This window comes from Silene latifolia, chromosome 3 (genome assembly GCF_048544455.1).
Source record: "Silene latifolia isolate original U9 population chromosome 3, ASM4854445v1, whole genome shotgun sequence".
In the NCBI taxonomy this organism is placed as follows: Eukaryota; Viridiplantae; Streptophyta; class Magnoliopsida; order Caryophyllales; family Caryophyllaceae; genus Silene; species Silene latifolia.
In genome coordinates this window covers 43,151,644-43,223,732 of record NC_133528.1, presented here as the reverse complement: position 1 = coordinate 43,223,732, position 72,089 = coordinate 43,151,644, and the positions used below count along the sequence as shown (strand labels likewise).

The 72,089-nt window shown below is 38.1% G+C and overlaps 3 protein-coding genes and 1 non-coding gene across 10 annotated transcripts; 2 read left to right on the top strand and 2 right to left on the bottom strand.

Annotated features, from left to right (window-relative positions):
* Window positions 1–15,282: 15,282 nt before the first annotated feature.
* LOC141647592 (protein RETICULATA-RELATED 3, chloroplastic-like) lies at window positions 15,283–17,037 on the top strand. Its single transcript, XM_074455847.1, has one exon. The coding sequence runs from the start codon at window positions 15,484–15,486 to the stop codon at window positions 16,525–16,527; it is 1,044 nt and encodes a 347-aa protein (XP_074311948.1). The 5' UTR covers window positions 15,283–15,483; the 3' UTR covers window positions 16,528–17,037.
* A 15,914-nt stretch (window positions 17,038–32,951) lies between these two features.
* LOC141647590 (putative LRR receptor-like serine/threonine-protein kinase At1g06840) lies at window positions 32,952–42,700 on the bottom strand. Of its 6 annotated transcripts, none has more exons than XM_074455843.1 (20): window positions 42,587–42,700; window positions 41,760–41,910; window positions 41,275–41,346; window positions 41,129–41,175; window positions 40,503–40,646; window positions 40,356–40,427; window positions 40,111–40,182; window positions 39,412–39,486; window positions 39,246–39,314; window positions 39,058–39,126; window positions 38,889–38,960; window positions 38,300–38,386; window positions 38,035–38,103; window positions 36,555–37,063; window positions 35,759–35,908; window positions 35,394–35,677; window positions 34,629–34,680; window positions 34,139–34,389; window positions 33,729–33,863; window positions 32,952–33,481 (listed from the first exon to the last, which is right to left on the bottom strand). In XM_074455843.1, exons 5-20 carry the CDS (start codon window positions 40,583–40,585, stop codon window positions 33,143–33,145), a joined length of 2,388 nt encoding a protein of 795 aa, XP_074311944.1. In that variant the 5' UTR covers window positions 40,586–40,646; window positions 41,129–41,175; window positions 41,275–41,346; window positions 41,760–41,910; window positions 42,587–42,700; the 3' UTR covers window positions 32,952–33,142. The 6 variants fall into 6 exon arrangements, with proteins under 6 accessions (XP_074311944.1, XP_074311941.1, XP_074311942.1 ...); XM_074455840.1 differs by having other exon boundaries at window positions 41,104–41,175; window positions 42,587–42,699; XM_074455841.1 differs by having other exon boundaries at window positions 41,104–41,175; window positions 42,574–42,663.
* A 212-nt stretch (window positions 42,701–42,912) lies between these two features.
* LOC141647591 (transcription factor GTE1-like) lies at window positions 42,913–49,726 on the bottom strand. Of its 2 annotated transcripts, XM_074455845.1 has the most exons (12): window positions 49,456–49,699; window positions 49,159–49,241; window positions 48,280–48,372; window positions 47,338–47,526; window positions 47,041–47,079; window positions 46,370–46,444; window positions 46,062–46,286; window positions 45,844–45,918; window positions 45,392–45,450; window positions 45,064–45,214; window positions 44,599–44,813; window positions 42,913–43,400 (listed from the first exon to the last, which is right to left on the bottom strand). In XM_074455845.1, exons 2-11 carry the CDS (start codon window positions 49,225–49,227, stop codon window positions 44,604–44,606), a joined length of 1,185 nt encoding a protein of 394 aa, XP_074311946.1. In that variant the 5' UTR covers window positions 49,228–49,241; window positions 49,456–49,699; the 3' UTR covers window positions 42,913–43,400; window positions 44,599–44,603. The 2 variants fall into 2 exon arrangements, with proteins under 2 accessions (XP_074311946.1, XP_074311947.1); XM_074455846.1 differs by lacking the exon at window positions 47,041–47,079 and having other exon boundaries at window positions 49,456–49,726.
* A 21,144-nt stretch (window positions 49,727–70,870) lies between these two features.
* Window positions 70,871–70,978, top strand: LOC141650748 (small nucleolar RNA R71). Its single transcript, XR_012546765.1, has one exon. It is a non-coding gene; the product is annotated as a small nucleolar RNA R71 (small nucleolar RNA).
* The last annotated feature ends 1,111 nt before the right edge of the window (window positions 70,979–72,089 follow it).

Below are 72,089 nucleotides of genomic sequence, written 5' to 3'. Positions count from 1 at the left end.
CGGGAATACAAGGGGCGAATCAAAGGCGTGAAGCCACTCCCTCAAGTGACTCCACTTAGCCGAGGACGCACCTCACCAATATAGCGAATCCACTACAATTCCAACAATCAATCAAGAAAGACAAGCCAACAACGATACTAATCATGCCAATACAATCATAATCATCTTAAATCAATTAAACAGACAACTGAGTAGGAAAATCCTACCTTAGCACAGATCTGAATACGAGTCTACAGCGGAAGCTAGAAACGCTCTTCTACAAAGCCTTCACCTAACAATAACCACAACAATCCAATCACAACATGTGATACGTGCCTAATGTATAGTCTTTTTAGCCTATTTCAGCACGTATTTCCATGCATTTTTATACTGTTTATATAGTATTTTGCCCCGAATTGGCTACTTTGGTTCGTTTTGTCCATTTTGTAGAAATGAACGCGAAAGTAGTGGAATCGTACCCTTTTTCGTCCTTTTTGCATGCATTTAGAGGAGATGGGATTTTCCAGAGTGGATACTGCATTGGAATGCGCGAAGGCACGGATTACGGGGCAGTCGGGCGTGGACTTGAGCTGATTTGAAGACAAAATGCTCGATCGAGTAGTTTTACCACTCGATCGAGTGGTTTTCATGACCCCAGTTGTTCGATCGAGTAGTTTTCTACTCGATCCAAAGGTGCTGAAAGAGAGGTTACTAGACCGAGTAACTAATCTACTCGAACGAGTAGATTATGCTGAGTTTTGCTCGATCGAGTGGTTTTATTCCACTCGATCAAGTGGTTTCTGCTGTCATGGGCTTTAATTAGCCCGTGAGTTGTTTTATTTCGTGAAACTTATTTATTTTCCTATTGAAGCACGCATTTACTAGGTTATTAGGATCGATTCATAATCTAATTTTCTACTATCAACTTTACTGCGTTACTTTTGCTCTTCACTGTAACTTTACTTTGGGATTTATTTTGCTCGGATTCGATTCTTCTTTACGCCGGATTCGCACGATTGTAATTCCTTTCTCTTCTCTTAATAATAATCAATCGTTTGTTTGCTTTAATTCCTTGTTTACTTTATTTATTCCCTTGCCCTAATTTACTTTTATGCATTTTATTTGTTATTTCATAATGTTTATTGTTAATTCGTCATTTGTTATTAGTTTTGATATTAATAGCGATATGAGTAGGTAAATTTAATTCATGTTGGGATTAGGGAATCTGCGGTAGGAATGTGACGATGTAGTAAATAGTTTAGATGAATTAATCGCGAGATTCTGTCACCATAGCAATTTAATTGTATTTTGCCGACTTAGTTGAGTGCACGCTTCTGAGTCATCCCTTTAATCTGGCTAAAATTAATCCTAGATCGAAAGATTGGACTAAATAGGCCTGCTATGAACAATAGATTACCCTGACGAGAATGAAAGTTAAGTTAGTGGTATTTTAGGATAGAAAGTGGACCGAAAGGACCTTTCCGTATCCGTCTCGCAATAATCTGTCTAAGCTGTTTACAGTTGAGTCACTGGACTACCGTAGTGAACCGAAATCCTGACATGACCCTTCTCTATCTGATAGTTTAATCCTATTTCTCTGCCTTTATTGCTCTTATCTCTGTTTCTCTTCCTTTAAACCTTTTAGTTTAGAAAACAATTCAAACAACCCCCCCCCCCCCATTTGTGACCAAATAGACGGACTTCTACAGATATCTTGCCTCCCTGAGGAGATCGACTTGACTTCCCTAGCTATAAAGTTAGTTTAGTTAGTTTATTTTTGATAGGTACACGACAGACGTATCAAATTTTGGCGCCGTTGCCGGGGAGGCAATTGCCCTATCTGTCTTTGTTTCTTTTATTCTCCGTCTCAGGGAATTTTTATTCCTTGAGGCAGTTCTTATTTATTTTCTTTCAGTGTTGTTTATGCCCAGGTCAGACAGGTTTGAGTTAGTTGCAGCTGATTCAGAGCCAGAGAGATCATTCCGGCATACACTCCGTCTGCAAAGAGAATCATGAAAGGAAGACTTGAGTACTTTGAAACCAGAGCTACATCATTTTCTTTTCGCAGAAGACCAGTCTTTAGTAGAAGACATTCCTATTTCTGCCGATCAACAAGTAAAGATGCCAAAACTTTCTAGTCATTTGGTGCCTAAAGCAGCCTCGATTCCAAAAGGTTTCAATCTCCAGACTGAGGATGGGAATACATTCGACATCCGTCCTTCCTACATCAATCTGGTAGAGAGAAATATTTATAGAGGTGTGGCAGGTGAAGACCCGAGGAAGCATATGGAGGTCTTTACAGACTATTGTTCTACTATCCCCGCCACAAAGGGGGTAACTCAAGACAAGATTAAGGAAGTTCTATTTCCTTTCTCTTTGGCTGACTCAGCCAGGGAGTGGCTGACTGATTTGGACCGCACAGCTGCAGGGGTTACAGATTGGGAGTCTCTTGCTCTTGCCTTTTACAAGAGATATTTCCCTCCACAGCGCACCAATCTGCTGAGGGCCAAGATTACCAGTTTCAGGCAGGCTCCCGATGAGACTTTATATGAGGCATGGTCCCGATTTAAGAAATTGGTGAGGTCTATTCCTCACCATGGTTTTGACCCATGGTTTATATTTAACCAGTTCTACAATGGGCTGTACGATGACCACATAGCCATACTTAATGCGTCATCTAATGGGAGATTCCAGGAGAATACCGACGATGATAAGGGATGGGCCCTTATTAGGGTTGTAGAGATTCGATTCTTTCATATTGAGTTTCTGGAATTCGCTCCTTTGATATATTTCCATCTGTCTATTGTCATATTCGTCATTAATTTGTCATTAATTCGTCATGTTTAGCCTATTTTGTTCACCCATGTCACTAATCAATCATTTATCCATGTAATTAATTCGTCTAAATTCCGTCTCGTCCATGTTTGTTGCTTTTATGACCATCAATCACATGTAAATAACCTGATAATCACTTCCATCCGAGTAAATATATTAATCAATCCTTTAAATTCACCAACGAACATTAACGATTTGCAGTTCCGGCTTCACAGCCAGAACTCACCCTTGGAACAGACGCAGAGTCCTTGCCTTTCAACAATATAGGCAAAGAGGGGGTTCCTATTACAACAACCAAGGGGCAGTCCATCCCAATTTGAGGTGGACTAGTCAAAATGTGCTCAATCCTACTCCTCCTCCGCACCAGCAGCAGCCATATGTCCCTCCACATAAGAATCAACAAGGCTTTCAGAAGCCTCCTTCTTTCGCTCCTCCCAATCACGGTGCATCATCTTCCGGTGGGGTGAGTAAAATAGGTGAGCTTAAGTCTATGTTGCAGGCTTTTACAAAGCAGTGGTAGCTGAGTGATCAACAGAAAGATGCGTCAATCAAGGCACTTGAAACTCAAGTTGCCCAATTAGCCACGAACCAGTCTACAAGGAAGCAGGGTCAATTACCGACTCAAAATGAGAAAAATCCACATGAGACGGTAAATTTAATTAATTTGCGAAGCGGTCGTTCATATGAGGGACCGGAAGTGTTGAAATCAGACCCGAGGAAGGTTATAACTGTCGATGAACAGTGTTCTGGTGAAGAAAATGAGCTGACGGCTAAGAAAGTGCTCGATCGACTAGTTTCTGGAGGTCGATCGAGCAGATTTGATGATGAAAGTACTCGATCGAGTAGAAATTCCACTCGATCGAGTGAACAGGAAATAACAACTGCTCGATCGAGTGATTTTTCTACTCGATCGAGTGAAGCTGAAGAGGAAACTACTCGATCGAATGGGAATTTTGGTCGATCGAGTAGTATTGATGACGGACAGTTTGATCGAGAGCCTGCTAGTGCTCGATTAAGCGAGAAATCACCTGAAAGACCTTGTTCGAGAGGTAAGAAGCGTCCAAAGGATACAGAGCTTGCTCCGGCTGATACATTGGAAGAGAGAAACAAGGGACTCGAGATACCCATCACGGTTCCCTTCCCGAGGCGTCTGCAGAGTACTAAAGCTAATCAACAATACAGCAAATTTGTCGAACTTCTGAGAAGCTTAGAAGTCACTGTGCCATTCACCGAATTGCTGACAAAGGTACCCTCTTACCTTAAATTTATGAAAGAAATTTTAACGCGTAAGAGCCACATTAGTGATAATGAGACAGTAGCTTTGACTGAGGTGGGGACGGCCCTATTTCAAAATAAGTTACCTCCAAAACAGTCAGATCCGGGTAGTTTTTCAATTCCGTGTCATATCGGTACCCATTTAATTGATAACGCGTTATGCGATCTTGGCGCTAGCGTGAGTGTCTTACCGCTGTCTCTGGCTAAGAGACTTGGTTTGACAAAATTGAGTTGCACAAATATGACTGTTCAGATGGCCGACCATAGCATATCACGGCCACTAGGTATAATAGAAGACATACCTGTTCAGATCGGGAGGTTCTTTATTCCCGTTGACTTCGTTGTTTTAGACATCCCCGAAGATGCACATACCCCTATTATTTTAGGGAGACCATTTTTGTCTACTGCCCGTGCAGTAATAGACGTCGGGGGTAAGACGTTGACTTTTCAGGTAGGGGATGAGGAGCTAATTTTCCATCAGTCTAAGTTCCGGAGGGCTCCCATGCAAGCTCAGCCTTGCAATGCCCTCTCTTCTATTGAACCTATTATTGACACTCCAGATGAAAATTGTAGCATTGTGCTGCTATTGTTACCCCTCCGCCTCAGATTGAGAACAAAAAGGAGGAAAGTTCGTCTGTTTTCCTTGCTGCAGGTACAGATGAAGACAATGAAGGAACTGTCAAAGGGTGTTGTGCAATTAAACACAGTCAGATTGGGAACGATGACGCTACAGCTGGTGAGAAAGGATCAAGGGTGAGAAAAGTTCGCGCATATGTGGATGTGAACTACTCTCCTCCGAATGAATTGAGTTCAAGCTCATGGAAGCTGAAGAGGACAATCAACGTTGCTGAGATGACGTCCTCCAGTCAGGAGCCCACCGAGGGGCTACTGAAGTGTTTTGGGAAGTGAGCGGGGAAATGCCCCGTGTAACACCTTGTAAAAACAATTTTTAAAATTTCCGTTGAATTTCTTTTATTGCTTTTAATTAGGACAATTAGATTTTAAACAGTTTTTAGCGTAGATTTAAGACTATAGACTGTTCCTATGCGTATTTGGTATTTCGGGATATTTTTGGACGTGTTTTTATGCAGGTTTTGGTAATTTTTACGCAAGTTCAAAGGAAGAATGACGAAATTAAAGAGCTTACGCGAGAAAAGAGCTCGATCGAGTACTTTTTGTACTCGATCGAGTGAATTGTGGTTGATCGTGTGCTTCTTTTTCAGTCGATCGAGTAAAGCACATATGGGGAGTTCTAGATCGAGTAGAATTCTACTCGATCGAGTAGATGGATCATCAAAGTCCTCGATCGAGTAGTTCTAAACCACTCGATCGAGTGAATTCGCAAAGGACACAGGGAGTTTTTTCCTTAAACTCACTTGTTTTTGTTTCTAATTTTATTTTCCCCCAATTATTTCGCCTCTCTTCCCTAATTGCGATTAAAACATCCCCAAATCCCCATTTTCCTTGCTCTAATACCAAATCCGTCACCTACAAATTGTTACTTGTTAATTAATCATTCAAAACCCCTTATTTCCCCCTTGATTTGTGCTAGTTTACACGGTTTAATAGCGGGTTTAGGGTTCGCGGTTTTTGATCAAAAAATCGCCACTTTTGCTTGTTAATTGAAGATTAATTGCAATTTGTAGGTTTATTCTCATCAAGTAAGTGATTTCTTCACCTCATTGCATTTCAATTTAATTAATTTTAAATTTTTATGAGGTAATTTGAAATTAGGGTTTCGAAATTGTTGGTTTAGTCGAGTTTTTCGACTTATACTGTCATTGATTGCCTTTCTTTGCCTTACTTGATGATCAATCCCCATTCCTCATTGTTTGTTGCATGATTATTTCGAATTTTGCACGATTTTCGCAATTAGGGGTTCTTCCAGTCGAAATTTTCGACTGAAAATTGTTCTTTGCTTCTGTCAAATGCTTAGTTAACTTCGTTTGTTGCTTAAATGCTGCTATTGTTGACTGCTATACCGCCCCTATCGATGCTTAAATGCTGTAATTCGAAATGTTTTTGAGGAATTTTGGGAATTTTTGGGCTGAAGTCGAATTTTTTTGACTGTTTGGGGACTGTCATGCCGTTACCATGCTGGTTTTCTTGCTGTTAGCCGCTGTTATCTTATCATGTCCCCTGCCCCTTTGTATACAGGATGGATTCTAGCTCTCTGCCCTCCGCTAGCTCGTCTTCTAGTCCATCCCTGTCTGAGATGGTGGTCCCTGCTGTCACCACCGCCTCCACTTTAGTTAGTACCGCAGCACCCGTGTTCTTGGTTTCAGCTGCCGGTACGGTTTTCACCCCAGCTAGCTCAGCTGCTAGCTCTGTTTCGGCTGCCACTTCCGTTATGGCCACCACCACTGCTAGCACTGCTGCTAGTCTTTCTTCAGTGGTGGCCACAAAGCTGACCCACAACCTCTACTCCAAATTGGCCCATTTTTTTCACACTTGTGGCGGACTCACTGCACTGCAGCGTACTTCGAGCGCTCTGGTTCCTCACACCGTCACTGCACGGTCTTCTAGTTTGGGTTCCAGAGGCCGGGGCCGAGGTCGTGGACGTTCCCGTTCAGCACCAGCTCCTGCCACCTCTACTTCTGCTGCTCCTTCTACTGCTGCTGCACCTTCTACTTCTGGCACTGTCACTGTCCGAGGGGATACTTCCATCGACTCTCACCCAGACTACCCACAGGTAATTTTTATTAACACTTTACATCGTACGAAGTTTTATAACCTACTAGGCTGTGAGTTTATACCTTCCCGATTTTTAGATAAATCGGCACTTGAGAGACTCGGTATCTACGAGTCGGTTTGTGAGCTTCTACGGGGCACGGGGATGGCCGGACTCATCGGTATGAGTGGCCGTACTTTTCTGGAGCTGAGCCTTGAGTTCCTCAGCTCCTTCACCTTCTCCTCCGGGGCACACGATGCTGTCCCTTCTAGTTATTCAGTGTCTTTCCGGTTGTTCAACCGGACCTTTCCGATGACTTTGGAGGAGTTTGGTAGGAGACTTGGCCTCTCTTCTACGGGCGAGACTACACCCCCTAGGAGGGTCTTTCGTCAGCTTTGGCGGACCCTGGCCCAGACCACCTTTACCGAGCGAAAGCTCGCACAGGTCCACCTCCCCCCTGCCCGTTGTTTTCTTAGATTGATGGGGAGCACCATTTTCGGCCGAAATGAGCCAAACAACATCACAAACACCGAGCTCTCCATCCTGGGCGGTTACCTGAACGTTGACTGTGAGGGTCCTTTTACCCTCAACATTGCATACTTGACCGCCCAGTACTTTCAGGCCCAGGGGTTGAAGGAGACGGGATCTATTGCCTGCAGTGGCATAGCCACCCTTTTCAAAGCGAAGAGCCAAACTCCGTTGACCCATCTGCATATCCTCTGCGTACCGTGACAACTCTATAAACTGATGATAGTACTCCATAACGGTCATATCATCAGCCATGATGAAGGAATCGAACTTAGCCCTCAGCTTGTGACGGATGTGCTCCGGCACAAAGTGTTCCCTCATCGCACTCTTGAAACCTACCCAGGGAGTATCATCCTGCCCCAGATCTCTGTAGTGTGCCCTAGCATCCTCCCTCACATTTTGCTACCATACTCCAGCCTCATCCCTCAGGTACAAGACAGCCTGCTCTACCATCATATCTGTCGGACACTTCAAAACCTTTAGCAAACTCTCCATCTTACGGTGCCAATTATCAAGCAACTTTGGCTCACTGGTGCTCTCATAAGTAGAGGGGTGGAAGCGAGAAATGATGGCACTCAGATGAGATCCATCAATAGGCTTCTCACTCTTACCCACGTTCTTGAGTGCCTCCATGAGCGCATCTTGCTGCTCAATCATTCTGGCAACCTCATCCAGAGTCATCTCAGTAGCTTGAACGTATGCAGCTGACCTCTTTGGCGGCATTTTGAGCTGATATAACCAAGAAAATATAAGCACATAGCCTACGACTCAAATTAAACAAACCATCCGCCAAAGAAGTACTCGGCCGAGTACTGTGAAATACCCGGTCGAGTAAGGACTACTCGATCGAGTACCGAGACTACTCGGTCGAGTACACATGGTACTCGGTCGAGTATGCCTCACTCGGTCGAGTACCCCTCTTACTCGGCCGAGTGATCACAACCAGTAGCCACTACCTGGTACACACAAACTCACACTCGGTCGAGTGCTTGGTTACTCAGCCGAGTATCCCCTACTCGGTCGAGTACCCGCCTTGCTCGGCCGAATCATGCCATAAACGAGCTAACTACTACGAAAAACTTACTTAAACATGCATATACTATATCCAAACATGTTACTACCCTTCAAAAGACAAGTAATAACATATATCATGCTCAAGTACTCCATGCTTAAGATACGCAATCACTTTCTTATTTCATCCAACAACTTCACAAGAAACACATATATAGATACAACACACTTTACTTCAACACACAATGATTCCCAAGACATTCCCATGTTGACCGGCTCAAAGTTGTAAGGGCCTAAATGCGACTTCGGGACGTCTCCCAAGCCTTTGCGGTAGCTCCAAACAACTCTTACCCGGGTTCATTTTAATAAGACTCCCTATGTTCATTTGGTTCATTAGTTTTAGGTTCTAAAATCATCGCTCGGATACCACTTTGTAACACCCCCACATACCAAGGTGCCTTACCAAAGACCACCCTATCATGAGAAGTTGTTACTCGGTTGCCCGAGGTTAGTATATCAAAAGTAACCATTCAGAAACATTTATTAAAGTATAACATTTAACGATTACACCGTCTCAAAGAAATACCAAAACGAAAGTGTATAAATCTCAATACATTGAAATACAAAACATCTAAACTCGTAACAGCGGAAGCTAGACTCGAAGTGATGACATCCCATCCTCATCGCGCAGCTAAAGACAACCATCACCTGTCACAATCTGCTCATCATCCCCGAATGGATCACCACAGTTTTACAAAACAACAACGAGGTCAGATCACTGCATAATCAAGATAAGCAATATACAAGAAATAGCCATGACAACTACTTTACAATCATCCTCCAATTCCAATAACGCCTCATATCTGACTACACACTCAAGTGTGTAATCCTGCCAGATTACCTGCCGTAACAGATAATCCACACCGCTAGTGGGGGACCGCAGCCTTGCCCACCTAAACCCCGCTCATCGCAACGAGCAACAACCCATGTTCATTAATGTGCACATTCCCCTTGTGACGGGAATACAAGGGGCGAATCAAAGGCGTGAAGCCACTCCCTCAAGTGACTCCACTTAGCCGAGGACGCACGTCACCAATATAGCCAATCCACTACAATTCCAACAATCAATCAAGAAAGACAAGCCAACAATGATACTAATCATGCCAATACAATCATAATCATCTTAACTCAATTAAACAGACAACTGAGTAGGAAAATCCTACCTTAGCACAGATCTGAATACGAGTCTACAGCGGAAGCTAGAAACGCTCTTCTACAAAGCCTTCACCTAACAATAACCACAACAATCCAATCACAACATGTGATACGTGCCTAATGTATAGTCTTTTTAGCCTATTTCAGCACGTATTTCCATGCATTTTTATACTGTTTATATAGTATTTTGCCCCGAATTGGCTACTTTGGTTCGTTTTGTCCATTTTGTAGAAATGAACGCGAAAGTAGTGGAATCGTACCCTTTTTCGTCCTTTTTGCATGCATTTAGAGGAGATGGGATTTTCCAGAGTGAGATACTGCATTGGAATGCGCGAAGGCACGGATTACGAGGTAGTCGGGCGTGGACTTGAGCTGATTTGAAGACAAAATGCTCGATCGAGTAGTTTTACCACTCGATCGAGTGGTTTTCATGGCCCCAGTTGTTCGATCGAGTAGTTTTCTACTCGATCCAAAGGTGCTGAAAGAGAGGTTACTCGATCGAGTAACTAATCTACTCGATCGAGTAGATTATGCTGAGTTTTGCTCGATCGAGTGGTTTTATTCCACTCGATCGAGTTGTTTCTGCTGTCATGGGCTTTAATTAGCCCGTGAGTTGTTTTATTTCGTGAAACTTATTTATCTTCCTATTTAAGCACGCATTTACTAGGTTATTAGGATCGATTCATAATCTAATTTTCTACTATCAACTTTACTGCGTTACTTTTGCTCTTCACTGTAACTTTACTTTGGGATTTATTTTGCTCGGATTCGATTCTTCTTTACGCCGGATTCGCACGATTGTAATTCCTTTCTCTTCTCTTAATAATAATCAATCGTTTGTTTGCTTTAATTCCTTGTTTACTTTATTTATTCCCTTGCCCTAATTTACTTTTATGCATTTTATTTGTTATTTCATAATGTTTATTGTTAATTCGTCATTTGTTATTAGTTTTGATATTAATAGCGATATGAGTAGCTAAATTTAATTCATGTTGGGATTAGGGAATCTGCGGTAGGAATGTGACGATGTAGTAAATAGTTTAGATGAATTAATCGCGAGATTCTGTCACCATAGCAATTTAATTGTATTTTACCGACTTAGTTGAGAGCACGCTTCTGAGTCATCCTTTTAATCTGGCTAAAATTAATCCTAGATCGAAAGATTTGACTAAATAGGCCTGTTATGAACAATAGATTACCCTGACGAGAATGAAAGTTAAGTTAGTGGTATTTTAGGATAGAAAGTGGACCGAAAGGACCTTTCCGTATCCGTCTCGCATTAATCTGTCCAAGCTGTTTACAGTTGAGTCACTGGACTACCGTAGTGAACCGAAATCCTGACATGACCCTTCTCTATCTGATAGTTTAATCCTCTTTCTCTGCCTTTATTGCTCTTATCTCTGTTTCTCTTCTTTTTAACCTTTTAGTTTAGAAAACAATTCAAACAACCCCCCCCCCCCCCATTTGTGACCAAATAGACGGACTTCTACAGATATCTTGCCTCCCTGAGGAGATCGACTTGACTTCCCTAGCTATATAGTTAGTTTAGTTAGTTTATTTTTGATAGGTACACGACAGACGTATCAACATGCAATCACCCCTTTCCCCAATTCCAATACTAGGGTAAAACCCTAAAAGATAACTCTAAACAAAAGATGTGGAACTAGTGACTTACCGTCGCAACTGGCGCGAGAGAGATGAACAAAGACTCACGAACGATCAAAGGTCTTGGGAGTGATTAAGGATGATTAGAGGATGTAGAACGTAATTAGGTTTTTAGTAAAAATGAAAAGTAAAATCGTTAAACACGATTTATAACTTTAATCATCCTTAATCAAACCGCGGAAATAATTCCCGTCAGACCGGATACTCGGTCGAGTACTGAGAGTACTCGGCCGAGTATTACACTACTCAGCCAAGTGTTCCTGGACAGTAGCCTGACCAGAAAACACACGGCACATTACTCAGCCGAATTAGCCCTATTCGGCCGAGTAACAGGACTCAGAAAACCGTGGTATTACAGATGTGACTGATTCAGTGGTTTAGGGACCTCAGGTGATTCAGGAGATGGTGGAGCAGGTGCAAGTTATTCGTCATAAAATGAGAGATGCACAAGATCGTCAGAAAAATTATGCTGATTTGAAAAGAAGTGACATAGAGTTTGTAGTTGGGGACAAAGTTTTGCTGAAAGTGTCTCCTACGAGAGGTGTTATACGATTTAGAAAAAAGAGGTAAGATGAGCTAGAAGTATATAGGACCGTATGAGATTCTAGACAAAATTAGAGAGGTAGCATATCACTTAGCTCTACCTACAGCTCGTATAGAGTCCATAAAATATTTCATGTATCGTAATTGAGGAAGTATGTGAGCAATCCTTCTCACATACTTGTTGTTTGAAAAATCCCTACACTTCAATTGGTATTTTTTCACGAAAAGCAGACATGAAATAACAAATTCAATGCTTCACTAAGATTTCGAAAAGTTGTCCCGAATTCAAATTAATTATGTTTCGCCTCCTCCTTAAAGAAAGACGATCAAACAATTCTCAATAATGGTCCGTGGGGATTGGATCATCCATATAATATACAAAGAGAAACTCCAGATATTTGATATCTATCTCTTTGAATGAGATCTCAATTCCAACGATCGTTGGTTTCATTATATATATCTTACAACTAGAATCCCTCTTTTCTCCGATCCAGTTCGTCCACCAATACTATCCTCGGTTAGTGTAATACTAGGCTTTTCTGGTCCTTGCGTACTCGGTCGAGTGGGTTGTACTCGACCGAGCAAGTGTCTTGTACGTTTAAAGAAAGCTATCACCTCCAATTGGAATCACGTCAATACCATGTCTACATCTCAAGTTATGACGGTTTTAAGACGACCCTTCTATAGGCGGACATTATAACAACTCCACTAAGTCTAGTATAGGTTATACTCGGTCCACTTTATAGTTTTACTTCACTCCTGAGTAGGCTCATCAAACCCGAGGGTCCTCTCACGCATCCCAAGGTTTCTTTGGGGGTCCCAAAATATGCGAGTGTTACAATCTTCTCCCCTTAAAATGAATTTCGTCCCCGAATTTTGCCGCACTCTCTTTTTTCACAACTATTCTTTAAGATTCCGTTAAGTCTTATTACCGGGTCTCAAGTACTCTCTCGCCATTACTGTTGTCCTTTACTCTATCGTAAATTCTGTCAAGATTCTTATTGTCATTATCACTCTTATTAACCACACATGTTTATCGTACTCATCCCAAAGTTCTTTGCTAAACTCTCATTACTTTCTCTCATTCCGTACTTTCTCTTTCCTTAATTTCCGAATTATTACAAGTAGTCGTGTCCGAGCTGCGGTTCGGGCACTTGTTTTTGGAGTTCGGAAATGGATGCTTGATTGTTGGGTGTGATTACTTTGCATGAGATTATGATGTTGGAATATCTGCTGAAGTGTGTTTGGTTGTGTGTTTTTGTCTTATGTGCTCTGCTGTGATCCATTTGATATTGTCGGCAAATAGTGAACAGTGAGTTGACAGGTGTTGATATTAGAGCTAGTATGCCGGTTTGGATGGGACACCGATGATTCGTCAGTTATCATAGCTTCCGCTGAGTTTGGACAGTTTTACTTTTAGATTAGTTGTAAACGTTTTGGGTTTTTGGAGACTTCTAATTAGATTAAACTTATTTATCTATTTAAATGTTTCATTATTGTCTCTTTTTATATGTACTGCCTCAGGCAACCGAGATGGTAATGCCTTCATATGCTAAGGTAGCCTTTGGTAAGGTACTTTGGTAGATTTGGGTGTTACAGTTAGATTGAGACATGATATACTTTTTAGTTTTTGTAAGAAACCAAGTATTAATTAATACTCTTTTTCGGATCCAGGAAACTATTTGTCGAAGTCTTTTTTTTTCCTTTTGAAAGATATATGAGCGAGACAATCAACCTATTGATATTAGAAGACAAAAAGGGTTTTCTCAGTGTATCATTTCGGGGTCTAATGGAAGTCATATGTATAGGAAGAAGCCCTATCAAATAGAGATTTTTTCTTTCGACCTTATTTCGATTGTTAACACTACCTCCTATTTGACATAACCTTCCCTATTTCCTTTTTCGTCAATTCACATAATCCCTATTTCTATTTTTGGGGGAAGTTTTGCGTAGTCCAAATTTAATTGTATGTGGGGTAGTGTGATTGTGTGGTCTAAATATAATTATATGTGGGTTAGTGTGTTTCCCTTAATTCTTGTGCCAAAAGAAAATGAGAAGGTTAGGTAGAATATAAGGGAGTATGATAAAGAAGGATCACTACTACAGAAGTACAAAGAGTAGTACACTCTTGATCGTGAAATATCAATTTCTGTGAATTGCGTGAAAGTAGGATACTCCAACTTCGGGGGTCAAAGAGTTGTATAAAACGTTCTTGGTGGAGAAAAAAGTGAATGAAAGATCCCATTGAATTGAATTGATTCCATTAGTAGTGAGAATTTTCAATATCTCTTAATTCAAAAATTCAGGATTTGAATTAATGTCCTTTCGTTGGTTCCTCCTAAATTGCATTAAATGTCATTGATTTATCCTAAAGAATTCATTTCAATTGGAATTTGGTTATTCACCATGTATGAGGATCCCTGCTAAGCATACATGGCTGAATGGTTAAAGCGTCCAACTCATAATTGGCGGCGAATTTGTAGGTTCAAAACTGAGTGCACACCAATAAACCTGGCTCTGTATCAATGGAATCTCATCATACATACATAAGGAATTGGAGTAGTATATCATATCGTAACATATTCGCTATAAAAACAAGCATTCTTACTTAGACGAACTCATTGGGAAGAAATCCTAGTTACACCTAACGGTCCACGTATTTACACATAAAAATAAAAGAACAAATGTAATAAAAAGAAGGGATAATTTCCATGTTACCTCCGAGATTTGCACTTTTTCCCCAAATACCGTTACTTTTGAAAAAAAAATGTTTGACTCGTCATATCTCTTAGTTATGAGATCGAAAAGCCGCGATTTGTTTTCCTAAGTGGATCGTCTTTACGAGATATCCAATTTGGAAAAAAAATCGTGGTTTTCTGACATCTTAGGACGGAGTTATGACTTTCAAAGTTTATTCGTTCAATAAACTTTGACCGACTTTTATCTTCGATCACATATGCAGAAAATGAAGATTTTTTTTTCAAAATGATTGTCTTTCCGAGATCTATTCTTTTAAAAAAAGAATCGTGGCTTACAAACTCGTGACTAAGAGATATGAATAGTTAAAGTAACTTTTTAGAAAAGTAGGGGCATTTGGGGAAAAAAATGCAAAGTTTAGGGGTACCATGAGATTATGGGAATTATCCCTAAAAAGAAAAATGTAATATTTTTATTATCTTGTAAGAGGGAAGTGAACCCTTCATTTCTTTTAGAAAATAGAGAGGATGTAAACACAAATTATAGGTAATGTATAGATCTGGCAAATAAGTCAACTAGGCCAGCTAAGTTTGCTAATTTTGGGTTTGCAAGAGTTCAGGTCGGGTCGGGCCAGGTCATTTGGGGTTCATATCAACTATTATCAGGTCATTCATAAACAGTAACAAGTGTGTAAAATAAACATTTGGGTTAGATAATATTGAATCGAGCCGGTTATAGCCAATTTCGGGTGTTGACAGTTAGGACGGGTTATCGGAGGCGGGTGTAGTCGTCTCTTTCGGGCGATCGGGTTGATGTCATGTGATCATGTGCATGTCTCATGCGGTAGATTTGTTAAACGTTTTCAAAAAAAGAAGTGTCCACTTCTCCCCTCCAACTCACTCACCTACCATCTCCTTTCTTACTCCTTTCCCCAGATTCACATTTCCACTTAAATTCTTCACCCACCATCTCCATTATTATTCCCTCACCTCCCTTTTCCATTAAATTATTCCCTCTACTATTCTTCCACATTTTCATCTTCGATCTCACCGCCGCCGTTAATCATGACGCCGGCGATCACTCACCTCCTCTACGCCCCTCTCTCCTCCACACCCCACATCAAACACGACCACCGTCTCAACCACCGTCCCTTCTCCCCAACTAATCTCACTCTCCGATCCAACCCCTCTCCCACCTTCCCCATCCATCTCTCCGTGGCGTACGGGGGCGGAATCGGAAACTCCGGCGGTAACAACATCAACAACGGCGGAGGTGGAGGTGGACACGGCGGAGATTCCAACTCCAACCCCAACTCCGACGACACATCACCGCCATGGTACGAGAATCTAGGATTGATCGGAATGTTCCTCAAGGGATGGCAAGAACGAGTAGCAGCGGACCCACAATTCCCGTTCAAAGTCCTGATGGAAGAGATCGTAGGCGTGACATCATGCGTCATCGGCGACATGGCGTCACGTCCTAATTTCGGTCTCAACGAACTCGACTTCGTCTTCTCTACTCTCATTGTGGGGTCCATTCTCAACTTCACCCTCATGTACCTTCTAGCACCTTCCATTTCCGCCACCTCATCCGGTCTCCTCCCTGGGATCTTCGCCGCGTGCCCCCCCAGTCACATGTTCGAACCCGGTAACTTCGGGTTGATCCCCCGGATTGGGACGTTTGTCTACAAAGGAACGCTTTTTGCTGCGGTTGGGTTCGCGGCGGGGTTGGTGGGGACTGCTATATCAAATGGATTGATTGCAGTTAGGAAGAAGATGGAGCCGGGTTTTGAGACGCCGAATAAGCCGCCTCCCACTTTGCTTAATGCTGTTACTTGGGCGCTGCATATGGGGTTGAGTAGTAATTTGAGGTATCAGACTTTGAATGGAGTTGAGGGGGTGTTGGCCAAGGCGGCGAGTCCCGGGTTGTTTAAGGCAGCTGTTGTTGGGTTGAGGTGTGCTAATAATGTGCTTGGGGGAGTATCCTTTGTTGTGTTGGCTAGGTTGACCGGATCGCAAAGTGTTAGCAGTGGCGTCGAGGAGGCTGATGAGAAGGAGAAACTGGTGGCGGATGTTACAGAAGGGCTGCATAGTAATCAGTCGACTTAAAACTAAGAAGGATATAGATTTAGAATAAGAATGTTACTTACTCCATTAATGAAAAGTTGTTACTCCGTACTTGTTATTTTGTTAGTTGCATCTGGCAAAAGGCGTACGCAGTAAGTAGTATATCATCGAGTGTACTTTAGAATTTTTCATTAATTGAATCAATAGTCTTGTTTTTGAGTACGATAGGGGTTGATGAATCATGATTGTGGAATTTCACGGTCGAGTCGAGTGAGGATCGTTTGTCGCATTTTGTGGTTGGCACTTGGCAGCTTGTTGAGGATGGGACATATGAGATCTTGAGTTGGGTTGAGTCGAGTTTGTCATTATCGGCTACCAAATATTTAGATGTTTGGACTAACAACAGTGATGTTCAAAGTACACAAATCTATAATTGGAGCCGGCGTTCCATATTTGACCTGTAAAAATGTCAGCCAAAGTGTCCTATACTCCTCTATGTATTTCCGCAACATAATTTTCAACGTTTTTCCTGTATACATGTGTTCTTTCGTGTACAATTTCGATTGATAAAAGTGGAGTGCAGAATGCGTGATATTTCTTTTTGTTTTGGCTTGCCATAGTGCCAGATGCCGGATTGAATGAGTTAGGATTATGGATCGTAATTGATCGGTTGACATTATTTATTGTCCATTTAAATCTTCATCTAAAAAGTGTCAAGAACTTAATTTAAAATGCCTCATTTTCAATTTAGCAAAGTGAAATAAAGATTTGAGTTTATTTTAGCCTTATGTGGATTTGGTAGGAATTTAGAAATTCAAATCTAATAAATTTGTCAAACATGCAAGTTGGTCCAAATCTGAATTTGAGAATACAATCTTTGTTCTCAAACACACCACTAATTCATTTGGGAACATGCTAAATCGCACGACATTTTACTAAGTCACGCACATTTTTTCGCTTTATTCCAAATTTATCCCTCTCATTTTTCACCTCAATCAAAGAAAGACAAGTTAAAAACCAAAAAGAAAATAAAGAAATTCCAGAACCAATGAACCACCAGACGTAAACGCCTGTGTATTTGCAGAATTCAAAATCATCAAGCATGTTTGTAATTATGAAAACAATCATAAATCATGTTGTAATTATGAAAATCAATTAGGCTTGTGTCTTTTCAATTAGGTTTGTATCTGTCAAAGGTAATGCAATGAATTCGACAACCACGAATTCGAGAGCCACCCTCCCCTACGCCATCCGACCCCCTACCCGACCGCCTACTCGACAACCCCACAACCACCTCTTCAACAGCCCAACATTATTTGTAATCCAACATCTATCCAAATTCCAAACCCTAATTATAAAAAAATCCTCTTTATTAAAAAAAAAAAGACAATTAAATCGATTAAAAGATGGGTGTTAATAAAATTGTTGATAAAACGGAGAGATTGCGTGTGATATGTGCGAATTACAATCGATAATTGTCTAACTATTAACAAATTTGTTAGGTTTTGAGAGAGAGAGAGAGGAGGGAGAGAACTCATTTTAGTTTTTTTTATAAGACGAAGGGTAGTTATGGAATATATGAGAAAAGTGTGTGGGATATAGTAAACTCGTTTGCGGGATTTAGCAATTACGTTCATTTGTCACCCCGTCATATGTACACTATCTCTGTTTTTTTTTCTTCTCTTACTACCTAACTTTTTGGTCAAGATTTTAATATTTTGACCTTAAATATCTTAGAAACTATGATAAATTGTCATTAAGATATTTATGTTTACCAATTGAAAATCTTTCGCAAAAAATATTTTCCACAATAAAATTAACATATAAATGCACTAAAAAAGTGGAAAAGGTAATGAAAGAATATGATAATGAAATAAAGCCCAAAACCTTTTCGGTAGTGCATCACGAAGTAACGAAAAAAAACCCTTTTAGAAAGAGAAACCCTTTTTATTAAAACTTACTCACCTAGATCGTCTGCTTCTCGGCTCGCCGGCCGATCCTCTTATGCTATCACCCATTCCGTCGCCGGCGAGCCGAACTATTTAATCGTTGTTCGCCAGAGTTTGCTCGTAGTTTAAATAAGAAGGGTTTTTGATCAATCATTCAGTCCGTTTGTCTGCTATCAAGGAGGATTGTTTTTCGATCGATTGTCGTGAATACCATCATCTGGTGCGATTTCCTTGGAGCGTTTTTCTCTGCTGGGATCTGCGTTCGTGCAACACAGCCCGTGATTTCGTCTCCCCTTCCTTGTGGTTTTTGGTTGTTTATAATCTTTATCTAGTTTAAATAAGTTTCTGTTTTTTTTTAAATGTCACTTGGTTGGGGTGTTATTTGATTACCAGCTTCTTCGTCTTTGGTTTTTGTTTGGCGGTGGTTTTGTGCAAGCTTCCATCTGGTAGTTGTTGGTATAAGGTCCCCCTTTTTTTGCTGCATATTGTCTTTTCCGTTCTGATCAACTTTCTCCTATGTTGTTCGAGGTGCTAATTTTTTTTCATTTGTGTCTTTGCTGAGACTTTGGTTAGTGTTGAGGGAGTATTGCTAGCTTTTCATTGATTTCTGTTAAAATCGGGGTTAAGGTGTACTTGTATCCACTTCTTCGGTATTATAATTATGTCTTCTTCTACCGTTCATCATAAATTTCTTGAGGCTTTTGCTTGTGCCCATGTTAGCGATGATTTTATAGAGAATGATGGAGATAGGATGTTAGGCTATTTTATGAAAATGCAGGGGTCAACTCGATTAGTCTTGGCTGAGGTGAGGGAGCTTAAAGATAAGGGAAACGGTTTTTTTAGGCAAAATGACTTTGATGTGACCGCAGCGTGTTACGATGAAGCTTGTAAACTGCTTAGATTGAGTCTGGGGAATATTGGAGGTGAAGATACTTAATCATTATCTGACCTTGTTGTTTCCCTTATTTCTAATATGGCTGCTTGAGGAATACAAAGCTGCTGCGGGTATGTGCTCTATGATTTTGTGCACATTTCCTCGTAATGTTAAGGCAATTTTTCGAAGGGTGGTTGCTTATATGAAGTTGAAAAGGTTCCCGTTAGCTGAATTGGATTTGGTTGAGGCCTTAGCTGTTGAACTGAGTACTAAGGATGTGTTAAGGGAATTAGATGTGGTAAAAGGTCACCTTCTCATCAAGGAAAATGGTAAAAGATTGTTGGAGGTTGCTACTAAAGATGGCGTGGATGGGAACAATAAGAAGCTTGTTCATATCTTGGCATCTGACGTGGGTATAAACGATAGTGAAAGCGTGATCACGGAGGTGATGGAAAATCATATTGAGGCAAGTATTAAGGAAAATGAGAGTGTGAATATGGAGGTGACGGAGGCTCAAACTATTTGTGCTAAGAAGTCAGTTCTTGAGTTCTCCAAAAAGGGAAATGGTAGTTCCCGTCTAAGGATCCCCGCACAATCTTATAAAAAGTTGTTGGATGGTAAAAAGGTGAGCTTATACCGTAAGTGTGATTTGTCAACTTTAACAATTTGGATTCTTAAGGGTGAGATTACTAAGGAGAGAGACAATATAAGAGAACGATGTAAGAAGAAGAAGAGGATGAGGAGGAGAAGGCCTAAAAAGTGAAAATCTAAGATAAGGGGGGCAATGAAAGACATGACTCCTTCTAATATTATCAATGTGAAATCTGCCTTTCCTAGCGGAAGGTTGAACGCGTCCTCTGAGGTCGTGACTTCAAGTGCGTCTTCAGTCTGTGACAATTTTTCTCCTTCGGGTACTCTTATCCCCCCAAGATAACCTTAGGGGTGTTGATAATGATCCAAGCATCCCTGTCTCTCTGGTGAATGATAAGGCTACTGATTCTAATGACCATCAGCCTTTTATTTTTTCAGCTCGTCCTAAGAAGTGTAAGAATTACTCGTTTGAGAAACCATCATGCGCCGATTTTACACCCATGCTTTGCAGGTATCCCTCTGCTCATCATGTGCATGAGAAATGGAGAATGACCATTTCCAAGAAGAATCATAGCCAAGAAGAATCATTTCCAAGACACAATTTATCTACTTTCTCCAAAAGTAGATCTCTCTCCCATAAATTTCTACGTCCTCGTGGCGTAAGTGTGTCTTGTTGTAGGTACTCTCCTAAAGCTCAAATAGTGAAGAAAAAAAAAGGATATGGCATCCGCAGCGTTCTACTCCAACAACTCTTTGAAGAAACCCCGTTTTTTAAGAACCCTCGCCCCTAGTTTAAGTTTTTGTAATAATAATATAGTGTTTGCACCTGACTTAGAGATGCAGGTGTAACAGCAAATTTTGTATTGCGAAAAACTGAAATACAAAATAAGGAAACAAAGAAATTTTATTAATAAATATCAAAAGTACTTGTACAATCTCTAATGTATCCTGTGATTCTATTATGCCGTAACCCGTAAGGGGTATGTGTACGAGGTACACGTGAGGAGAACGCGTGTAGGCAACTTTAGTTGCTCTACGCGCGATGTAGATTTGATTTCTTGAGAGGGTCGCGATGACTTGAATCTCTCTTGAAGGTTTGAATTTGTGATTGAATCTTCAACGCAGGCGGCACGATTTGATATGCTTGTTGACTGCTTGCAATGATTTTGGTAGAGAGAATTTGTAGGAATTTGTACCTTGTTCTCTCTAACTCCTTTGAAATTATGAATCTTTAACCCCTCAAATGAATGAGGAGAGCTCTATTTATAGAGTTTCAATTCCCCTTGTTGGACTTTGGTGGTCACAGTCCCATTTGTGGGTTTATTTGTGAACTTGGCTCAAGTTTGATTCTTTCTGGGTTTAGTGATACGAATAACTTCTTTTATAATCCGAATTGACCCATATTTTATTTAATCGGGACAAAATAATTAAATCGAGCTAAAATTTGGTATTAACTCAAAATAATTAATTTATTTTATTTATTCGGCACATTAATAAATTTTCCGTGCCTACAACAGGTATGCTTTGTATAAGGAACCTATTTTTATGGCTGCAAAAAAAATGGTTAAGTATCTCACTGAAGACCGTGCATTCAAACAAGAAGAAAATAAAATAGTACGCTTGAATGCAGGAGAGGAAAAATCAAAACAAAGAAAGAGGATAAAGAGACGCCCCCTTGTCTCTCTCCCCAATTTTATTAAGCTTTTTCCAGATCTATACTCTTATGAGTATGATTTTTTTGTTCCCCATCTCATTTATTTAGGTGTTTGGGGCAAAAATTGTACCATTACTAAGTATAATCTACATTTAACCATTACTCCATGCTCCTTGTTTGTGTCTCACAAATTCAGTCCAATCTTTTGCTCAACTATTTGGAGATCGTCTCTGGCAGGCGTCGATAGCGGTTTCGTTATTTCTGATGCCTATGTAGTCACTGTTGCAGAATCTCTGTTGCCATTTGAAGATGGGGCGAGATACCGCTCCTGGAAGACAAACCTTTCTGTGTGCTTGGATTCCAGATCTTCAAATACGTCGCAACCGTCTGAAGTAAGTTGTCTTTATCCTATTGAACCAACCGATTTTGAGGGTTTCATTTCATTGAAATCTCTCCTTTTGTCTAATTCTTCAGTTTCTTTTTGTGTGGACATTGATTTGCTATCCAAATTAGACCCGGAGAGCTGTTATCAGCATTTTGTCTGCATTAAAGAAACTTTGGCTTTAGACTCCCCCCAAATCAGATTTTTTTGTCAGTATGGTTTCATTTCAGAACTCAGTATTTGTTGCAGTACTACTTTCAACTTCGTGTTGTAAATCGCTAGCTTTTTTGTATCTAGTCATCTTCTATAATCATTCTAGTTTAAGTCGGGTGATTATTGTTAGAAATGCTTTTGCTGACTCTTTTGCTCTAGTCCTAGAATATTCTTTGAACAATTACGGAGTTTATTTCCGCAACTGTAACGATCTACTAATAGCTTGTTTATCAAGAGTGTCTCTTGGTATTTTGTTTATGCTGGACAAACAACATCCTCGTAGTGATTGTGGTGTGGTTTTTATCGCTGCAGCAAGATCAAAATTTATTGTTCTGTGTTTAATTTGCTTCGTGGTCTATACTCAAGAATTTGTTTCGACAAATGTTTGTTTGTTGGACAAAAAAAATGTCATATTGATTAGAACTAAACATAGTCTTGAATCTTATATGATTGTTATTACAATCCTTTGTACGTGTAATAAAGCACACGAATTTTATCGGTTATGGTTGCTATTAACTTTAATTAGTTTAGCGCCTTGCGACATTATAAAGTCACTTATGCGTCAGTTTATTTTCATGTATTTTCCATGAATATTGCCTTTTTGAATGTTAGGGGTACTAAAAGAAAGAATTTTGCCGAAGAACTTAATTTCTTTTGCTCGTCAAATGGAATTAAAATTTTAGCTATTTGTGACACTAAATCGGAGTCTAAGCCTGATTCTCATCTGATATCTAGTTTTAGATTTAATAATTGCGATTTTATCCCTAGTTCAGGTTTATCAGGCGGTATTTGGTTATTATGGAAAGAGTCTATCTCCATGACTTTTTCGATAAATGTCATTTTTAAGTCAAGAAGATTCATTGCTTGTGAAATGTGTGATTTAACGATTAATGTGAAATTTTGCCTTGTTTTTATTTATGCTCCGGCTTAACCGGCTGATAAATCAGATTTTTGGAATGAATTTCAAATTTTTGTCCTTAATCTTGATTTGCCTTTCTTATTACTAGGGGATCTTAACGAGATTAAGAGTCCTAGTGAAAAAGATGGGGGCGCAAAGGTTACCAATGCGCGTTGCGTGAGATTAACTAAGTTTTTAATTAAGTAATACAAATTGTATAGATCTCCCTTTTTCCGGTAATTTTTTTACTTGGAGAAAAAAGAAAAGTGGTTCGGAAAATGTTTTTGAAATACTTGATAGAGTTTTAGCGTCTCCGAATTGGATAAGTAGATATCCAAATATGTAGTTTGTGCATCATGCTTTCACTAGCTCCGATCATTGTCCTATCTCTGTGAAGTTTCACGACCGAGTTCATAAGAAAGCCCCTCCTTTTCGATTTGAACTCATGTGGACCCTCCGGAATGATTTCAGTAAAATGGTTAAAAGTTGTTGGCAATACCAGTTTCAGGGATCTTATATGTTCTGTCTCTCCCAAAAATGCAAATTGCTAAAACAAAAAGCTAAGAAATGGAATCAGTACCAATTTAGAAGTCGCGCAATTGAGATGGTTGAAAAAGCGCGATGCACTCCTTGACTATAGACGTGTTTACTGGCAACAAAAAGCTCGTATAAACAAAGCTAATTGTGGAGATAATAATACCAAGTTTTTTCAAACTCATGCCACGATTAGACGTAGTAGAAATGGTATTAAACAGTTTATAAATAAGAATGGTGCTTGTATTACTGATCAAAACCTCATTAAGCAAGAAATATCCGAGGAGTTTAAGCTTAGGTTTGCGAAAAATCATCTTTGTAATTTCGACAAGAATGAGGATTTTAAGTCTATTTGTGGATTAATTACAGACGAAGATAACAGATTTCTTACAGGTAATATTAGTAGGGAAGAAGTTAAACAAACTGTGTGTAGTTTAGCCGCAGATAAATGCCCAGGTCCCGATGGATTTCCTGCAGAGTTTTTTCAAAAATACTGGGATATTGTAGGAAATTCTGTCACTAATGCAGTTTTAGCATTTTTCCATTCTGATAAATTACTAAAAGAAATAAATCATACTTTCATAGCATTGATTCCTAAAATTGAAAATCCTCAAACAGCAAACCATTTTCGCCCGATTAGTATTTGTTCAACAATTTATAAAACGGAATTTATTTTCGCAGTACAATTTTTACTCATTGCAGTACTTTTTACACTAATTTTTCCATTTGTCTACCCCTGAATAAAAAACATGAACTTAATTCTCTCTAACTTCTCTCTATGGTTGATCCTTCTCCTCTTCCAACCTCCTTCAAATTCTTCAATTATGAATGATAATTCGAGTATAGAATCCGTATTTAATTCATTATTCTCTTATATAACTAATTAAATTGACTCTTTGTAAGATTTTGTATTTTTTTAATTAGGGTTTATATTAAATTAATTACGGGTATGAGATTGGGGTATTGGTGTAGTTGATACCAGTGAGAAGGACGAATACATGTGGTATGTGGTGGCCAGCGATAAAGACGAATACTACTTATAAATTAAAAAATTGCACTAAACATAGTAACGTACGTAGTACATCGATTAATTGGCAAGAGTACTACTAACCGTAAGAATATCTACGTAGTACACCCCCAACCATATGACATCACCCTGGTCCACCCACCCCTGCAACCTTGCTGCCGGCAGTTTGGCTGGCTGGCAAACTCCTTCCTACGCCGGCGACCATATATCGGCAACAGTCGCCATAGCCCATAGCCCATGAGGTGGGTGAAATTAGAGATAATAAATTAGGGAGAAATTACAAAGGGGAAATGGAAGGGGAAATGAGAGGGGTATAATTGTCAATCGTGTACTGCAATGAGTAAAATATGTACTGCGAAAATCAGGACCCTTTATAAAATTATTGCAAAAATCTTGCCTAATCGTCTTCGAAGTGTCTTGCATAAGATTATACACCCGTTTCAAGGTGCTTTTACACCTAATAGATTCATTCAAGATAATATTCTTTTAGCACACGAGATTTTCAACTCGTTTAAACGTAAAAAAGGCAAAGGAGGCTGGATTGCAATCAAACTTGATATGGAGAAAGCATACGACAGACTAGAATGGAATTTTATCGAGGAAACTTTTCAACAAATGGGTTTTAATGCTAAGTGAATTTCATGGATTATGGCATGTATAAACACTGTTTCTTACTCAGTGTTAGTAAATGGAACACCGGGAGACGTTTTTAGACCCACTCGAGGTATTCGACAAGGAGACCTACTTTCGTCATATATATTTATTATGTGCGCCGAGATTTTAGCAAGATCTCTACAAAAAAATAGTGATGTTAGCTCTAGTGATATTGGTATTAGAATTGGATCCGGGGTGGAGAAAATTCCGTTTCACTTTTGCGGATGACATATCATTTTCGCTAAAGCCTCTAACCAGAGTTGTAGAACTATTAAGTCTTATTTTAGATAAATTTTGCACGATTCCGGACAATTTGTTAATTTTGACAAATCCACTTTTCAATGCACTAGAAATATTGAGCGTTCTCTTCGTGAATCCTTTAGAGGCATTTTTTCATATGAACGAGGAAGCTCATTTGGGTAAGTATTTAGGATGTCCTATAATTGATAGCAGAGTGACTAAAAATACTTTCGAGAACATTATTCAATCTTCTTGCATTCAATTATCGAAATGGAAAGCGAATTCTCTATCTCAAGCAGGTAGACTAGTTCTTGTCAATGCTAATTTAGCCGCGAAGGGAACTTTTCAGATGCAAAGCTTCCTCCTCCCTTCATCGATCCATAATAGATTAGATAAAATTAATAGAGACTTTCTTTGGAATAAGAATCCTTCCCAGCGTTCTACTAATTTGGTTGGTTGGCATAAAGTTTGTTTACCAAAGTCGGTTGGTGGTTTAGGAATTAAATCTTAAAGCGACTAATAAAGCTCTTCAAATGAAACTTTTATGGAAAATTCTTATGGATAAGGAAAGTATATGGGTCAAAGTGGTATCTAAAAAATACTTGAGAAATTGTTCACTCTTTGATCATAAGCCTAATTCAGCCTCTTCTTGGCAATGGCGTAAACTAATGAGTTTTCGGACTCTATTTAGAAAAGGACTGAGATGGCAGGTAGGTAATGGTAGCAACATTAAGTTTTGGTCTGATAATTGGGTTTTTTCACACCCACTTACAAGCAGTATGGTTGATGATGATAGTAACCGTGATCTTAATCTTTTGGTTAAAGATTTCATAACCTCAGACAAGCAATGAGATGTTTGTAAATTATCCAGTTTAGTAAATAACGATATTGTTAATCAGATTACTAACATTCCAGCGCCACATAATGATATTCCAGATACCCTCATTTGGGGGTTGTCCGTAGATGGAAATTTCTCTACCAAAACAGCAACTTGGTTAGCGCAATGTTTGTTCGATCAAGCTCTTGACAAACGTGAATTTCAGTGGATTTGGAAATTGAATATTCTTCCTAAATTGAAACTTTTTCTTTGGAAAACTTGTGTTGACGGCCTTCCAACGAAAAGTAGACTTCTCAAGAGTCATATTGATGTCCCACCTTATTGTGTTCTGTGCAACAATCCTATTGAAAACAAAGATCATTTCTTTTACGAATGTCCCTTGATTGGGTCTATCATCCAAAACCTGAACATTATTAGTTTCAACGAGTTTTTGTCAAATTATGATATTATTACAAGTCAAAGTTTTCTAACGAAACTTAATTATCTCAAGGATTTAATTTCAAAAGATGATTTCATTAAGATTATTTTTATTTGATGGAATGCATGGTTTCATAGAAATGATATTATATTTAATAATGTTAATTTAAGTATCAGCAAACTTATTACTTTATGTAATAATAGTACTAAGACCTGGAATGTGACTAGATTTAAGGACCTCAACAATCCCGAGATAGAAGAGTCAGCTAGAAACAACTCTAGTAAGGAAGAAATTTGGTGGGAAAAACTTAGAAACGGTTTCCTAAAGCTAAATTTTGACGGATCAAGAATAGAAGGTAATAAAGCTGCTTTAGGATATTCTATAAGAGATCACAATGGTAAAGTCGATTTGTTTGGAGCAAAAAAAGTGTGGATCCAATAGTATCCTTATTGCGGAAGCTCTGGCTTTAAAAGAAGGTATTTTAGCAGCTAAATACTTAGGAATCTCAAAGTTAATTGTAGAAGGTGATAACTTATGTGTTATTAACTCAATTCGAGGTACTTGGCAAAATCCCTATATGTTATGCTTTTGTCCTATGTATTTTATTTGATCCGTTTTAAGTTTAAGACGGAGTATTAGAATTTAGAACGTAAACATTGATATGTCAACAGGGTAGGAAAACCATTTTATACATCTTTACTTAAATGCGTATGAGAACGTAAATATTGATACGTCAACGGGGAAGGAAAATGACATGTGTCGCATTGCAATAGTTCCAGTTTTTGCAATTGGGTAAATAAAATATGAAGTTTCATACTCCCTTGAGCCTTGAGTCCTTTTGTCCCGATCATTCGTTTGCCTTTGGTCTGGACACAAATGCCAAGAAAGGAGGAGGAGGTCAATTATTAAATAACAAGTGAATCAAATTGAGTGTGGAGTAACAAATTGCTTATCAAAGGCATTCCCAAAATATAAAGACACACAATTGATTGAGACAACCCAAAATGGAATAAGGAAACAAATGAGTGGGACAAAGGGAGTTTCAAATAAGGAGTTACTTGTCCATTGTTTCACACAATTCGGGTTCAGATCAAGTTTTGGTCCTGAATTTGGGTGTCGGGTAGGGTTATTCGGATCAGCTCAATTTTGACAAGTCTAAGTTACCTCAGCTGCCAACTTCGACTACTTGCCAATAACTTATCAAAAGTCGAGAAAAAAATCGTAGTATTTCGAATAAAAAATATCATAGTATCAAAAGTGTATGGGTAGTAGACAAAGTGGAATTTTTTAAAATTTAATAATTTACTAAATCCAAAAAATATATAAGTTGTTACTTTTAATAATACTTTCCGTTTCCACCGTACAGTGTATTAACAATATTACAGCTACTACTATTCCCATATCTTCCACACAATAATATCTACACAAGACAATCAATCAAGCATCAATCAAGCTGTCATATATTTGTAAAAATAGCAATTACATATTGTATACTATAATTAAGATGATTACCCTAGGCTCCTTCCCTTATTTAAAATGTATAGCTCACTATATATATGTACATTCACCTCAACAGTAAATACAACTTTCATTCTTCTCAAACCTTATTGTCTTCCATCATGACCATCACTCAAACTGACTCCACCATCAACAACCCTCATGAGGCTGCAAAACCCTTGACGGCACCCAACCTAAACCATGTCGTGAAACTAAACCCTATGAATTACACCACCTGGAGGTTCTCCCTCACCAACATCCTATTCGGATTAAGCCTTTTAGGCTTCGTCGATGGCACCACCCCCGCTCCTCCCACCACAATTCTGGACGCTAACAACCAGGAAACACCAAACCCCGCCCACATGTCTTGGCTAAAGCAAGACGGGCTCATCCTCGGTGCCCTTACAGGCACCATAACCGCTGCCCTTCAAACCATGATTGTTCGGGCTAAAACGGCGAAGGAAGCTTGGGACATTCTTGCCAATACTTACGCTAATCCTTCGCGCATCCACATCCAGCAAATCAAAACCAAATTTGACTCTATTTCCAAAACCACAGAACAAAGCATTACCGAGTACATTCACTCGATAAAAGCATGCGTGGATCAATTAGCCCTTATGGGCAAAATACTTGATCCTGAAGATGTAATCTCTAGAGTCCTTAATGGACTTGATTATGACCTCTATCACTCCGTCATTGACCAAGTCCGAGCCCGCGACACCCCAATTCCGTTCGAAGCGTTGCATGAAAAATTGTTGCAACAGGAATTAATTCTCCAACAAAAACAACCCATTGCCCATTATCAACCCACTGCCAATCCTTCCTTCAAAAACCAATCCCACAACCGCTACAATAATCGCACCAGTCACACCTATAACAACCCACAACAGCCTGCAAACCCACCACACCACCAATCCAACCCTCGCCCATTCAAAGGTAGGTGCCAATGGTGCCGCGAAACGGGTCATGTCATTGCCTACTGTTCTGTCTTCCGCAAACTCTATCCCACAATCGTCTTCCCTGCCCCACCACCCAATCGCTACCAGCAACCCTATCCCCAAGCCCATGCTGCCGCCATACCCACTGGTTACTCCGTCCCCAACCCAAGCTACCTACTGGATAGCGGAGCTAGTCACCACGTGACCCATGATTTGGACACGCTCGCTTTTCATTCACCTTACTCCGGTCTTGATGAGCTCCTCATAGGAGATGGTTCCGGCCTCACAATCGCTAATACAGGTAATCTTAATCTCCATGGTATTAATTTAAATAACGTACTTCACGTTCCTAAAATTTCGCGAAATATTATTTCGATATCTCAATTATGTAGAGATAATCAAGCCTGTGTTATTTTCTCACAAAATGGTTTTTCTGTTAAGGCGATGGCGACGGGAACAACGCTCCTCCAGGGCAAAATTAAAGACGGAATTTACGAGTGGTGTCCACCAAAACCGCGAGCCTACACCATCAACAAAGGACCCGCTCCACTTTCGTTACATCATAGATTAGGTCACCCATCTTACGATGTAATGAGAACTATTAATAAAAATTTGCATTCTGTTAATCAAGACTTCGTGCACTGTGAATCTTGCAATATTGCAAAAAGCAAGAAACTACCATTTTCGCATTCTTCTTTTCGAACCACTGACCCGCTCCAACTAATGTTTTCCGACCTCTGGACGAGTCCCGTACCCTCATTCGACCATTACAAATACTATGTCATATTTGTCGATCACTTTAGTAAATACATTTGGATGTACCCACTCAAACGTAAATCTGACACAAACCAAGTATTTATTCAATTTAAAGCAATTGTAGAAAAATACTTCGACAAACCAATTAAACATTTTTTCTCCGATAATGGAGGCGAATATATTAAATTAAATACAACCCTCCTTAATAACGGAATTTCACACTCCACTTCTCCCCCGCATACTCCTGAACACAACGGATATGCCGAACGACGACATCGACATATAGTAGAAACGGGTCTAGCCCTTCTCAAACATGCTCATCTACCTACTAAGTATTGGCCATTTGCCTTTAGTACCGCCACCTACCTTATAAATCGACTACCTACTCGATCACTACAAGGAAAGTCACCCTACTTTGTACTTCATAACAAACAACCGGATTACAAAAATCTACACAATTTCGGTTGCCTATGCTATCCATGGCTACGACCTTACACTAAACACAAACTAGAAGACCGCTCAATTCCATGTGTCTTTGTTGGTTACTCAACTACACAAAGCGCTTTTCACTGTCTTGACCCAAAAACCCATCGCATCTACACCTCTCGCCATGTAAAATTTTATGAGGATATCTATCCTTTCGCTACCATGCCAACAACACCATTACCATCTCCCACCACCGAGGAATGGACCACCTTCGCCCTTCATATCCTTCCTCCTCCTCTCACACCTACACCCGCCACTTCACCCGCCCCACCTCCACCACCTCCTCCTCCTCGACCACCTATTACAAAAGTCTATACACGTCGACCCACCAACACACCCACGGCCACTGCACCAAACATCCCCTCCGAAGCCAATACTACTTCACAATTTGACAATCCCAACGCCACCTCTGCCACCACTATCCCCGCTTCAAACCCCACTCATACCACAATCACACCACCTCCACCAAACCAAACCATCACAACTCGACTCAAAAACAACATACGCAAGCCAAACCCGAAATATGCTAAGCTAGCACTTAAACCCTCCCTAACCACCGCTCTTCCCAACACCGTCAAACAAGCACTCGTTCTCCCTCATTGGCGACAAGCCATGCAAGACGAGTATGATGCTTTAAGTCGAAACAATACATGGACCTTAGTCCCAAAATCGACTGCTCAAAACATTGTCGGTTGCAAATGGGTATTTAGAAACAAATACAATCCTGATGGAACCCTTAAGCAACATAAGGCACGCCTCGTTGCTAAAGGCTTCCACCAAAGACCTGGTATTGACTACACGGAAACCTTTAGTCCCGTGATCAAACCAACCACAGTTCGTCTTATATTGTCACTTGCCGTAGCCAAAAACTGGTCACTACGACAACTCGATATTAACAATGCATTTTTACAAGGATCCCTTACGGATAACGTTTTCATGAGTCAACCACCTGGGTTTGTCAACCAAACCCATCCGGACTTTGTATGCAAATTAAATAAAGCAATCTACGGACTAAAACAAGCCCCTCGAGCTTGGTACACCGAACTAAAAACCTACCTTACCACTGTCGGTTTTCATCAATCCATTTCTGACCCATCACTATTTATTTTACAAACATCTACACAAGTCATTTATATGCTCATTTATGTCGATGACATTATAATTACAGGACCTAACTCATCGCACCTACAAATCTTTATCAACAAACTCGCTACACGATTCTCCTTAAAAGACCTTGGACCTTTATCTTACTTCCTAGGCATCGAAGTCACTCCGAATGCACTAGGAATTCACCTAAGTCAATCAAAATATATTCAAGACCTTCTTACAACATATAAAATGGCAGATGCTAAACCAAATACAACGCCCATGGCTACATCACCACCTCTCATCCGAGAAGACCAAAACCCCATTCACGACCAGACCAACTATCGCGCCATCGTCGGGAGTCTTCAATATTTATCTCTCACACGGCCCGACATTGCCTTCTCTGTCAACCGCCTAGCCCAATTCCTTCACCATCCCACCACGAGCCATTGGACGGCCCTCAAACGCCTTCTTCGTTACCTTCAAGGGTCCCCACACCATGGCATCCAACTACACAAAGACACACCCCTATGTCTTCATGCCTACTGTGATGCCGACTTTGGCGGTGACAAAGACAATTACCTCTCGACGACGGGATACATTGCCTATCTTGGGCGCAACCCCATTACCTGGTCCTCCAAGAAACAAAAGGGCATTGCTCTCTCTACAACTGAAGCTGAGTTTCGCGCCATTGCTTCGGTCACAACGGAAACATTATGGCTTCGCAATCTTCTCTCCGAGCTCAAAATACAAGTTACCAAGCCTCCCGCTATATTCTCGACAACATTTACGCAACACTCTACGCAAAGAACCCAGTCTTCCACTCACGAATGAAGCACATGGCTATATCGTTCCACTACGTCAAGCAACAACTACAACAAGGCCAAGTACGTATCTCTCACATTGCAAGCAAGGATCAACTAGCGGACATCCTTACAAAGCCTTTACACAAGCAGCAGTTTCATGAACTCCGCGACAAGCTTGGTCTCACCACCAGATCGTCCAACTTGAGGGAGCGTATTAACAATATTACAGCTACTACTATTCCCATATCTTCCACACAATAATATCTACACAAGACAATCAATCAAGCATCAATCAAGCTGTCATATATTTGTAAAAATAGCAATTACATATTGTATACTATAATTAAGATGATTACCCTAGGCTCCTTCCCTTATTTAAAATGTATAGCTCACTATATATATGTACATTCACCTCAACAGTAAATACAACTTTCATTCTTCTCAAACCTTATTGTCTTATACAGTGCACAGTTTCAAAAACTAGTATATGGATGAAAAAATGAAACCCGCTTCTAATGCACTTCAAAGCACCTAAATATCAATCCTTATCCCCTACTAAAATCATCTTATCATTAACGTTGTAATATGAACACTGGTATATGTGCAAAAAGTAAAATGAAGTATCTGGGGTTAAAGATGAGTATCACATTACTTAGTTTTAAGCACTAGTAAAATGAAGTTCAATTGAATTTGAATTATTAGTTTACTAACGTTTATAAGGAGTAAACATGTCATTATCATTTTATCGTAAATGCATAAAGTTAAACAGTGAAAATTGAATTTCGTATCTGGATATATGAAAAACCAGACATACGGTTAAACTGTATCAGATCCATGCCGAAAATTTTGTGATTTTAAAACCCTTATATCCGATACGGTTTTCAAAATCGTATCTGGCCTACAAGTTGATTGGGTGGTGGAAGTGCAAGTTGATTGTAAGGATATTGAATCAGACATGATAGTACTCTCAGGATCAATTTTGAGAATGTTTTCCAGCTCTCTAACCACATCTAACATGGATGGCCTCATCTCCGGCTTCTCTTCACAACATCTCATCGTCAGAGCAATGAATCTCTCCACATTGTCGCATGAATATCCCTTCATTCTCTTGTCTACAATGTCTAACAGTGGCCCTGATTTTAGTGCCAGATTCACCTGCAATAACAACGCGCACAACTTTGAATCCAATGTGATCATTCGTTGATCAATATTTAGTTGATTCAGTCTACTGCTAGCAATGCAATTTTGTAAGGTAAGCATGTGAGACACGGGAAATAATGTTGTAACAAGTAAAGCAAAAATATGCAAAAAGAAAAATACACGAGCATGTATATTCAACAGCGATTGAATGTTATGAGCAAGTAAGAAATGCAGAAAAGATATGACCATTTTAAGAGATTACCTCGCGCACCAGGTTTTTGCCATGTGATATTGGCGGCACCCCTGTGATAAGTTCCAGGAACACAACTCCGAGGCTGTACACGTCACTTTTGTCTGTCAGATTTTGGGTCAGGAAGTATTCTGGGTCAATGTATCCCTACATGTTTAACAACGTTTTAGAATATAGATGGAAACCCGACGAAAGTTGGAAAAACCATTGTGCTCTCATTGTTAGTTAAAACTCACTAGCTCAAATGTGTTTTCTTTATTTTCCTCAAAACCATATTCTACGCTCATTTTACACTCTACTGCGCAGTTATTCACTGGACAGATCAAGTAATTCTCATACATGGAGTGCATAATAAGAAACCCTCTTATTTTAGGAGTAAAAAAATCTATCAGAACACCTTTCCAACAGTTTAGTCCACTTACAGGTGTACCCTTGACTCCTGTAAATAAATACTGAGACGTATCGCCTTCATCATCTAAAACAGGAGCAAGACACGATATTCCAAAGTCAGCAACTTTAGCAATTAGATGCGAGTCCAATAGAATGTTGCTGGCTTTAATATCTCGGTGAAATATAGGAGGATTTGCTTCTCTGTGCAGGTAAAGAACTCCACTGGCTGCACCTAATGCAATGTGTAACCTTGTGGAATAGCCCAGAATCTTCTCAGATTTACCTAATCAGCAATAAAATTGGTTTTAAGATCATGATTCATGACAAAGGTGAAACATCAGCATAACTTCCGCCACGTGACAGCAGACTGTATACATGATCTAAAAACATGCTGAAAAACTAACTCTGAGTTAAGTGTTTAAAAGAAAGATGTGCTTGAGTCTAATTCAACAAGAAAGATAATGGAAGGCCTTTTAGGAGAATAACATGGACTAATATATAAAGCTAACGCCTCAGTCGTACCAGAAAGCCAATCCTCTAAGGTACCATTTGGCATGAACTCATAGACAAGCATCTGCGTGATAATACAAGGACCAAGTTAGAACAAAGACGAGATATTTCACGGCTAAGCACTTCACTAGAAAATAAAAAGATACAGAAAATTAGTTTATTATTCACCATTGTACATGCTCACTCACTAAGGTCTAAGAGTTAGTAAGGCTAAAATATTATATGGACCTAGGTAGGATTGTAAAAAAAGTATGGCTTTGCAAGGTTGAGTGCAGGGATATAATTTATGACAACGATAATTCAACTACGTGATTATATTTCTTATAGAGCCAAAGACTCGAAATTCTTTGATTCTAAAATTATGACGGGGGATATAAAAAAATGGCTCACTAAGAGTTCGTAACAATTATTAAATATATTTTTTTATTATTTGGGTAATTTGGAAACTAATCTGTGTGTTACTAACACAAGGGTTGTGTATATCCAACGCTCCAACCTCTCCCCCCAGTTTGGGGGAACCCTTACAGCCTAACTTATGCACTAGAGGTGTATATATGTACCATCTTAATTTCATGTGAATAATCAGGGAAATAAACTCTTTCATTATATTTTACCCTCCTACAGAAAAAATGGTTTGTATATCATTAGCCTTAAAATTTAAGTGAGAACTTTCAATCTGTTCAGTTATTTTCGAATGGATACCCTTCTATATGTAACTCTTCCACTATGACCAATGTTTCGGAACGGGTATTAAAAGGTGAAAAAACAAGGAAATACCTGCTCATCATTTTCACAACAATATCCAACCAGTGCAACGAGGTTGCGGTGATGCAACCTTGACAATAGATGTATTTCCGTTAGAAATTCATGCATTCCTTGACGAGAATCCTCCTTTGCACGCTTAATTGCAACAACTGTACCATCAGCTAAAGTGCCCTTATAAACGTTCCCATATCCTCCTTCACCAACTTGAGCTGAGCAATCAAAGTCATTGCTAGCTTGTGACATTTCATTATAGGTGAAGTCTTTAATGCCAGCAATTTTTATCGACATATGTTTGGCTGCATGATCACTTTATATCAGACAATGTTTCAGGAACAGCAAGTACCAGGACTGATAGAATGAATTAACAAATGACTTACACAAAAATCTTCTTGACAACCGTCGATAACTGTTTTTCTTTCTAGAAATGAAGAGTGTGATAGCCACGGATACAACAACAGCGCAAACAACCACTCCTACTAAAATCGAGACCAAGAGAACCTTGCTGATGCCACCTTTGCCAGTATTCACTACAGCAAGAAAAATCAATGAGGTTTGAAGACGTCATCAATCTGCTGTTAATGTAGCATTTTCTATGACAATACTCGTTTTCACGCTTTCTGTAAAAAGCTAATGACACCGCAGTGAAAAAACTTAAACAGTCACCAGACTCACCAGTGAGTCAGGAATACTTGGAATAGCAGTTGATAATTGATCTACTTCATATTTAACAACGTTTGGTGTTGCAAGAAAACCTATGTTACTCAGACTCAGCTACGAGTGTAGTACACGACTCACACAAGTACATATTCAAAGTGTTAAGATTTCCATGACTCAAACTTTCAGACACGGGACCCTGTCTATATATGGGGATACACCTATACAAAGTACGTGGACACGTTTTCAAGAATAAATTTACTTTTGTAAGTTTGAAGTTTAGAGATTCTGTAGATATATGTAAACAAATGAGGCTTATAAACATGAAAAAAATCAGTCTACATGCTTCATATATCATCTCTTCCTTTACATTTATCATGTGAGGCTCCCAAATTTCTCAACTAGGACAATTATCCAATTAGTAAAGGTGAGGTATGGTTCCATTGACATGATCATCGGCCTAAAAAAGTGAAGAGGTAAACTAACATTGCAGAAAAGATGAGAATCCTGAATGTATACCAGAGATGTAAGGTCCAAGAAGGGTGAAGTTGAGAAGTTCATATGGCCCAAACAGCTCACTACGAGGAAACTGCCAAGTGGTGTACATGTGTCTGATCCGATGAACCTCGCTTTCATTGAAACTATGACTGTTATTGAAGGTATTTGGGAAGATTTTCAAGTCCATCCGCAAACGAGGTCCTTCTTCCCAGGCATATGAATCAATAAAGATCTGATATAGTTCCATATTCAAGGCACTGGTGACGTAAGACTCAAAATCAGATATGTAAGGAGGAAAATAAGTAAAGCTAGGGCTTTTAAGTCGGTATCCTATTCTGATGGGAACTGCACAAAAACAGGTTGGAGCTTGTGGAATAAGCTCGTAATATTGGTCAAGGGGACATGCTGTGGCAGGACAGTCTACTGGATATGTTGAGCCATCATTTGTCCAATTTCCCCCTCCATTGGAATCGCAGAAATGGCGTATCTTCCTTATTTTTGCATTGTTACACAAAGGGTTGCCTTGAAGCCTGTAAGAAGAACTCATATGATAAGAAAGTCAATAGTATAACCTAGAAATCATGAGAGAGGAGGGTAAGGTAAACCCGAAGCCACAACCTTAGAAGCGCAATTGGTGAACCTGGGACCATACATTGAGTAAACTACGTACACCCTATGTTACTCAGACTCGTCTACTCGTATCCGACAAAATACGTATCGGAGTATCTGATACGGCTATTTTGTGCGAAATTTTCAATATTTTGGTCTAAAATGAAGTATCTAAGTGTCGTATCGTATCCGACAAAATACGTATCGGATACGAAATACGGCAACTAAGTGAAGTATCCGAGTAACATAGCGTACACCAGGTTTTCTACTGTATCTTTTTACCAAGGTGACACATGATGACAAATTTTAGGCAAGTTGCTCCCATGAACACTTGAACACGAGACCCTTAAGTTATAAGTTCGTGTTTTATCCAACTAAGTCAACTCATACCGGATAGATTTCTTAAGGCCAGGTTCTAGCGACCAGTACCTTGAAAAATGAACTAATGATTTACAGTCTATGTACCACATAAGTTTTTAATCTTCTGTTGAACTGACATACTAAACAACAGGTTCGTAACAATGACTGGTTTGTCCTTTTTAGAACTACATTGTTCAACTAGAACAAAAAATAGCAAAGGAGACTTGGGATCTTGAATCGAGTTTTATATAAAATCAGTTTCTGGAGGAGTGGAACTTATACAGAATACAGGACGCAAGGACTAATAAGGGTAAACATTAACGATATTCGAGAGCATATGTATTCAACCCATCATGGAATTAAGACACTAAATAACTTTTGAATGCACGTAGGAGATTATACCATTATAGAATGTCGAACATGAGATAAACAGGAATGACAAATGGAGTACTGTAGTTTGTAAAGTTCAACAGTAGAACATTATCCAACATTTATGTGTAGGTACTCATTTGTGAAGGCAAAGCACACAAACCTTATGTTCACATTTTGTGGAGAATTAAGATCCCCGGAAATGTCAGAGAGCAAATTATATTGAAGATCACTGCAGTTACAAAATGTCGGAACTTTGTGATTTTTTGGTTGAAAATTGAAATCCAATCTACTACTACTCCCTTCGTCACAGTCATTTGTTTACTTTGAATAAAATACCCCTTACAAAGAATAAAAGAGGTAAACAAATCATTGGAACGGAGAGAGTAATATTCTTACACAAAAGAACAGTGTGGTTGGATTCTCACATTGAGAGCCTAGCATTACCGCTTAAGGACTTGTTGTGCCAAATGCTAGCAGGAACTGAACCATTTAGAGAGTTATTTGCAAGTGACCTGTGAATCATTATAATTTCTTAGATAAAAGAGCGATAACTCACCCACAATCATGAAATTCTAAACTAGAAAACAATAGGTTTGTGACGTCATCTACGTCTTTCTCATAGTCATACAGTACGTGACGTTCCACATGTCCTCTCTTTAGTCTTTATTCGTATTCATCGATGTTGCTACTTTAATTTTTCCTTTTCTCGCGTCTTGACAATATTTTCTTTTAAGACTAGCTTATTAGATTTTACTTAGATTTTAGTGCATTACAATAAAATTTTGTTTATCAGGTACTCGTAGTTAATCAGTCTCTCTTGTTTATGGAATGTGTGTGCTGGCTCATGATCTAAACTGGAGAATCCCAGGATACTCGCATTCCCTCCAAGTTTGTGACTAGCACAAAGCAGCATTCTTCCCACAGATAAGACAAGGGTGTGCTGTGTGCATCACTTTTCAGCTAGGAAACGGCCGTGACACAGAACATTAGGTATTGCTGTATAAGAGCACTTACAGCATTTGAAGTGATGGAAGATAAGAGAAACTTTCAGGAATCAGTCCGTCTAGCTTGTTATTTGACAAGTCACTGTAATAAGGAGGCCGTCAAGAATACAAACCTTAGATCAAAGAAGGATTCGAGTAGAACAACTTTACACACAGCAATAAATTGATGACTCACATACATTGTTGTGATATTAGCTGAAAGTTTGTTCGAGGGAATGGAGCCTGTCAGCATGTTCCAACTCATATCTCTAAGACATATGCACAGAAACCATGAAAGCAATGTCAGTACAGTGAACCGAAAAGATAATTCCACCCTGAGCAATGACTAAATGAGAACTTGGCCAAAAGAACAAACTATATAGCTTACATATAGGTAATAAATGGCATCTGGCTAAAATCAGGGAGTGTTCCGCCCAAGCTACAGTTTCTTAGACTTCTGTTGATCAGAAATAAAGCACGATAGAACTTTTTCCGTCAAACTCTCTGAGTATCAGCAGATATCCTGCAAATGGGTAAAGCTGAAAAATACTCACAACTTTACCAAGCTGGACAGATTTTGGTAGGATTCAGGAATTTCAGCACCATCAAAATGATTATTATCAAGTTGGCTGCAAGTATAATCAGAAATAGAAATATTAAGTGAATTATTTATTGTCCTGGAAACGGTCACAGTTACTAAGCGATACCACTCATGACTTGATTTTTACATGAGGGAATTATTTATTGTATACATTGGTCGTAAGCCCATATTAGAGAGCACAAACCGTAGGATTCCTCATCTATCTTTTCTTGGGTGATCAGTTGACACAAGATCAAACAGTAGAAGTAAGGTGACATTGAAATAGAAATTTTTAAAGCTTTGATCACATTTGAGCAAAAGTAACATTAACCTTGTGCTTTAAAGGCTACTTGTGTCGGGATACATGGGACAGGATACACGCAACCTTATCCCTATACTGAAACCACAAACATTTCTAGATGACTCATGATGATAATTGCGTCAAATTATACTCCAGTCTATGTGATAATTATAACCCAAAGTTTGATCACATTCCACTGAACAAAATAAGCACATCATCTCAAAATCATTTCCTGGACAGCTGAACTAACAAGAACAAAAGGTGACAAAAGGAACGACAAAGACCCATTAAATCCAAGATCCCAAAATTACACAAGGCCGATATTTTATTATGGGAGCTCCAATAGATAAGATGCGAGCAGAAAGAGCATACAGTATTTCCAACTTTGACAAGGCATAAAACTGAGATGGAAGATTTCCAGAAAAGTTATTGTTGTCCAACAGCCTGCAAAGAAGAGAAACCTCCTTTAAGTAACGGGATCTTTCAGCAACAGCAACAACAACAACATTACCCCAGTGCCTCAATGGCAGCCTTACCCCTGTGTTAGTAACACAAAGAGGTTGTTTCCGAATTACCCGAGATGAATCATTAACAAAAATCTCATATATTTAACTTACAAGTGAACAAGGTTCTTTAATTGGGAAAGCTCGGAAGGAAGCTGTCCACTGAATGAGTTATTATCCAAATGGCTGCAAAAATCTTATACAAAGTTAATAACTTTTAAATGAAATAGGATGAACTTGATTAACATAAGATTCACTCACAAATGCTCCATGTTCTTCATGTTGGCAAAAGTTTTTGGTATAGTTCCGGACAAATTATTCTGATCCAGTTGGAGTCTACTCATATTTGAAAGAAAGCCTAGTTCATAAGGCAACGAACCTGAGAGTAGATTGCCATTTAAAACCCTGAAACATAAGAACTATCCAGTGTTAACATGTTTTACTTGTAATCAAGTAATACGAGTACAAGTCCACTTCTTCATGTTAGAGACATCTTCTAGCTAAAAACACATGCAATTGATCAGCTCGCATTCAATATTATTTTTTACAAATCCATCATCAAAATTTAGTGTTTTAGACTATAGTTTATCTCTCACTTCCAGTTTCAGTGAAATGATCCATTAATACAAAATGACAAATTTATATGGTCTCCGGACTATCAGAACATCCTTTCAGCGATATCACATCTAGATACCAATTAAATGTTTGAAACAGACGGGAAAAAAAAAAAGAATGCTTCCATGCTCTTATTCTCGTCTACATTGATTGGCTCTTAGAACTCTGTGTAGCACTATTTATCAAGGAACTAGAAGGGCATTATACGAAGGTAAAACTAGGGTTGAAGACTTGAACTCGAACTTACAGTATTTTGAGAGATGAAAGATTACCGATCTCCTTAGGAATTGAACCATTTATTTGATTCCACATGAAATCTCTTCAGACAGATAAAAAAAAAAAAGTCAGAATCAGTAAAGCACATCCTATGCCGAACAACTTGATAATGAGTAAAGAATTATTGAGATTTGGGACTTACAAAACCTCAAGATGAGACAGTTTCCCAAGCTCGGGTGCCAAAGTTCCTGACAGATTCATATTCAGGAGTTGGCTGCATAATTTTTACACATCAAAGAAAAATAAGGGCTTTACGGATTGTGATGGAACAATGGCAATTACTTTGTAAAGCCAGTAAGAGGGATCATAGTTGAATTCTACTTAAAGAGCTTTAAACTGATATACAAAGAAGATACAGTGTGGAGTGCTAAGCTGAGTATGTAGCCTCATGGATTCATGGTGATATATCTGGGTTGCGACAATATACTGGATCGCTTTCTAAGGGTTTTAAAGGTTATTGAGGCCACACATGTATATGACTACGATTAAGCCGTGACAATTGTTTTCGAAATTAATACTGATAAATGAGATCAAGTGTAAGTGTAACAGTATCTGCAGCACAACATAAATTTAGGGAGAACATGAAATGAAAAGGAAGACAATGAGAAGCAAGTGAAATAAACTGACAGCTCTCGGACGTGGTAAAATCCATCAAAACCAACAGTATCATAACACCAAACACCAGTCCAATTAGATATACATGGGTCTCCTTTACTCCAGTTTTCCAGGTAATGCTTCGGATCAACTAGTGCCTTCTTCACTGCCCGCAAAGCATCCACTGCAACACCCCGGACAACTAATAATCAGACTTCTTTAAAAAGAGCTTCATAACCAACACACACACACACCAACTTTATGAAGTTAATTTTAGGAACATTTCTACCAAAAAGTTAATTACCCCAGTTCCTAAGGGCTTCGCAAATGGCAGCAAACACATAGAGGCTATACTGAACGACCCCAAAATAAAAAAATGTATCAAATATTTGCTCCTTCACTCTATACAAAAAAGTGCAACCACTTGATTTATTCTGCCTCATTCTATCATAATTCAATACTTTTACCTAGAAACCCTATTTCAATTTCAATCAACCAAAAGCGTAGACCACCAAATTATTTTATAACTGATGCAATAAAATCGCAACGTTAATGGAAATTTAAGAAAATGAGAAATAAAAACCCAGAAAAAAAAACCTTGAGCAGGATGAGTAGACCATGCAAAGACACAAGGTAGGAAGCAGAAAAATAAGAATAGCATAAATAAATTTCTCATCCTCATCAACTCCTTAATCAAACTCTAAACTACATCTACATTTTGCTGTAATTAAAAGCATTACCCACAAAAAATATACATAAATAAATTTTATAAACTGGAATCTATCAATTTAAAATTACAGTAACAGTTAATATAGTTGCTGTGTGCACGTTCTACTACAAAGGAGACCTGGCGGCATTACCGTACACCATTGTCAATGGAGAAGCATCCTTTCATATTTTTAAGAGTTCACTTCATTTTTCATGGCAAATCGTGGGTTGATTTCTGCAATTTCAATTTTGAATTTTTTATTGGTTGAGGTGTACGATTTCGTATATCTGGCATAAATAATACCAAGTACAAAAAGTAGTAAATTTATACATCAACCAGTGAATCTGCCAATCTATTGCGTTCTGTTTAGTAGTCTGTATTTTTCAATATGCGGCTAATAGTAGCATATTCTTTATCCCGCAAAGTAGATAAAAAATTATCATTAATGGACCAGCAAAGTCAATTGAGGACCGAGAATTTGGGATAAAGATACTATTTGATTTTCAATTCCTATTACTATATATATATGTGTAGTCAATTTACAAGTTTAAAAAATCCCGCCTAAGCTGTTTCAGAGATGAACAAAATTGACAACACCAGTTCAATACAGTAACTAATATCGACATGCTGTGCTTGACATTGACCAAGTACTAATAAATCATACTGCCGCTTCCCTTATCCCTCTGTCTTCACAATACAGTTAAATTTGCATACATCTGAGCCCCTTACTCCGACATAAGACTATAAGAGAGACTTCAATATGTCGTCGACTTATCATAAGTCAGATATTGTGGAGGCCTCAAGAACTTATCAGTGGACCACGCTCAGAAATATGTGATCAGTAGTATTGAGCATTCCAGGGAGTTCCAAAGCACTCTGGCAGAATGACGGGAATTAATCAGGACTAAAAGTCGAACATAACAGAAACAGCTGAAAACCAACAGAGCTGGAAAACTTTCATCAATCTGCAATTCAACACAAATGGCTCCATCAGTTATCATCATATTTGAAGCTGCCATTGCTTAGTAACTAGTTTAAATTTATAACAATTTCTTTTTGTTTACATTTCCGGAGTAGACTCGTAACAATTTCTTACTACCTTCTATGTACCTTTTTTCTAAAAATTACTGCCTAATAAGAAATTTTTTTGAAACCTACTAGTACTACCTAACAAATACATTTTTGTTACAATCCCTACCTCTTTAAATTTTCTGGAGAAAATATTGTATGAAAAAACGGCCGGTATACTTTTAACTTTCTTGTACAATTACCAATTAGCCCTTACGCTAGCTTTGTAAACTCTCCCTTCCCTCACTCCAAAGACTCAAACTAAGAAAACAAACAAAGGTCAGTGAGAACATAAAGGTAGTCGTTGGCTTAGATTTGGGAAATAGTTGGCAATGTGACTAATATAAGAAAAATGAGGTGAATGAGGGTTGCTTAATTTGAGTTTCAATGAAAGAGAGAGATGACGAAGGCTGACATTGAAAGAAAGAAGAATTGACTTCAATCAATCTTAATTTTTTGTTTGGGGACTAGGGAGGAAAGAAATTGAGGAATAAGTTGAAGATGATAATGATGGAGGAGATGGATGAGATGGATGAGGATAGAGGGAAAATGAATTGGAATTGGATGAATGGATGATAAGAGAGTATTTTGGTAGAAAGAAAAAATTTACATTTATTTTGGAGGTAAATTGCAAATTTTGACTGAAAATAAACAAAAACAGGTTCGAACTCATTTATGGTAGCAATAGGCAAAACAAAGGTCCATATTAGGTAGGCAGGTAGCAAGTTTTAAATTTTTATATTAGGTAGTAATTTGTAAAAAAAATGTACATAAAAGGTAGTAAGTAGCAATTTAGCTGTTGGATTATAATGGAAAACAACAAAATGTCACATTAAAACTGATTATGCTTCTTTATATTTTGAAGCAGTAGTCATTTGATGCAATTTTCAAAGCGTTTTCATTTGGTCATCTAAAAAAGACATCTCTAGACGGCTGGTACATGCACCGTATTGATACTTCTACCCACCCCTGCCCAGAATGTAGAAAATAATATATTTCTTCAACTACAATAAAAAAAATAAGTCTAAATGCAGATAGCTTTCCATTGAATTTCAAACATCCACAAGAATGACTCAAAAAGGTAGTGTCAATTACCCTATTTAGCCATGCGTTTTGATCTTTTTCTTCGCAGTTTTACCACTGACATCAATAATCTCTCTTTTTCGCTTAAAGTTGGAGTTGTGAGCCTTGTCTGTATTAGCATCCTCGTTATTATCAGTATTGTCCCTGCCAACACTATGTACTGGTTTTTCCCGAGCTTGATACACATCCATAATAAAATACTTCAACCGCCGTAATGTGTATTCGCTCTGTAGTGTTGTACGTTACAGTCAGTTAATTGGAAAATTCCACCATAAAACTCTAGTGCCTATCTGAACAAGCAAAAGGCGATTTGCAATAAGTTATTTGAGACGGTCTCACATGTGATGTGAGATAAACCACTAACCCTCTAAGTAAATGAGAACTACACAGAACTTGCGCTGGTCTCACATGTGGGACTGTCTCACACAAGACTCATTAAACGCAATTTCACAGTCATGGGTGAAAACTGTAGAGTACCTGTGCATCTATGTCGAGGTCAACCTCTTCTGCACTCGCCTGGAAAGCAGGATTGCTCTGAGCAACAATTTCTAGAGCCTGCCTTAGATCTTCAGCTGATAGCTGTGTAAGAGCTCTTCCAATTTCTCTTTTCTCCAGTGTTGAGATTTTCCTGCAAAAATGCATTGGGATATGAAAATCAACGAGAAGGCAGATACAACCCACATGATCTAATTACCTTCCTGTGAGTTATTCATTTACTCAACAGCAATACCATCAAATATTCGACAAAGCAAAGACACATGATGTCTCAAATTATGAAACTTTTCATAGTTTTTGTTTGACAGACCTACACTTTTGAAGCACTTGCTCTTTAACTTCATTCAAATGCTCTTCAATATCACGGAGCTGCACAAACAGAAACAAAGAGAAGAGAAAAACGTTAAAATTTATGATCAAATCCTACGTTGCAGGTTGACATTCTTGTAAGGGTTTGACTAAATAAATAGTACTCCGTAGAGCCCCTGCCCTCCAGCCCATTTTACTACCCAAACAAAAGGAAATTATCCCTTCACTTGGTTTCCCAACCGTTCTTCCTAAATTCCTCTATTTAAACAAAAGGTAAGGGAATAGTCTTCCAGATAAATCTCACCTAACTGTTTCAAGGGGGAATGGGTAAGCAACTAACTACATTTTGTAAGACCTAGAAATTCCTGGGCCTTATCTCTTCCTCCAGTTCACATGTTTTTCAAATGTCAACCAAACAACAACTAAAGTTACAATGTCCAGAAAAATCCTCACCTCTCCACTTATGTCCCTTGCTATCCGAGCATGATCAGCCAGTTGGACATCATGGTCATCTTCCATTCTTTCATCCTACAAAAGTACATATGCAATAAAATACTAGATCCAAGATCATTGGCCAAATAGCTTAAAGCAGTTATTGATCTGACATTCTGACCTGTAACTAAATCCCGAAGAACGGGGACTTTAGGCAACCTAGAATATCCAAAGCTTACCTCTTGCATGACTTTCGGCAAAAGTAGAAGCCACTTCTCTTCAAACTTCGCCAGTAAAGTGTTGGCTGTTATATGTTCATCACTCCTTTCATCATTATATTTCATAGCATTCTTTAAAACTGATCTTACATCAGAATAAATTTCCCGAACATGATTGTAGCCGGTACCGTCCTTAATTTCCATTCGCCTTTTTATAGAGCTGAAATCCCTGGGCTTTCCATTAAGCTACAGAAACCATAATCAACAGCTGGTAAGTGTGAAATGACAAAGGTCAGACTCAATAATCGGGATCAGTTCCTGAGTGTTACCTCAGAGCAATTATGCAAACCAAGATCGTCATCTACAGAATCCTGGGAAGATCGTGTACCTTTTCTCTGAATAATCTGGAAAGAGAGGTTGGACATAATTAACGAGCACGGATAAAAAACAATTTTTGATAATCAAGAAGTGATTATTAAGAAAAAGAAAAGGAAATAGCATATAAAGTGACACAAACTCGTAAACTCGATGGTTCCCTGCTATATTATTCCCCCAGAATAACCCCAATATTTTATTCCCTCAATAGGCCAAAATAACATCTTTCGTGGTTCTCTCACAGCCATACAGCTAGTTTGAATTGATGGATATGGAAGAACAGAGATAGAAAGGGGATGTGACAATTTCCTATGTTCGGATATTTTCAATAATAATTGGGCAAATAACGCAAAGGAAGGGGAGAAAATTTAAAGGAAATTTGTCCCTTCCATTGTTGGATATATATGGAAGGATTTATATGGAACGCCATACAGCTGCCAAGGTCCCAAGTAACTGTAAAAGAAGCATAGTGGACACTAATGACCAGATTAGTTTCTGAAAAGGGAGGAAATAAATGTTATGCCTTTCTAACCTTTATTTCCCCTCTTTATATCTTCCAACCAAAAAAAAAAAAAAAAAAAAAAAAAAAAAAAAAAAAAAAAAAAAAAAACAGTATCAGATCAACCTTCAATCTCGTCATATCAATGCAGTATTGCAGTATAGCCTACAAGAAAGTACACATACTGAAGCTACCCATAAATGAGACTAATTCATTCCGGCCACTATGTATGATGATAAATATATTATAAACTTTTAACTATGATTCTATGAACCTAGGACCTCCATGGTGACTAGAAAGGAAAAAGCCATCAGATCATTACAGATAACTAGGTATATATGTGACTAAAAAGAAAGAGCTGGACTTCAATGAGAAGAATCGTAAGATCTATTATGTTATAACAAGGTATTTTAGAAAAGGCACCTGATTCAATATTTTACCAAACTGGAAAATAAGCTCTTGCATACTCTCAGAAGGAGCTTTGTGATCCTGCTGCAGCTGCCTCTTGATGCTAATGACAAGCCTACCTTTATCTTTGTTTTTAGAGATCATAGAAAGCTTTTTCTTATTGCTGGAGTAGAAGCGCTCCACTTCCTCTACTTTATGCTCTAACTGCATGTATCAATGTAACATCAAGACATTTCAAACTGCAGGCAGACTACATACATACGTGCACCAATCCCAAAAAAAAAATCTGTCTTGTACGCAAACTACTACTATGTATTACAGGTTCATAGAGGACTAGAAGTGGACATATTTCTAAAGCATGAACTAGCAGTACCATAATAAGCTATCCTTCTCTAGGTAAATGATACCGTATACCCAGGAGAACACGACTTCATACTCTCATGCTGTGCATTCATCAAAATAAGTTACAAAGTAACTTCATCAAAATAAATGAACATATTTATCGAAATAAGTTACTCTGTAGTCCATACTATATTTAGCACGCAAATTGACAACTAAATCAAATACTTCTGTTATATCGTTTTGATCAATATGTTAACTTGTTCATTTGATGTATAAGGCAACTCATTTGGAAGAAACTAGCAACTCAATTTAATGAATAGACTAACTCATCTTGAAGAATATTGTATATCCATGCACGGATATCCATACTCTCGAGTGCACTTTTTAAAATATATTGCCCTTATAGCAAAATGACCAAGATTAAGCAAAGACGGCCGATTCCGAGATCAAGTCTCAAAGCGAGATCCAATACCATCCATTCAACTAACATATAATGAAAAAAAGCACACTTAAGGGAAAAATGAATAAATGGACACATGGCAATAATGACAAGCTAATAATGAAGTTCTAAGTATACAAAGCGATCCAATTTAAAAGGAATGTCGTGAAACTAACCATGTTAACCTGAGATGACATCGCATTGACAAGATGTTTAAAATGTTGCACATCATCATCACCCTTTTCTCCTTTCGTAGCATTTGAAGGCGCCTGAGACCGAAAATGTCCCTCTTTCATAAGTATCACATTCAAAGACAATAACAGGCTCATACAAGCCAACAACTCAATGTTTCTTTCTTCATAACTGTGGCACACCGGCAGTAAACTGAGATATACCCTAGCTGACCCTCTAAATTATAAGTTCAGAAAAACGGCTAGAAACCTATGTGTGAGATCAGTAACTAAATACTAACGAACTAACTAACAAAGATACGATCAAGTAACATGATGATTTCCCAAGTTTCCTCTTATTTTCTTGTTTCACGATAGTTATTGACACACTATTCGTCAACAAAAGGAAGACAATTTATTTGTTGTATTCATAAAATGTAGAAACTTGGATGACAAATTAGGGTTACGAGTGAGTTCACAACCTTAAAACACTCAAAAACTTACCCTAAACCTTAACCCAGTGTTTGGACGGAGGGATTTGTAGGCAAAGGGAATGAGACAATTTCATACCTTGGTTTAAAGTTTGGTTAAACGAGAATGGATGGCAAACCAATTCAAAATCCTTCTAATTAAAAAAGATTTGGGAGGGAAAAATCCTAGTTTCATTTCCATATCCTCCCCTAGTCCCCTTCCCTGAGTTCCGTCCGAGTTCACCCACTGAACTCCCTACGTCTCAATCATTTGTTACCTTTTATTCTTTGTCAGACTATTTTAATCAAAAGTAAACAAGTGTTATACCTCAAAAAAATTAAAAGAATCTCACCCAAGACTCGCACTCGAAATCAAATTGATCATATATGAAACACCAAGAATCCACAAATATACCTTGAAATCAGTGGAAGGCTCCATTTTAACAGATGATTGGCCTGGCAATGTGGTTGCATGGATCATCATCAACAATTCAAAACCTGAACACCCCAAATTTTGTACACCATTAGCACCCTCAACTTACATGTAGGAGACAAAAACGACCGCTTCCCAGTCGATTTGTACTAATTATAACAGGAATAACACAATTGATGGGTCACTTTCATGCAAATTATTATTATGTAAATTCAAAATCTAAAATTCGATAAAAATAACAAATGAATAGAAAATATCAAGGAAAAAAAATATACAGACCAAATTAAGGAAGGAATTGGATTTAAATACTCAAAAATTGCACGAAATTCTTCCCTCTAATGAATTTAAGATACAATCACATGTCAAACAACTAATTGGATTTAAATCTTCAAAAATTGCACGAAATTCTGAAGAAAATTAAGTTTTGTGTGTTTTTCTTAAATAAATTATTAACTGTGGTTGGAAAAAGAAAATGGATTATGGGTTTGATATTGTTAAATAATTTAGGGACAGAGGGATTTAATTGATCTGAATTAGGTTTAACTTTCAACTAAAAAGTACTCCCTCCCATCCATCCTTTTTTTCCCCTTTGAAGTGGGCACGGAGATTAAGGGTGGGAGTATAATATTGATAAATATATGAGTGGGGTTTGGTAATTGGAGAGAGGTATGAATAATTATAATTAAATATTAATAAAGGAGATGAGTGGGGTTTGGTTATTGGAAAGAGGTAGGAATAATTAGAATTAAATATTAATAAAGTATATAGTGGGGTTTGATGAGTGGAAAGAGGTAAGAGTATAATATTAATAAAAACTTTCTCAAAAAGGAAAGGGGAAGAAAACCTGAATAATCCGTTTTAGGAAATAGGGAAGAAAAGAGTGGATAGGAGGGAGTATAATCCTAGTACTTAGCCGGAAACGTGTTAACCGCACTCTATTTTACTAAATCTCACGCATTTTGTCCATGATATTCCATAATTGCCTTTCGTTTTAAAACTATCTTATTATTAACAATAACAATAACAACAAGAAGAGTTTTCTAAAAGGGTCTTAAAAATTGAAGTTTCCTCTCTCTAAGACCCTGTTTGGTAAATAGCGGATTAATTTCAGCATAAGCAGATTGCAAAAGCAGATTATAAATGGCAGATTTTATCAGAAGATTTGACTAGCATATTATAATTAGCAGAATTGATTTGAGTGTTTGGTAATTGGCATATTACGATTAGTAGATTGTTAGTTTTCTTTGACCCCAAATATGCTGTTTCAATATGCTGTTTACCAAATACTAAAATTAGCATATTGATTGGTCAAACATGCTAAAAGCCTTGAATATGCTAAAATTTGGCCAATATGCTGTTTACCAAACAGCACCTTTAAGACCCAAGAAATTAAAATGATCTGGGGATTCTTCTTCCTTTCTCCCCCAAATTGTTTCTGCTCTCTTCTCCTAGAAATCGTTCCTCGGTCTATTTTCTTGTGTTTTCTTTACCTTCTTTAAGATTTGACTGAATTTTACTCTCTGTTTTAGCACCGGAGAGTTGTTTTTCAGTCATTGATCTTTAGTCTTAAAGGTTTAGAAGAAACAAGAATCTAAATAGAAAATTTGTTATGAGGTTTTATTTTCAGAATTTGTTTTTAGCATAAATTCAATTAGCGAGGATATTTAAGATATGCAACATTCCGATTTCCCAACTGGCCTTGCATTGGCGACCGTGAAGAAGAGTAGACGGATCGAAATATCACTGTATTGCTTAGCTAGAGCTTTCGAGAGTTTTGTCACATGCATGGCGGACATTGGATACTTGCCTCAATCTTTAATAGAGATTAAAAGAGCAGATGTGGTTGTTTTTAACTTGTAAACTGCTATAATCATGCATTGCTATTCTCAGGAAAAGGAAGTCTTTAGATCCAAGTTCCTTAATGTTCTAGAGAGAGAAGATCCTCTCAAAACAAAAGAAAAAAACCAGAAACAAGTATGGGTGTTGATTCCTCATCTTGACTGGCTTTCTTTTCACAGTATTTTCTTTTATCTCTTTACTTGCTATGATCTTCATTATCTTTGCTTCTCTCTTCATAAGATAGTGTAGATCTTCATCTTCGAGTATATATATTTCTCTTTATGTATTTGTCAACAACAATGATTGAGCTTGGAGATTTGTGTTTACAAATCTTCTTTTTTGGAGTTCATTTACAGGAGTTTAGATCTGATTTTTCCTATTTGGTCTGATGGGATTTTAGTGTCTTTCTTGCAAATTGTTATGTTATTAGAGTACTCTTACTGTCTTCCTTTTCATCTCTTGAATTGTGTTTCTTTTTTCTTTTGGACGTTTAAGGCCCGTCTTTCTTGGGAGTCATGGTCTTCTTGTCCACTTTTCTTCTTCTTTGGTAATGGAAAATTTTTAATTTTCTCTTACCGCTCTCATCCGAAATGATGTTATGGGTTAGTCATTGATTAACTCAGTTTTCTTTCCTCATCAAAAAAAAAAAGAAGAGTTTTCTTCATTTCCCTCTCAAAACCTAACCAATATGTTAATAGTTCGACGATAATGGATCATAATTCGTGCATATTTATTAACATATAACAGAAAGAAGATTTTCATATTTCGTTTCGGATCGGAGCGGAACAAAGCTAGGGTTTTCGAAGGACAACCTTGGCATTTTGATAAATTCTTGTGGTGTTTTGCGGAACCGAATTGGGCTGGTAACCTTACTGATGTCTCGCTTTTTCATTTTCCTATATGGGCACGAATTTATGACTTGCTTATTACGGGGAGATCATGTCCGACGAATGCCCGGGGACTTGGAGATTCTTTGGGAACCTATATCAGTGTTGAGTATGGACCGAACGTCGAGCTTGATAGGGCAATATGTGTTAAGGTTCTTTATGATATTAGGAAGCCTCTGAAAGCGACAATTCCAATTCGGATGAAGGGAGGGCAATCAGCCAGTTTCAATGTTAAATACGAGCGCCTTCCTACGTACTGTTATGGGTGTGGGCTTATAGGGCATGGTGAGAAAGATTGTGAAGATGGACCATATGAGGAAGACGATCTTAAGTTTGGGGATTGGCTACGAGCATCACCTTGGAAAGTTATTAAAACTGTCAAGGATGGTCCGGGGAAGGCAGGAAAGGACCTTAGGGCGAGTTTCAACGCAGCAAAATCTCAGGACCCTGAGGAAGTTATTGATAGGCTATCGCACACCTAATAAAGATACCCTAAACTCGACTAACAAAATAATGTAGTAAGGTAGGGGTCGAACACAAGGAGACGGGAATTGCGTTATGAAATGCTATGAATAGAAATCTATCAAGGTCGATTCAATTGGTTGATTGGTTTGGTTTGATAACTTGCAAATAAATGATGTAAATATAATATGATAAAGGAGTCTAGGGGAGTCGGGTCACACATGCAAGTACAAATGTTCATGTCAAAACTAGGAATTCCTAATAACAACAATTGTTTAGGTCTCGTGACAACCACCTCTCGGCCTTATTGTCAACCACAAATCGGGTCCTAGAGAACTCTAGTTATGACTAGGTCGGTCTACTAACACATGTTTAGTCTAATTCAATTCTGTGCCTCTCGACTTATAGAACGAATTAACAAACTTAATCAATGATTATGGCCACTAAACAAAGATTAATCAAAACGATGCAAACATGTGAAAGAAACAATTTATTGATATTATAGCATCCTAATTCTAACAATTACAAGGACTATTTATGCATGGCTTCCCTAATCCCTAGACGTATGAAACTACTCACTCATGATGAAAATAAAGCTAATAACGATGTATGAAATGATAAACATGATTATATTGGTAATATAACTAAATGAAATATTATAAATTATGATTAAACTAAATATTGATAACATATGAAATAAGTAAAAATGCTAAAGATGAGTAATGTAAGGTAGAAATGCTATGAAATAAACTAATAGTGATAGTACTTGATAATAAAATGTAAAACAAACTAATAATGGTAAATGCTAATAATAAAATGTAAACTATGAACTAACGATAATGAAGATTGAAATAACGAAATAAACAAGAAATGTAAATACCGTAACAAGAGAACTTGTAGCTTGAATAATAAGAACACAATATGAAACCCAAATAACTTGAATAAGAACTTGTATTATAAAGAACCAAATGCTTAATGTAAATTGTTTAACAAAAGGGAATGCTTAACAATATGTAAATTAATATGAAACTTAAAAGAATTTGTGTTGCTAAGAGTATGATAGAGTGTAAAAAGATATCCTCCAATGACGGATTAAGGCCCTTATTTATAGTAAAATAGGGCAAACCGTAAACAATTATGGAGAAGGTAGCCCCGATTGGGATGGGGGACAGGCCACCCCGATCGGGGTCGTGTGAAATCTAATTTATGGCCTTAATTCCTCATTAATTAGCAAAAGGTATCCTATGCTTCGTCATTAAGCTCCTTAATCACCCGAGTTAGAGCATCATTTGGCATCCTAAGTTTGCAAGTATGACTTGATCCTTTGGACTTTGTTTTGGGCTTCTTTTCATTTCTTTACTTGTGTCAACCCATGCTCACATTTCTTCATGCTCGAGATTCTTTTACTCGGTCTTCTCCAAAAATGCCTTCCTTTTGCATGTCTTGTTCTTTTTAGCTTTGTGAACTCGTGTGCTTGCTACTTTGATGGGAAGAAGCTACTAAAAGCTTAATTTCCTACAAAACACAATGAAAACAGGCAAACACAACTAGAACACGGAATTAGCTCATTAAATCACTAACATTAGTGCAAATGACATGTAAAATGGAGCTAAAATAAGGGGTAAAATCATATATAAAATGGATACATCAAACTCTCCCAAACTAAACTCTTGCTTGTCCTCAAGCAAGAAAACATATCCCATCAATTGCAATATACTAAAACAAGCTAAAGCATAATGATTCAAAACGCGAAACAACATGGGCATAAGGATAATGCAAAAACATGGATGAGATTTATATGACGGCGTAACATGAATGACTTCTAATGAACTTTTCGGCCCTTGCATGCTCTTTTTTACTTTGGACTCTCACGATTCACTCAATACTCATTATATGTGAAAGGATTTTTATGTGAGTAGCACTCACCTATCCTCGACTCATGAGAATGTGCCCGCAATCTAATATGGTAGTCATTTCAAATCACAAGTAAAAAACAATCAAAATGCAAGCATGTAAAAGAAGGCAATGTGTAGAAGAAGGCAATTTGTAATGGGTAAGAAAGGGGAACATATGATTTATGGTTATGTGGAGCTAAGTCAAGCTAGCAACAACCAAGTGTAAGGATATTCAATCCCAAAACTATACTCAAAATTTCAATGCAAAACATAAGAATACTCTCCAAAAGATGATAATAAAACATGGGAATTTTCTTAATTTCACTTCTTCTTTTTCTCAATACAATTCATGCTTTTTTTTTCTTTTCCATTCTTTTCATTCTTTTTTTCACATCTTTTTTTCTTTTTTTCATCATTTTTTTCATTTCTTTTCTTTTTCACAACTCCTTTTTCACTTCTTTCTTTCATAAACCAATTCCGGAAAATAGCAAATCCGGCATAACCAAGCTCACAAAGACCAAAAATTAAGCATATCCCAAATGAGCACCCTAACACCAATGACATAGCTACTAGCTTAACAAGGTAGGAAAGTATAATGTAGCTAATAAGATGTAAACATGTGTAAGGAGGGGCTAGAAATGGACAACAAGGTCTATGTGAATGGCTTCAAATGCAAGCATATAATGAAAGTAATGCTCATAAAAGATGAAATAATATCATACTTGTGCGTTATTGATATAACACACACCATAAGGAGACCGACACTCACCTAAGTGAGACCGGAAAAAGATGTACCGGTCCAAGGAGGCTCTACTTTACTATTTTGTGGCTTGCCAAAGTCAAGATCAAGTCTATTTGGTTTAATTTTCATCTTCCACCTACTATGTCAAGACATCCCCATGAAGCAAATATCCCATCAAATAAGAATGAATAATTAGCTAATAAGCTATCATAGGATAAGAAAGAGGGCATAAGCACATTTTTCATGACAAAAGTAGGCTAAATGGAGCATAAGAAGCAAAAAAACAACACAATTCTCTTAAAATTTCAGATTTTCTACAATGCAAGTTACACTAAAATGCAAATGCGACCCCCCCCTCCCCCCCTAAGCTAAACATAACATTGTCCTCAATGTGCCAACATGTAAAGCATCCAAATAAACCGTAAAAACGGCTCATAACACATAAACAAGCAAGATAAGAGGTTATATCTAATGGGTTGCGAGAAATTAAAATAAAATGCAAAGGAAAGAACACTTACTAGACTAGCTAACCTCCCGCCAAGCTAGTATGTATACGGGGGACTCTTCCATTCATCATTCATTCAAGAAAAAGGCCAAAAATTGAAGCCCTTCCTACCTCTTGGTGGCCTACTTCCACCGGATCCCGATGCATCATCTTGTTGACCACTACCACTTGGTTCATCACTTTGGAAAGGAGTAACATACTCACTAATATTGCTTCCACTAACTAGTCCGCCTCCATAGCTACTATTCCCTCCATAACCACCATATCCACCATAACCTCCATAGCCACCCTTAAAGGCCTCCACTCCATAATTCGAACCACAAAAAACCGGACCAGGAGCATAAGTACCTGAATTATAACCAGAAGAAGAAGGGAACCCACCCGAGGGATAGTTGTATAATGATGGGTGTGGTCCCTCGGGTTGGATAATCCCTTGTCTAGAAAAATGATCATATATGGGGTGCAAAGCAAGTCTTTGGTCATCACGAATGACATTCACATTAAGGCTTAGGTCTCTCATCATATCCATCACATCAATGCTAGAGGTGGAATGGTGAGCATGAGAGAATTGACCTCTCTTACGTTGCTCAATAGTGGTGGGTGTCTCTTGTCTTAGAGGCAAAAGGTAGGTAACCGGTTCAAAGGCACCCAAACGACGGGGTTTAGTGTGGACTACGGCCTTGAGTTCGGAAATCTCATCCGGTAGACTTATTGAGTCATTTTTAGCAATTTTCCAAATCATGTTCGGATGAGAATTCCTAAACCAATTCAAGGATAGAAAATGAGTATAGTCAAGTCTATCACCCGCCTCCCTTGAGGAAGTCAAAGGTTGCATTTGTGTTGTTTCTTGGTTAAATTTACATAATTTATGAGCACTTTTGGTGACTAACCCACCCATGACAATAACACTATTATTTTTGTGACATTGTTTGGTCAAGTGTGTGGCAGAATGGTAAGGGAGATTAATCCCCCAATTTTCATCACCATTAACATTAAGAAAAGCACTAAGAATTTCACCCTCCAATTTCCTCATCGAGTGAGGTTCATTCCTACCAAAGAAAGTCCATTCCATAAACCTTTGTCAAATACGAAATTCGGGATAATGAATATATTGATGCGGGACAGGGTCCCAATCAACAAAGGGCTAATGGGAAATGGCTTGCCATATAATTTTGGGGTTGTAATACTCGGGAGACTGAGTATACAAATTTTCATGCTTCAATTGAAAAATTTCAGCAAATTCACCAAGATTCATCTTATAATCATAATTAAACATTCGGAAACTAACACCATATATAAAATCCTTCTTTTTAGACTTATGAAATTCAAAGGAACTCAAGAACTCAAGAGTGAGTTCGGGGAAGGTCTTATAATTCAAGGTGTAGATATGCTTCATATCAAGATTTTTAAACAATGCCTTTACTCGTTTTTCAATTCCAATATGCTTAAGAGAATCATGATTAATAAACTTTGTAGCCTTCATACCTTTGCTTCTCAAGATGACCCAATTTTCCCATTGCTTTTTAGTAGCAAATTAAAGACAACTTGGGGATATGTCGGATCATGCCAAGCCGGTGTCTCTTGCATCTCGACATCCTCCGCGACATGGGATGCCTCCGCTTCACCTCTCCTTCTCTTTGAAGCACCTTGTGAAGTACCTTTCTTAGGAGCCATTTCTGAAATTTTAAGACAAAAATTTCATCTTAAGGCAAGCTAAAATTCATCTAAATGAGCATAATAGAACAAATTAGTGAACTAATTCATCCTATAAACATTAATAGATTATAATCTAACCAATTTCTAGCAAAATAAGCACAAAATAGATTTTCTCCAAATTGAGTTAGGATTTGAAAAATTGGATTAAATTGATTAAAATGGATGAAATCAAAGAGAAATGAGATGAAACTTACTTGGTGATGTTAATGGATGAACAAACCTTGAAATCTTGATGAAGGAAGTATGTTTTGATGTGATTTAAGTGAAGAAATATGAAGAAAATGAGAGAGAAAGGAGTATCGAGTACCGTCGAGATATTGTGGAAGCATATGAATGATTTTACTCTACCCGTGTAGCAATTAGAAGCAAAAGACGTAGAGAATTATGTCTCCGATCGGGGTTGACCGCTTTTATAAGTTGACTTCTCCTTTACTCCGTATTGTTTAATTTCGTCCCGGTTTTGAAAGTTATGTCCCCAAACGGGGTTTCTTGCATGGGGACGCGTGAATATCCTCTTTGAGCCTTCTTTTCTTCTTCATTCACCTATAAATCACAAAACAAAACACCGTTAAGTCTAGTAATTATTCCTAAATATATGAAAATGTTAAATTTGCGAGAAATTTAAAACAAAAACAAATAAAAGCTTGAGTTGCCTCCCAAGAAGCGCTGGTTTAACGTCCCGCACGACATAAGTCGGTTTAAGCTTCCATAAGTAGAGGATGAACAATGATTTCCTCTATTACTCCAACGATCACATTCTCATGGTAGACTTTCAAACGATGGACATTTGCTTTGAATTTTTCGCCATTGGTGGTCATCACTTCAACGGAACAGAACTTGTTGACATTTATGACGGTAAGTGGACCGGACCACCGTGATCGTAACTTTCCCAAAAATAGCTTGTAGCGGGAATTGAAAAGCAACACCTTATCACCAATTTAAAATTCTTTCTTCAAAATCTTCTTGTCATGCCATCTTTTAGTCTTTTCCTTACTCTTTAAAAAACCCCAAACCTTGTTACTGTTGCTGTAACAGTAACTTTCCCATTTTCTGACAATTCTGCCCTTCTCTATTTCCCTCTTAATCCCGCATCATGCAAGCTCTGCTTCTCTCTTCTCCTTCTCTTTCATCAATTATATTATACTCCGTAGTTTTTTTCCTCCTCTTCTTCTGGATTAATCTATCATTAATCCCACTCAAAGTAATAACAATTCAGCACTCCCTTTACTTTTTTCTCTTTTCGCTCTTTTGGGTGTTTGTATTTTCTGTGTCTACTTCCACTTTTCTATTTGCATGCCTCTGATCAGAGGACAGTCGGTGGTAGCGAGTTGTTTCTGAAAGTGATGCCCTTTTAGTTGGTTTTGTTTTGCAGTGGTAGTTGAGGACGGAGGTCGGAGATCAGAGATAGGCAATAATCACAATCACAATGAGGAACGGTGCCAGCGATGAACACCGGCAGTTGTGAGGTAGTGTGGCTTAATTACCTTCATTGTATTTTAATAATTTGCAATGAATTGATTATTTTTCCTGTTGATTCTTGTGGTTTTTCTTCCTATTTTTTTTCCGTTTGCATGTGGGATGCCCAACTTATATGTTGTTATTCCAATTTAAATTTTGGGGTTATTTTGGAGCTTCGCTTTTATCTTTGATGTGCACTCGCTACGCTTATTTTGAGTAGTTTGGTTAGGTTAATCGATATGCTTATTTTGAGTAGTTTGATTAGGTTAATCGGTGTTGGGGTGTGTTGAAAGGTTGATCGTGGTGTATTGTGATCAGGGTTTATCTAATTTCCCAAATTTTTTTGATCAATTTTTTTCCAAAAAAGGCAGTGTTGAAAATGATGTATATCAAAGAGTGAGATTTTCGCCAAAGGGACAATTGCTAGATAAACAGTATAAGAGTTTGGATGTGAAGAAAAAATATTCCGATATCGAAGCTAAGAAGGTTGGTGTTGGTGTTGGTAATTCAATCTCACCTTCAGTCAATTTCCTGGACTCCAGCTTGCTAAGCTTGTACTTTAACTTTTAGATAAAGCTTATTTCATGAAAAGCTGAAGTCTAAACTGTCACATGCCGAATTGCCTAATGATAACTATTTTTGACCCTAGCCATGGGCTGTTGAAACTTGTTACCACCCATAGTGTGTTATGTACTAGGAGTATCTTTGTATGAGTATTCGACTGTATTGATGTTAATAGACTTGACATTAACTTGGATATTATGGTTTTTGTATCTTATTAGGGTCCACCCATCGCCATTTTTTAATAAAGGAAATGTAGTTTTGGTGAGTTGATTGTTGAATTTGTACATTCTTTGGCTTTTGCTGTTCCCACTTCTTTGAATTCATCAAGATTGTTTCAGAATCTATCCTTTATCATTGTTAATGTAGGTGGCAATCTCACCAAGGAATTGTTTGTTTAGAATTTCTATATAGTTATCAGAGTGTCATTGATGGAGAACGTGGAGGAATGAAAATGATAAAGAATGGGTTGTAAAGATAACCTATCTCCGCAAGGTTCTTTCATAATGGCGGGAACCCGTAACCGCTACTTTTGGTGTGCATTGGTTTCAATTTGGGACCCATGAGTTATACCAGTTTTTAGCTAATGGAGCCAACCCCCATGGGCTAAATGTCAATTTTATTTTCTCAAAGTAATGAACATCCCCAAAGTTGATTTCCCAATTGCCTTCAATGGCAGGCCAAGCAGCCCAATTTTTGGTTGATTTCTTGGAGGTAGCTACCACTTCTGTTATTTTTCACAAAGGTCTTTACCCGCCCGGTATCTCTACCCTTCTATTGTGTAATTGTGCATCTATTTTAATTTTTGGATTGAGAAAGTACTTGAAACCCGGCTCTTCCGATTCCCTTAGATCCCAGTGATTCGTGATGAATGTGTATCTATTTTCAATCCATTATATGTACCTCTGTTATCAACTCTTTGTTTCATATTTTTATATATCTCATTATGCTCTGTATTCTGAAACACTCATGATGATAGATACAGTTTAGTAAGCAGAATTTATGATACATGTTTGATTACTACCATTGCTTGTGAGTAGTTTTTGTCCGTCCTTCATGGCACATGTCACCTCTGGTAATTTGGATCAAATGATGATGTTATTATCTGAAAATGGTCTTATCACTTCAATAACTTCTTATAGCTAACATATGCTCTAGACAGGCGCATATGTCAGCTCCGGTAATTTGGATTCAAATGATGGTGTTCTTATTTGAAACAGACAATTTAAAAAAAATGTAGTACGTCTGTAGAAGATAGTGAAGGAGTCAGGAGACAGTATGTTACGATGTATTCAGTGTTAGGGTTGATGCTTGTTTCATCTATCTTTAATCTATATAACTCTTGAAAAGTCCCAGATTCACTTTTACTGTTTCTGGATCAGTGTTTCTTATGCATATCACGTGTAATACAGTTGCTCATATCAGTCTTCTCTACATAACTCATTCTCCCTCTTTCCCTCTCCCACACTCATTTCCCCTTTACTAATTCTCCATTTCCTGCTCCTCATTCCCATTCCAACTCTAATTTACTCAATCAATTCCTTCGTCTTACTCATTTTATATCTATTTGGAACGATCCTAGAAGAAACCACCCCAACAAAGTAAATTATTTGTTAATTTGATTGTTTTATTTCGAATTTGTGATAAAGATTGATGTTTGTGAGACGGTGATTTTGGTTATTGCAGTAGAAATTTCATCTTTGTGGTGCTATAAGAAATTTGTTTGTCCCGTGTGGTCTTTTGTGGTGTTATATGAAATTAGTTTGGGATGAAGATTATAATGTCTACAAAAACCAAGCTCATAACATGATATACATCAAAGCCTTACTCAAATATATGTTAACTTTTTTTTTTTGAATTTGTGAAGGTAGAAACAGCAGGAGGAGCACCAGTGAGATCGCTTTTACAGGCGATTAAGATGGAAGGGGCCTCTCTACCTTTTCTTGTTTTTTAGCCTGAGGGCTTAAAGGACGCGTAAACACTCTCTTTATATGTTTGAGGTAGGTCAACTTCGTGAGCAGCTATGTCCGTCTTTTCTTTTCTACCACTCTGCTGATTAATTGTCACTCAATGAGATGGTTACAAAAAGTGTTGTTCAACCTTGATGTGATAATAGAATCGTTTTAGATTGTCATGTAGTATCTTTGTCATACTTATTTGTTTCACATGTGATAATAGACGTTATTTATTTCTCAGGTGTCCCCTCACAACTCCAATCCAGCAAGCAACTTCAAAAAGTTCAAATCTTTTAATGGAACATCTGGGCACCAACTTAGGCAATGTCATAGAAAGTGATCACATCTATTTCAAGTAAAACACTTATCTCTTTCTCGTATATATTTATAGGTCACATTGATATTTTTTACCGATGGAAACATGTTACGCGTTTCCAAATAGCAAATGAACAATAATTATGAAATGAAAGGAATCAAAGCTTTGTTGGGCTTTAAAAAAAAATGATAGAGTGTTTATCATCCATATTTAACAAAGAAATACAACATTAACGATTAAGAAATGGGGATTTGGACATAGTTGTTAGAAATTCGGTGTTGATTTTATTCAAAAGGTGGGGCTTTTTTAGTCTACTGATATTTTTTTTGTTCTTATCTTTTTATTTACCTTTTCTTGTTTAAGACCTTCTTGACTTAAGGCGATTCTCATACGCAATCAAAATAGATGTGGAAAATTAAAGGAGATTGTGAGGTGTCTTAAGTGAAGACGGTCTTAAGCAAGACCAAATGCTTTTAATTTGATTATTTACATTTCAATAGGTCATCGGATTCCATTATGCTTATGTCTCCTTTGTCCCTATTTTAGTTATATTGCATGTCAAACTGATGTTTGTCACATTTTATTGTCAAGATGGTTATTTGTAGTTGATTTCTAGATGTTGGTTAGTTTGATCTATTGGCGAGGTTGTTTAATTGGTTTAGAGGGAAATGTAGCAGAATGGGTCACAGCCTGAATTTGAAAAATTTAGCGAATGTGTTGGTTGTTCACATCTTGAGACGATCTAGAAATACGAGTTTGAGTTTTCATGTTTGTTGTTGATGTTCTCTCTTTTCACAAGCAATGGCGTCTTGAAACCTTAACATAATGGCAACATGAAATTCCAAAATGTGACTGTACAACAACAACAACAACATTACTCGTGCCTCAATGGCTCCCGCAAATTGTGGGGTAAGGGGGGTCGGATGTACGCAGCCTTACCCTTGTGTTAGCAACACAAAGAGGCTGTTTCCGAATGACCCAAGATGAAAGTTGCATCGAAAACTGCATCGAAGGACCACTACTTCACAAGAGAAAGAAGCGTAGCCACTTTAGTGAGCCATTTTGCTTTATTCCATCATAATCCAGAACCAAAGAGTAATGAATCTTTGGCTCCATTGGAAATAACGCCCTCGCCGTTCACTACTTTTTGAGTTTTCTATACCATGCCGGTATGCCTAGACATAATTGCGGTTTGAGTCCTGACACCTTCTTTTCCTATAGATGGTTTCCTATGCTTCTTTTTATAGTGTGTCCAAGGCTATAGTCTAGGTTTCCACCCCGTTAACTGTCCTAATAACCATAATTTTAATGGCAAGTTGAGTAGCCTAACTGCTTAGTGCTCATTCCTGAACTTCCTGCACATCATGGAATATGAGAGTACATGTTCTTCTCTTCTTTGCATGCTAATCATCAAGCATAAAGAACAAGACAATTTTGTGCTACTCTGATAGTGTTTATAATGCTGCACAAGCATTGTATTGAGATGACTGTTGTCCATATTTTTTTCAGTTTCAAGCTCAGTATTTGTCCCTTGTTTTGCTTCATATCTTTTTTCGGTCACTAATTCACTATAACTTTTGGCCTTCTCCATTTGGCTTCTAAAGTTGGCCAGTTGGGCCTTGTTATATGCTATAGTATTTGCTTCCGTATTGCCACGGTTACTGGGTTTTGTTTGACTTTTCTAATGGTTTATTTGTTAATATTTGTTCTTCTAGCTACAGCTTCTTGGGGGTCAAATTAGCAAAGCTTTCCTTGACTCTACTCTTCCGTACAGGTGAAAATCTCTTTTCTTGACCGACATATCTGTCAAATTGGGAAGAATTATTGTTGGATGATGAAATGCAATGGCAAATTTAAAGTTGCGTTGAGAAATTGCTGATATTATAAACGCAAGAAATTTTATCTTTACACTGTTGTAGTGCTGCAGTTCTACATAATTTATATTGATGGGGCTGACAGATATAATGCTACCTGTTTCGACAGTCTTTAAATGTAGCTGTGTCGTCTGTAAAAAGAACGCCATCAATGCTTTGCAATGCTATGTTTGGTGATAGATATATAAGTTTGGATTGATTAGATTCATGGGAATGCTTGATGACGAACATAGATTGAGATTGATTAGATAAATCTGTTGAGCAGAGCTTGAAGTCATAGGTATGGTTTGTGGAATTGAAAATAATTAAAAAAAATCCCTGCCTATGAATAAACCTTCGAATTTCCACATGAAAATTCATTTGACATATGCCAGTCATTACTTCCATGACTTCCTCCGATAGAATTTATGAGACTACATCTTAGGCATTCCGTCAACAGCCTAATACTTAATCTTACAGTAGTTTATTGTCATTTTGCCCTTCACTAGATAGCCCCCTTCTGAGTTCTGAGCCATGCATTTCTCTCTATTACTCATCTAATGCGTCTTCTTGAGCCATACATATTCTTCTCATCCTCTTGTATGATGAGTTCCTTTCAACTTTCCACTCTTTCCTTTACTTTGGGGCGACAAGCTGCTCTTAGTACTGCGAAATGACAGGTACTGGCCACTTCATCATGTTCATATGTCTTAAACACCTTATTCTTACCATAAACCATAAGAGTAGTGTGTTTCTTACTTTCTGGTTGATTAGAAACTTTGAGTATAGGAAAATTAAACTTTAGGTCAATAATGAGATATTAAAGTGGGCGTAATAATTTATAATGACATATCATTTAAGAACGTTTTACATGTACGATAACTTCCTTCTTATGTTGTGTGGTCTATTGAATGCGTATAATTTTTGATGATAGTGTTCAATTTATACTTTGGGTTGATTGATTATGTGTAATTCCATGTCATGTTCTTGATTGGCATGGCACACACCTGACACAAGTACGAGCGTATGACTCTGAATGTTGAGAATCAAGAAGTAAACATAATTGACGATAAACTTGTGTTACTCCGTATAACATTGGTGACATGTAAAACTTCTGAATTTCAGTTATTAACAGAAGGAGAATCGACGGAAAATGAGCCAAATGATTCCGAGGTAGACGCCGTGGATGATTAGAAATCAAATGAGACGAAGAAAGAGCTTAAGAAGCCAGACAAGATTCTCCCATGGCTGTCTAAGGTGTAATAGCATGGACACTAAATTTTGCTACAACTACAATGTTAGCCAGCTGAAACACATTTGTCGGAGGTCAAAGATACTGGACTGCGGGTGGGACTATAAGGACGGTTTTTGTAATAGAGAGATGAAATTATGAACTAATGTTTTAAATGATCTTTGATTTATCATTGCTTGCCGTTTAGGTGTTCTATGCTCGTTCGCCTTATTTATAAGCTACGTAACAAGCATATCACATGCTTAGGAATCTGCTTCCTTCGTATTTTGCCTACTATACCGATTGTTAATGCATCAATTTGGGTGTTTGAAATGGCGTGATTTTTTCCCCGTCAAGACAGTTGGTTTCTCCCGACTTACTTCTACTTAGAATTCTACCAAATTGGGGCACCGCGCCCGGTAGGGCGCGGTGCAACAACTAGTCCTTATAAAGACGGGAGTTCTCATAAGCTTGTAAGCGGAATTCATCAAGCTCATTTAGTTGCAACAACCGCTTCTCTCCACTCAACTTTGCATCCATGTTAAGCTCCTTTACCGCCCAATATGCCTTGTGCTCTATCTCAATGGTAAGATGGCAAGCCTTTCCATAGAACAACCTATATGGTGAGGTACCAATAGGTGTCTTATATGCGGTACGGTAGGCCCACAAGGTATCATCAAGCTTCATACTCCAATCCTTCCTCGACTTGGCAACAACTTTCTCAAGAATGGACTTGATCTCACGATTAGAGACCTCAACTTGGCCACTTGTTTGTGAATGGTAAGCCAAGCCTCTTCTATGAGAAACCCCATATTTCTCTAGCAATGCATCAAGTTGTTTCTCACCAAAGTGAGTACCACGATCACTAATGACCGCTCTTGGCACCCCAAATCTCGGAAATATGATCTTCTTGAATAAGTTGATCATGGCTCGGGCATCATTAGTGAGAGTAGCAATTGCCTCTACCCATTTAGAGACGTAGTCAACGACAACCAAAATAGACCGATTTCCTTTAGATGAAGGAAACGGTCCTTGATAATCAATACCCCACACATCGAATACCTCCACTTCTAAGATACCATTTAAAGGCATCTCATGCCTCCTTGAAATAGAACCCGTCCTTTGGCAAGAATCGCATGTCATCACGAAATTTTTGGCATCTTGGAACATGGTAGGCCAATAGAAGCCGGATTGCAACACCTTGGAAACGTTCTTGGATGGTCCATGATGACCACCATAAGGAGAAGAATGACATACTTCTAACACCCCTTTCACATCCCATTGTGGGACACATCTCCGGAATATCCTGTCGGAGCAATGTTTGAACAAGTAAGGATCGTCCCAAAGGAAGAACTTGGCATCATGGAAAAACTTCTTCCTTTGTTGATATTAAAGGCCGGGTGGCAACTCCTTTCCAACTAGATAGTTGGCTATGTCAGCATACCAAGGAGTATTGGCTTCCAACATCATTAAGGCATCGTCGGTGAAAGAATCATGAATAGGTATATCAATACCTCCATCATTATACTTCAATCGGGATAAGTGATCGGCAACAACATTTTCGCCCCCTTCTTGTCTTTAATCTCAAGATCAAATTCTTTCAAAAGCAAGATCCATCTTATCAACCTTGGCTTGGCCTCTTGCTTGGCTAGGAGATGCTTTAGTGCGGCATGATCGGTATGAACGATGACTTTGGAACCGATCAAATAAGAGCAGAATTTGTCTAAGGCATAGACAATGGCAAGTAGCTCTGTCTCCGTAGTGGCATAATTGATTTGAGCCGCATCCAAGGTTTTGCTAGCATAGTAGATAGCATGGAGAACCTTGTCCTTTTTTTGTCCTAGCACGGCACCTACCGCATAGTCACTTGCATCACATATAAGGTCGAATGGTAAGTTCCAATCCGGTGATTGGATGATAGGTGCGGAGATCAAAGCCTTCTTAATCCTATTAAAAGACTCAAGACAATCATTAGTAAATATAAATGGAGCATCTTTTAAAAGAAGCTCTGTAAGGGGTTTAGCAATCTTAGAAAAATCCTTGATAAAACGGCGGTAGAATCCCGCATGGCCTAAGAAACTCCTTACACTTTTGACATTTACCGGTGGGGGTAGTTGTTCAATAACTTGGAGCTTAGCACGATCCACTTCAATTCCTCTTTCCGAGACAATATGACCAAGTACCACTCCCTAATTTACCATGAAGTGGCACTTTTCCCAATTCAACACCAAATCAACTTCTTCACAACGCTTCAAAACTTTAGACAAGTTAGCCAAACATGAATCAAACGAATAACCATAGACACTAAAATCATCCATAAGCACCTCCATGATAGACTCAATAAAGTCAGAAAAGATGCTTATCATGCAACGTTGGAAAGTGGCGGGGGCATTACAAAGACCAAAGGACATTCTCCATTAAGCAAAGGGACCATAGGGACATGTAAACGTGGTCTTCTTTTGGTCATCCGGGTGAATGGGTATCTGAAAGAACCCGGAATAACCATCCAAGTAGCAAAAATATTTGTGACATGCCAACCTTTCCAACATTTGGTCAATAAAAGGTAATGGGTAGAGGTCTTTCTTGGTGGCCAAATTTAGCCTCCTATAGTCAATACACATTTGCCATCCCGTCACAATTCTAGTTGGAATGAGTTCATTTTTATCATTTTTGACTACGGTGGTTCCTTCTTTCTTAGGAACCACTTGGACTAGACTAACACATTTGTGCATGTTAGGATTTAGTCGTCTTTGACCTTGGACACATGGTTTATGGTCTTCCTCAAGATAGATTCTATGGATGCAAAATTTCGGGCTTATGCCCTTTAAATCATCAAGTTTGTATCCAATGGCTTTCTTGTGAGACTTTAAAATATGAAGCAAAGAAGACAATTGACCCTCACTCAAATGAGCACTAACAATGACCGGACACATCTCCTCATTATCTAGAAAAGCATATTTCAAATTGGAGGGGAAGGGTTTAAGTTCGTGTTTTTGTACCTCAAGGTCTTGGGGTGTAGAAACCAAACCTACAAATTGTGAGCTTTCCTTCAATGATAGCTCTTCTCCATCAAATTCTAGCTACAAAGCATCCATCTCCTCATTTCCAATTTTATCATCACCTGCAAATGATTCCAATAGCAAGAGTGCTTCCAAAGGATCTTTAAACAAAGATCGAGGTATAAAGTCTTCTATGACAACATCAACAAAAATCAAAACGTCAATAGAATAACAAGACTCTTCTATTATAGGACTCTCCATGGCTTTATTTAAGTTGTACGTGACCTTATCGTCACCCACTTCCAAGGTTAACTTACCATTCTTGACATCAATTACCGCTCCCGCGGTATGTAGAAAGGGTCTTCCCAAAATTATTGGGATTTGGGCATCTTCGGCCATGTCAAGAACAGTAAAATCAACCGGAATGAAAAACTTACCAACTTTCACGGGAACATCCTCCAAAACTCCCAAAGGGCGTTTAATAGAACGATCCGCCATTTGCAATGTGACATTAGTACATTTTAAGACTCCCATGTTTAGCTTATCAAAAATAGAGTAAGGCATTACACTCACACTAGCACCTAAATCACATAAAGCTTATCAATTGTATAGGTGCCAATTGTGCATGGAATGGAAAAGCTACCGGGATCTTTTAACTTAGAAGGGGACTTGTTTTGAAAAAGAGCACTACACTCGGCGATGAATGCTATAGTTTTAACATCGTCAAAAGTCCACTCCTTAGTTAAAATATCTTTCATGAATTTAGTGTAAGAAGGAATTTGAGTGATTAATTCGGTAAAAGGAACGGCTACCTGGAGATTCTTCACAACTTCCATGAACTTACCGAATTGAGTTTCCTTTTGATGCTTTGCCAATCTATGAGGAAAAGTTACTTTGACTTTTTCCGGCACTTTTACTTCAACATTTTTCTTGGGAGGAGCATCCTTTACATCTTTGACCTTTTCAACAATAATTTGTTGGAGTATGTGTCCTCAACAATAGTGAGATCACATTATTAAAACTCATGATAAGAATACACGAGGGATGATTCATTTTTATACGTCAACTGATCAACATTAATCGGTAATGATTGGCTGACTGGAGTTTGACATTACTGTCGTTTGACGGTGGTGATCAGTTGATCCCTTAAGGTCACACCTAAAGGACGATTCCCTTAATAGATAAATTAATTAATTGTATATTGATACGGATTAATTAATTCCTTAAAAATTGAACAATTTACATATGTGAGTAAGAATATGAATCTTATTGTAATTCGATTAAATGAGATTCGTTTTAGTAAATAAAATGTTATATATATTACTAAAATTTTGTTTATGAAACAATTAAATTAAGAATGATCGGTAAATTATAATTACAATATGTTGTAGATTATATTAACATGAACCATTTTATATACTTGTAATCATGAATTACTAGTCAATTGTTATATATAATTGTATTAAAATATGTAATGATATTTAACTGTTAAATATGCATTAATATTATTAATAACATGTTACGTGTTACATGTTACACATTATATGACAAAGTGACAATTGACAAAAATAAAATGGACTCCATATTACATAGAGGCACCGATTTTAGAGGGGTGTTTAGGGAGAAATGGTTAAATTATTTTTAATTATAGAAAACACAATGATTACCATTTAACCTAATCTACACTCTAGCTTGTTTTTGAGAAGAACAAATTGCAAAAGAGAATGGACATGCATTGGGTCCTTTCACCACCCCCACCCACCGGTTTTCCCCCTCTACTCTTGCATAAGAATTGTTCTTATTCTCTCTAATATTCATTCTTACATTATTCACTTCTCTCTCATTCTCCATTCTCTCTAAAATTAGTTTTAGAATATAAATTGTTCAAAAAATCTAATATTATTTAGTTTACTAAAGGTAGTAATAAGAAATATTATTAGATTATATTTTAAGGTCTCTATTTATATATCTAGTTAATATATTAATTAGAATTAAGGGGTTGTCTTGGTGCCATCAAGAGAAGAATCTCTAATATTGGGGTTTTGGAGGATCATCCTTTAATTTGTAGCTCAAGAACAAGTGAAGAAAGGAGTCCTTACTTGTGCCCTTAGACCGATTTTTAATAATGTAAGGAACATTATTCATACTTTTCTACTTATATTTTGTTATGCATGCACTAGATCAACATCTAAATCAATGAGTAATTTAGATAAATAATTAAAGTGTTTAATTTGAGGGTTATAGAATCCTTTCATAATTGGCTCATCCACTTTCTTTGGAATATCTTCACCTTTCTTAGCATTAGGAGAAACCTCCAATTCAACAAGTACCTCCACGTTTTCCTTGGGCATGGGTGGCTCATCATATTTCGTACCACTTATTAAGGTAATAGCAATGACGGTGTCATGTGGTTGCTCACCTTGTGGCTGTAATTGTCCCGTTTTTCTTTGAGAGCTAGATGAGACTAGTTGAGCTATTTGATGCTCTAGCATTTTGATTACAGCATTGTGAGCTTGATCACTCTTTTGCATTTGAGCCAACAATTCCGTTTGGGTCTTAGCCATTTGCATTACCAAGGCCTCAAGTTTGCTCTCCCCTTGGTTATTTTGTTGGGCATTTTGGGGTGGTGGACCTTGGGTTTGTTGAAAATTTTGTTGTGGTGGCCATTGTTGTTGGTTTTGACTTTGATAGCCCGGTGGGTAATTGAACCTTTATTGTGGTGGAACATAGGCATTTTGTTGTGTTTGAGGTTGAGCCACAAAATTTATTGTGGTTGAGGGTTTAACACATTGTTGCTTTTGTAAGACAAGTTCGGGTGAAATTTCGTGTTTGGGTTGTAAGTATTTGAAAATGTACCCGGTGGAAACGAACTTTGTCAAAAACTTTGAAAAGCATTTACCTCCTCAATAGTAGCTTGGCATAGGGTGGTGCAATGTCCCGCACCTCCGCAACCTTCACAAACAACAATTTGGCTTGTAGAGAACACGACATTGACTTGTTGAAAAGAGGAAACCGCCTTTTGAGCCTCCAACTTTTCTTGGAGTAATAGGATTTGAGCCTTCAAAACGAAAGTATCAGATGCTTCCTCTTTACCTTTGATTGGTGCACTCCGGGGATTGACATATTGGGCATCATGAATCGCCATGGATTCAATCGTGGCATGAGCAATATCGATGTCAATTTAATCAAACCGCCCATTGTTGGCAGAATCAAGAACTCTTCGGGACTCGGCACAACATCCATTATAGAATGTTATAGCAAGAAGCCAAGGATCCAACCCATGATGTGGGCATTGTCTTTGCAACTCCTTGTATCTCTCCCAAGCTTCATACAAGCTTTCTAGAGGTTGTTGATGGAATTCCATAATTTGGCTCCTCAAGGTTTGAGTTTTCTCTGGTGGAAAATACTTTTGGTAGAAAGCGAGAGCCAAAGTTTCCCAATTGGTAATTCCCATAGCTTCTCTATCAAGGCTATTGATCTATAGTTTAGCCTTGTCCTTCAATGAAAAAGGAAAAAGTATCTCCCTTATTTGAGCTTGAGTGACTCCCGTTTACCGAATCATAGAGCAATAGTCACAAAAGTTTTGAACATGCAAATTAGGATCCTCCAAAGGACTTCCTCCAAGTTGCTTCCTCTCCACAATACCAATGAAAGCCGGTTTGATCTCGAAATCCGTGACTCCAATTTGGGTAGTAGTGATACCCTTTGGAAGCATCTACGAGGTGGGCTTGGAATGATCGGAAAGCTTCACCATCTTTTTTATTAGAGATGGTGGTGGTGGAGATGATGAAATAGAACCTTCTTCTTCGTCGCGGATTGGGTAATTTGTACGAATACGACCCAAACCTCCGGGACTAGAAGATGCGTCAAGATCCATGAAATAATTGAGTCGGTGACAAAACGTTATCTAGGGCTCCGGATCAAAGGGAACTAATTATCCGGTACGAGAGGACCTGAGCATAAGACAACAATCTTCAAGAAACTTGTAAGTAATGGTCTCAAGGAACAAGTGTTCCTCAAGACAAAAGAAAACAAGATAGAAATCAACAATTCTAAACGCAATAAAACCGTGCTCCCCGGCAACAACGCCAAAATCTGATAGGCTATCACTCACCTAATAAAGATACCCTAAACTCGACTAACAAATTAATGTAGTAAGGTAGGGGTTGAACACAAGGAGACGATAATTGCGCTATGAAATGCTATGAATAGAAATCTATCAAGGTCGATTCAATTGGTTGATTGGTTTGGTTTGATAACTTGCAAATAAATAATGTAAATATAATATGATAAAGGAGTCTAGGGGAGTCGGGTCACACATGCAAGTACGTAAATGTTCATGTCAAAACTAGGAATTCCTAATAACAACAATTGTTTAGGTCTCGTGACAACCACCTCTAGGCCTTATTGTCAACCATAGATCGGGTCCTAGAGAACTCTCGTTATGACTAGGTCGGTCTACTAACACATGTTTAGTCTAATTCAATTCCGTGC

What these genes read in the sequence shown, in the direction of transcription:
- LOC141647592 (XM_074455847.1), top strand. Translation starts at nt 15,484, where the DNA reads ATGACGCCGGCGATCACTCACCTCCTCTACGCCCCTCTCTCCTCCACA.
- LOC141647590 (XM_074455839.1), bottom strand. Translation starts at nt 42,408, where the DNA reads ATGAGGATGAGAAATTTATTTATGCTATTCTTATTTTTCTGCTTCCTA. An exon ending in ATGCCATTTATTACCTATAT is followed by an intron (nt 39,127 to 39,245) that starts GTAAGCTATATA and finishes CATATGTCTTAG; the next exon opens with AGATATGAGTTGGAACATGC. An exon ending in GTTGTCAAGAAGATTTTTGT is followed by an intron (nt 35,678 to 35,758) that starts GTAAGTCATTTG and finishes GTGATCATGCAG; the next exon opens with CCAAACATATGTCGATAAAA.
- LOC141647591 (XM_074455845.1), bottom strand. Translation starts at nt 49,227, where the DNA reads ATGATGATCCATGCAACCACATTGCCAGGCCAATCATCTGTTAAAATG. An exon ending in TTGATATGACGAGATTGAAG is followed by an intron (nt 46,445 to 47,040) that starts GTTGATCTGATA and finishes CTCTCTTTCCAG; the next exon opens with ATTATTCAGAGAAAAGGTAC. An exon ending in CAAGGGACATAAGTGGAGAG is followed by an intron (nt 45,451 to 45,843) that starts GTGAGGATTTTT and finishes CTGTTTGTGCAG; the next exon opens with CTCCGTGATATTGAAGAGCA.